The following is a 72,089-nucleotide window of genomic DNA, read 5'->3' as shown; positions in this document are numbered from 1 at the left end:
AATCATATTTATAAAATAAAAATAGGGAAAAATTTTCTCGATCTTGGGGTCAAAAAGTATAAGGAGGGGTGCATGAGCTGTGACGGCCCATACTTTCACTCATGCTTAAACTTTAGGGCTAGCATCCAAGGCATGGCTTTGGGTCTCCACACCCACTTGGATTTAATGTTTGAGGGTGTGTTTGTAGAGGCAAGGCACAATTTTCTTTGATCTTGGAACTCAAATGTAAAGGTTGCCTTCGTAAGCCTTGAGCTTCCAAAAGCTTTGTTGGGATCCACCGATTAAAGGTTCATCTTGGGCTGGCATTGGGTACTCGGGTTGTCACTCAAATCTTTTTGGCTTTGGGGTTTGTAGTGTAGATGGCGAGGTTTTAAGGAACCAAATAGAGGGGGTTCCCGCATAGAAACCTTGAGCTTCTAGCAACTTCTTTTGATAGGGATCCAATGGGGGGGCTTGGGTTTAGATAACATACCTTTGCTTGTTGTTTTGGTAGGGATCCAATGGGGGGCTTGGGTTGAGATAACATACCTTTGCTTGATGGTTGTCCTAGTTTGTAGATTTATATTCATAGGTAGGCTTTGGGGGACGAAATGGTGGTTGGCTGATATATTTTTGCCTTGATGTCAAATCTACCTTGGCTCTGCTACTACTGGTTAGGGTACTCTTAGGTACCCACTCGTTCTTAGTGACCTCTCTGAAACTCCATTAAGGTCAATTTTTGGGGGGTTTTCTTCATCTTAGTTAGTGAGTTTTTGAATCTCCATAATGGTTTGAGAGAGTGGTCATTGCATTGAGGGGAGTGTTGTGTGTTAGTTGTTTACTTTGAAATGATGGTTTGTGGTTTGATAATTGAAGGCTTGGGATGTTGAAGGGTTCAAGATATGCTTGTTCATCAAGGGTATGGGGGAGCTTGAGCATCAAGGTGCTTCTTCACTATATATCTGAGTATTTAATCGATGGTTTGCAATCCATGCCCTTCCGAGGATAATTTCTTTCATTGTACCCTTGCAAGGGTCACAAAAAACTTGAAAGATTAAAGTTTAGATCTAATAAAAACCTTTGCTTCAAAAATAATCGACGCTCATGGATTGGGAATTTCTTACCACAGTTGCAAATGTTCTGCGGGGTGGTGGCCTAACGAGGGTGGCCTAATGAATGGTGTGAGGGGTGGGTGGCCTAACAAGGTCCACCTCTCCCAAGTTGATACTACATTGTAACTAGCCCACGATGTTAACCAAGGCTAGCCATGTAACTAGGTGGTTTTTCTAGTGGGAATCTACCTCAAGGTGAGTAGGTTCCATTATTTTTTTTGTCTCAACACATTGTGAAGGTCGGTTGCATGTACAAAGATCTATACACTTGGGGGCCTACAACCTCTTTGGTTCTATTTATATCAAGAATTCGGTTGCCTCTAGGCCTTTCATTTTTTGCTACTTATCAGTCTCTTGTTTATTCTCCTTTTTATTGTGAATTTGATAAAGCATGTTGTGAGGTCCAAAGTAGCATTTTAGCTTGCTACTACTACCATTAAAATAATATCCCTTCCATCTCTACCCCATCCAGGGCACTGCACCTTGAAGAGAAATTTTGGTGACTCAGTAGTAGGGACCTTAGCCTCTATACTTAAGTTTCTATTTGGTGTTCTTGACATTGTACACACATAAGTACCATGTCTCCTACCTTCACACACTTGTCCTTGCATCGGTTTTCAAATCACAACTTTTGTGCCATAGGTTTTCAACCATCAATCTACTTTTCTCGCTTTCTTGCTTTATAGGTATTTCTAGTATTTATAAATAAACTTGTGGGTAATTAACTTTATGCGTACTAGAAGAAACTCTTTGAGTAAGAACTATAGGATCAATCTACTTTTCTCGCTTTCTTGCTTTATGGTATTTCTAGTATTTATAAATAAACTTGTGGGTAATTAACTTTATGCGTACTAGAAGAAACTCTTTGAGTAAGAACTATAGGATCCTTCTTACATGTATTTCTAGCACTTGTAAATAAACTTCAGTTTTAAAAATATTTTAGTGAGAGAGTATTTAAAATATGTCTAGAATTCTCCAAACTTGAGTTGAAAAATCAATCTGGTAAGGTAGATAAATTAGTTTGTGAAAATTTCATCTTAGACGATAAATTTAAATTAAATTATTGGGAACCTCAAATAAAAATTTTAAGTGTGTGAAGGAAAAGGCCTAAATGTGCAAAGATGTAAGATCCCTGTCCCCACCGCGCAACAAATTCTGGGGTGCTAGCAGCGGAAGTAGCACTTCTTGCACGGGGCAAGGTCCCACACTCGGGGCCTCGCCCACGGATATCTAGACAAGAGACTAATCCATCGGTTTTTCCAAAACCGAAACCGGGAAAAAAAAACTTCCTTTGCCCGGAAAGCACGAGCAATTCCACCAGGTTAACTTTTCCCTAACGTAGTCAAAAGCCTTAACTAACTGAGCTCATCTGACTGAACCCGTAAGTCCATAGTCAGATCAGGGAAAAAGACTGTACTTGGATCATAGAGACCAACGCTTTTTCCCTCATTGAGAGGCACAACCGTTGATTCTTTTCCATAGAACAACTTTTGTCCGGAATTTACTTCATCTATCGAACTAAACAGAAATTGAGTCTCGATTTACGGATCCATCAGTCCTTTTGTCCATGATGTGACATCCAATCACATCATCCACACGTCAATCCACATCATCCACACATTAGTCCACATCATCCACATCAATCCACATCATCCATACATTCATTCACATCAATCCACATACATTCATCCACATTAAACCACATCATTTATACCTTCATCTACATCAATCCACATTATTCATACATTCATCTACATCAATCCACATTCATTTCATAAGCATTTTCTATTTTTATCTAATCATCTTTTTCTATTTCATCACTTATTTCTTCATTTATTCTCATCATATCTCATCCACTTGCATCTACCCATACATCTCATCACTTCTCATACATTAACATATATTCAGTTTACATTGCATATTATCACATCCACTTCACATCACTTTTCATTCATTCACATCTCGATTCACATGCTAACACATTCATTCACGTTCCTTATCGTTCATTCACATTCATTCACATGCTAACACATTCATTCACGTTCCTCATCGTTCATTCACATTCATTCACATGCTAACACATTCATTCACGTTCCTCATCGTTCATTCACATCCCGATTCACATCACATCACATCCATTCACATCTCTTATCATTCATTCACATCCCGATTCATCTTATATCATTCATTCACATCCCTTATCATTCATATCTATCCAATTTACATCACATCTTATCGCCTCTATTCTCGTTCGTATCCATCACATTCACATCCACATATATTCTTCCACATGCATCCACATCCATACTTATCACATACACATACATCTTTCCTTTCACATACATCCACATCCATATCACATACACATACATCTTTCCTTTCACATACATCCTTCACATACATCCACATCCATTCTTCACATGCATCCACATCCATTCTTCACATGCATTCACATCCATCCTTCACATGCATATATCTACATCCATTCTTTCACATACATACATATATCTACATCCATTCTTTCACATACATATATCTACATCCATTCTTTCACATACATCTCCATCCATTCTTCATTCATTTTCATCTATTTGATTCATTTCACATCATCATATCTATTTATAGAATACAAGAGAATTCTTATTTTTGATATAAGATTTCTTTATGCATCTATTTATGCATAAATTTCATTTTAAGGAGAATAACACTTTCGAAATAAAAATCAATCTTTTATGCATCTTCCTATGCATAAATTCATTTTAAATGAGAATGACACTTTTGAATTAAAAATCAATCTTTTATGCATCTTCCTATGCATAAAATCAAATTGATGAAAATAACTCTTTTGAACTAAAAATAGATTTCTTTATACATCATTCTATGCATAAATTCAAAATTGATGAAAATAACTCTTTTGAACTAAAAATAGATTTCTTTATGTATCATTCTATGCATAAAATCAAAATTGATGAAAATAACTCTTTTGAAATAAAATAGATTTCTCTATGCATCTCTCTATGCATAAAATCAAAATTGATGAGAGTAACACTTTTGGTTTAAATAAATTCTTTATGCATCTTTCCATGCATAAATCTAATTTAGTAGGAATTACACTTTTAGAATAAAAGAATTTCTCTTACACTTTCCAATTTAGTAGGAATTACACTTTTAGAATAAAAGAATTTCTCTTATGCATAAAATCCATTTATGATGAAAATCACACTTTTAATATATATAAAAAATCTTTTATGCATATGTTGATGCATACAAATCATTTATGATGAAAATCACTCTTTTAATATAAAAGAATTCCTTTTATGAATCCATTTATACATAAAAAATCATTTATGATGAAAATCACACTTTTAATATAAAAGAATTTCTTTTTATGCATCCATTTATGCATAAAAATCATTTATGATGAAAATCACACTTTTAATATAAAAAATATATTTTATGCATACAAATCATTTATGATAAAAATCACTCTTTTAATATAAAAGAATTTCTTTTATGCATAAAAATCATTTATGATGAAAATCACACTTTTAATATAAAAGAATTTCTTTTATGCATAAAAATCATTTATGATGAAAATCACACTTTTAATATAAAAAAATATCTTTTATGCATATGTTTATGTATACAAATCATTTATGATGAAAATCACTCTTTTAATATAAAAGAATTTCTTTTATGCATCCATTTATGCATAAAAATCATTTATGATGAAAATAACACTTTTATAATCAAAATAACAATTTCAATATGCTTCCTTCTATGCATAGAATTTAATTCTAAAAAAGGTAACACTTTTTTTAATAAAATATTTTTAGTATGCATTTTTCTATACCTAGGATGAAAAATAACACTTTAAGAATACATATACGATGGGAATTACTCTTTTTTAATTAAAAAAAATAAAACTTATTTTACACAATTTTAGAAATTTTGCCATAACCTCCTTTGAATGGCTGACCATTTTTTAATTTTTAACTCTCTAAAATTAATTAGAATTTCATCAAGAGTATTTAAATCATTCTAATGTAAACATTTTCTACTTATTTAAGAGAAACATTATGAAAAACTTGATTTTATCCATTAATCATTCATCTAGGATAAAGAATGGTTGGATTTACTAAAGAAGAGAGGGGAATGCCTTTATTCAATGAGGCATAACATCATATTCATTTTAGAGAAGACAAAAATCATAAAAACCATAAAATGAACAGAAAAAAGAGAGAATATTCAACTTACGAAGGAATTTGAGAGTTTTCTTTTGGCTTGATGGTTTGAGGGATCTACTCTTGTTTGAAACAAGAGTGGCCACCAATCTTTAGAAGAGGGAAGGTCAAAAACTAATGAATTATGAGTAAATTCACAATTTTTGGCTCTTGTTGGGAGAAGCAGGGTAACAGTGCAAAAAACACTATTAAGCTTCAACAAAGGGGGAGGCTTCTATTTATAGGAAAAAGTGAGCCTCTAACCAAGCAAACTGATTCTAGAATTTTCCAGATCAGTTTGGTCAATTTTTGACCATTTTTAGGTCAGTTTAGCTTACTTTTTGGAACTAGACTTGAATTTGGAGAGAGGAGAGATGAAATATCTCAATTTTTGATAATTTTAAACTCCACCACACATGTGAAGTAGGCGCCTCCTTCATGAGGGGGAATCCCCATCTTGAGGTGTCAAAAATTCATTATTTCACTAAATATCTCTTCTTTTTTAACTAATATCCTTGTCCTTATAGTTAACTCTTCATCTTATGTGAGTATTCACTCATTTTTGGGAGGATTTTCTTTATTTCTTCCATTTATCTCCTCCACACATTTGGATGAATCTGATTGGCCCCTTAAAACCTTAATTTAAAATTTTTAAAAAATCTGGAGCCCCAAGATAAGGCCTTTTGAACAGATTATAATTTATTTTGAATGCACCTTCTGAAAATCTTTTTGAACTTCTATTTCAAGGGAACTTATTTAAATATAAAGAGATATTTTTCCATCCAAAAATATCCAAAATCTGAATAATCTCTCTCTAGAATATTTTCTCTCTCTAGGCCAAAACAGGTAGAAACAAGATCTTTTATATTTCTGAAGAGGGATTTGACTACAGGGAAAGATACTGGACATCCTGAGAGGCTGGGGAGGAATCTTACAAAAGATGTGAAAAATATGCACATGTGCACAATGGTGACACATGTAACTATGCAAAATGTGCATGAAAATTATGTAATCCTATATATAGGCACATAAAATTTGGTAAAACAAAAAATAATGAGGTAAAACCAAGGTTCAAAATGTGCACATTGGATTTTATTAAGAAATTACCCCACATGAATTTTACCATACATATGTAGATTTATACATATTTATGCATACAAACATGGGCTTTAAAAAATTTTAATTAATTAGAATCTAGAAAAAATTTGCACATGGTCAAATAGAAAATAATTAATGTGTAGACTTGGTAAACAATTAATAAGGTTGGAACCTAGTGTTGGAGAGGAGAGATCAATGTAGCAACACACACTTAGATGCAATAAGTAAGGAGAGATAGATGGAAGCTGCAACACTCAAAGTAGATTAATGAGAAATGAGTGAAGTGCAAGTTAAGTGACATGATAAGCTCACTTACACACACTCCTCATAAGAGTACATATGCTCGGGGAAAAAAACCGATTGACCCATTTTCAGCCTATGTCTGCATATCACTACTATATAAATGGCTACAAATCCCCCCTATAGAAGTGATGATGTGAACATGTACATGGATCATAAGGCTAATTATGTACCATATAAAGGGCTATAAAATTTCCTTGTAGTGATGATGTGAACATGTACATGGATCATGTGGCTGATCAATCCCTAAATGGCAATAAGTCCAAAGCTTTGCAAAAAGCTTCAAACTTCTTTGTCATTAGAGAGCCTTTGTGAACATATCTACCATACTATCGTGTGTAGACATAAGCCAAGCTAATCTCTTATACAATGAGCCTCTCCCTGTAATGATGATGCACCTCAATGTGATTTGTGCAAGCATGAAACACCTCAATGTGCTTTGTCCAAGCATGAAACATTGGGTTCCTCGCAAAATGGCTAATGCACTATGGCTGTCAAGATGGAGGTGCAACACCAAGATCTACCAAAAGGCTTCTAAACCATACACACTCCATAACTGTCTCATAAAAGATGCATGTACTTAGCTTCATAGCCCGAAGTGGCCATTGCCCTGCTTCTTATACTGAGCCATGATATACATGAATCACTAGGTGAAAGTAATAGCCACCACTAGTGGTGGCTTCACGCGTATGTCATAATATCTACTAACCCAAACGGAATCACTCAAAGCATATAGCTGAATATCACCCCCCCCCCTTTAGCATAGAATAAGCCATGGGACTGAGTGCCTGGTAAGTATTTGAATACTCACTTGGCAGCCTATGAATACTTCCAAGATTGTGCATGAACCTGCTCAACTAGGAGACCTCAAACTGGATGTCTGACCTTGTATTTCATAGATAGAAACACCCCCAATAGCCTACTGATAAAGTGATGTATCAAATGGTTCACATGTATCTTAGAGAGACTAAGCCTAGCACCTATCTCTCTACTGGTGTAGGAATAGGTTTATAGTCTTTAAGACGAAATCATGTAAGCAACCTTTGTATATACTTTGGCTACAAACATCACAATATCATCATCACGTTGCATAAACTATATGCCAAAATAATAATGCAATGAGCCCAAATCTATCATCTCAAATGACACATGTAATTCAGCCTTGAAGGCTAAAATCTTCTTCTCATTAGGGCATATGTGAGAAGCATGTTATCAACGTATAAAACGATGACCAAAAAATTAATCCTTACTCCTCTTTACATAGAAGGTACTCTCAGTTGGATTATTGCAAAAACTATTTATATCCAAGTATTTGTTATCTTTTCATACCATGCTTTGTGAGTCTGCATAAGGCCATATATATCTTTTCTTAGCTTGCATACTTATACTCCTGTCTCTTCTCAATAAAGCCACAAGGTTGAGATACATATACCCTTCTATAAATCACCATTCAACAAGGCAGTCTTGATATCTAACTGATGTACATTCCAACTATGATGCATTGCTAATGTAATAGTATACCTGATTGTAGTCGTGTATGAGAGATAGGTGCAAGGGTCTCATCATAATCTATGTCCTTATCGTGAGTATAACCCTTTGAAAAACAAGCCTTGTCTTACACAATGAACAATGCTACCATCAGCTTTACACTTAAGCCTTGTCTTACACAATGAACAAAGCTACCATCAGCTTTACACTTAAGCATAAAAACCCACTTTCTTCCTATAGCCTTTTTACCATAAGGAAAATTTGCTAAATACTAAGTGTCATTTTAAAGGATTGAGTGGTACTCATCCTACATGGCCTGCATCCAATGATCATTTTCCTATGCTCCCTCAAAGGAAACAAGCTCCCCTTCATTGCATATACTAGCAAAATGAGAGCATGATTCACAAAACAATAAGACGCATGATGAGAACATACATGATTCACAAAAGAATAAGATGCATGATGAGAACATGCATGTGTCCTATGCTAGGTAAAGGAGTAGCTAATTTACTATCCCATAATTGCCTCATCAATAGGTTGATCTCTATAGGCTAACATTTGCACTGATTTTTAGCCAGTATGGGTTTATAGTTTTTGTTAAGCATTCATTTACTCCATATATGGCTACTTAAAATTGTACAAAGGTAGGAGTGTATCAAAGATGTCTTGTGAGCATACATTTTGCTACTTTTTCCATAAAAGCATGGGCTGAACTGAGTTCTCAACAAAGACAACATCTCTACTCACCAAGATCTGCTTTGTGGGGCCGATGGTAGAGTCTATACCCTTTGCTTTATGAGCTGTATCCCACAAAAATGCATTTTATCACCTTATTATCGAGCTTATTATGTTGTCTCTCAAGCACAAGAGCATAAGCAAGATAAGAAAAAACACAAAATGAGACACGGAGGGATTTCTACCATTCCAAGCTTCACAAGGGGGTAATTATCTACAAGCCTTTGGTGGGGCATCTTTTTAACACATAAGTGGCACATATAACTACCTCCAATCAAAAAACATAAGGTAAATCCTAGCCCTTTAACCATGCAACATGCCATTTTCATGAGAGATATGTTCTTCCTCTTAGCCACACCGTTTTGTTGAGGTGTGTAAGGCATTACGCATTGATGTTTTATGCCTCTTTCAGCCATATATGCTTGAAACTCCTTTGACATATACTCCCTCCCTTGATCTATATGAAGGGTGTGCCAATTTTACATGTAGACACATTTTCACCCATAGAAACAAAGTGTCTAAAGGTTGTAAAAACCTCTGACTTTGCCTTCAACAACAGATACACCCAAGTGTGTATAAAGTCACAAAGTAGAGAGTCAATGTTATCCTTATAGGACCATATATGTCACTACATATAAGCTATAATTTTTAGATAGCCCTTACTAATCCATCTGTTGGGAATGATTCTTGTTACCCCCTTGTTATAACTTGCCCAAAATACACCCCTCACATACGCGCTTGATAGGGGCTGAAGCTTTAGTAACTCTAACACCATCTCTAAAGAGAATGCGGGGGAGAGACAGATTTTGAGTTCCTTGGAAGAAAACACACACAAGAGAGAGCAAGACACAAGAGAGAGACGGATGGCTAAATTTTCTTCTATTTTCTTCTCTTATATATAACCATGAACTAAAGAGTAAGAGTATATACTATAAAGTAAAAGTACTCTATAAGATACAATGGTCGATCCATACAAGAGAGAGCAAGACACAAGAGAGAGACGGATGGCTAAATTTTCTTCTATTTTCTTCTCTTCTAATAACCATGAACTAAAGAGTAAGAGTATATACTATAAAGTAAAAGTACTCTATAAGATACAATGGTCGATCCATAGTGTGAACCCGACTATGCCATACTCTAGTAATCCAAATGTGGCTCACACAGCCTGTCATCCACACTGGCAACATATCAACCATAATCTCACCAACCGTGCCAATGGCATAAGTATAGAAGCGGGTCATCAATGTATGTAGCACTAGTTGAGCAATGGCACACTTGTACAACATGTCCAAGCCATACTACCTCTGTAAACAACAAAATGCTATGAGGTGATTGCAACCTTTATACTCAAGAAGTACCACAGCTTATCCAAATTCCTCATCTCAAACTTTTTCTTTAAAAGCATCTTGACATCATGTATGTCAGCATCACTATCACTAATGATTATCAAGTTATCCACATAAATGACTAATAGCATGATCCCTCTATATCTATCTTTTTTACATAAAGTAAAAATTTTGCATTCAGGGTATCTAAAATCCAATGTTAATAACAAGATACTCCTTGATCTTATTTGACCATGTTCTGGGTGTCTACTTCAAGCCATCTAAGGCTTTGTGTAACCTGCATACAAAATCTAGGTGTATGGCATCACTTCATAGCCCAATGGCTACATCATATATAATTTTTTTTTAAATCACCATGCAAGAAGGTATTCTTTACATCCATCTGATGTAAAGACCAACCCTACATGAATGCACCATAGCAATGATAGCTCTTAGTTCTCATTCTTGCAACAACCGAGCTGAATGTCTCCTTATAGTCGATACCATAGGTCTGTGCTATGTAACCCTCATAGACCTGCATACACCTGGATCACTACTAGATGCCCTCAAAATAGCCCTGGTTCTCCTTACACTAGGAGGAACCAATGCCAAGCTCCTCATCATAAGGCTCTACTGCTCAGAGCCACTAGAGTCACCATCCACATATAAGTAACCTACTAATAGATCAGGTATGCAAAAAAGATTAATCTACCTTTTTCTTCCCTTTTCATGATACATGTGCACCTATATCTATCCTCAACTTACTTAACCTTGGACTAACACTAAATCCACTAAGCACCTATGATTGTTGCTTTACATGTAGGGCAGCATCATTACTTCTTACATTTACATCTTATGTTACCTATACTAGTGCATACCAGGTACTCATCTCGTCAAAGATAATATCTCTGCTTACTCGCATCTCTCATTTATTCTCACTTTATCATTGGCGACATGCACATATGCAATACATCCAAACACTTTTAAGTGAGACACATCTAGCTTTATGCTTGAAGCAGTGAAAAGGTGAGAGGTATCGACTGGGAAAGAATAAAGGGTAGCATGAGAAGTTCTAGGATGTGTGGAGATATTCTAGGAAAAGTGAAGAGGTGGAGAGAATCAAGCAAAAGAGGAGTGAATAAAGGAGAGATCAGTGGGATTAGATTCTTGGCATCTTGTGGATGTAAACTCTATAAATTGAGGCATTGGCCTAATGAGTATTTTCTGGTTTTTGAGTATCCATGCCTACATTAAGCTATCAGTAAGAGGTGGAGTGAATAAAGGAGAGATCAGTGGGATTAGATGCTTGGCATCTTGTGGATGTAAACTCTATAAATTGAGGCATTGGCCTAATGAGTATTTGCTGGTTTTTGAGTATCCATGCCTACATTAAGCTATCAGTTAATTGCTCACTAATCTTATCTTAATCATTATCTAATCACTTTACTAATGATATTGATTCTTGCATTTGATCCACCATAACTCATCGTTTTGCTTGCATTTTACCTAATGAGTATTTGCTTGTTTTTGAGTATCCATGCCTACATTAAGCTATCAGTTAATTGCTCACTAATCTTGTCTTAATCATTATCTAATCACTTTGCTAATGATGTTGATTCTTGCATTTGATCCACCATAACTCATCGTTTTACTTGCATTTTAACATCTCCATGAAATAAAACCACACTTTCCTAGTATGATCCATTAATGAATGTAACATAATACCTGCAACCTATAATTATTGCATTCTTGGTCGGTCCCTATATATCTGAATGTATAGCATCCAATGGCCTTGTATTGATATGCTTTTCATGTGAGAAAGCATATTTAACCTACTAATTAAGCTAGCATGTTTCACATACTTTATGTATACTATCAATCTTAGACTTTGACAAACTTGCAACAATATTTTGGGCCTTCATAGACTTCATCCCCACTATAAACTCTTATGATCAATATGCTTGTGCCATATATTAATAACTCCAATAACACTTGTCCCATACGCAAACATGGCTGCCTTCACCTCACGCATGTTAACATCCAAAGTAAACACCTTGCTATTTATGTTGCCCTTTATATAACCAAGAGATGATATTGATTTTTCAAGTCTTTCACAAAACACCCTTGATGATTAAACCTCACTTTTGTAAACCCTACTCAACCATCTATCTAACATAAACCAAGTTCTTTGTAGTATTTAGAACATGAAGCATTTTCTACATATCTCTAAATCACTCACCATGACTAGTCATGTGGCTAGAGGCACTAGAATCCACATACCAAATATCTCCCAATCCTAACATGTCTCTTGTCATGGAACTAAGCATGTGTTGTATTACAAATAGCCACTCACTTGTGTCATCACCATGTTTACTTGATGATGTATAGTTACCTTGCTTTTTGTAACTATATGTCATCACCATGTTTACTTGATGATTCATAGTTACCTTATTACAACTTTCCACATTTGATATCGTTCTTATTTTTATAAAAATCCTTTGCCATGTTCCTTGGTTGTTTGCCACAGTAATAACACTCTATGGTATTTACATTTTGATTTCTTTGCCAACCACCTTAGCCTCTTTGGTTCCCTCTGCATCTAGAGTGGCCTCTTCTACCTTATTATACAATAGATTCCTGTTGTTGTTACTGCCCATGATGTTTTTTTCAAAAACATCATACACATTGGTATTTAGATAATGACATGTCTCTATCTCTACCTGTATCTAATTAAAAGGCATTCTCGTGTAAATTTTTGATGAAGGATGAACCTCCCCCAATATTCATCTCCCATGGATGAGAGGAGCAATCAGTTCTTGAAATTAGAAAAGTTCTCTTGAACTTCAATGGAGGTATGAAACTGGTTGTATTCCTTGTTGCCAAGAATACTCAAGTTCACTGAAACCATATCATCATCATCACCGATCTAATAGAAGCAAGGGAATTTGCAAGCCCTTTAACCTTGATTGATTAATCATTTGTACTCAACTTTCCTTTGGTCACATATTAAACAGCTCATGCTTTAGTTGCATTTTCTAAGCTTGAGTGTTTGTGTTTGTATATCTTTACCATCAAGGTGTCCTAATCCTTGTAGAGGCATTTGTGCATCATGTATATATATAATCCTAGAGTTTATTACATTAATAAGCAACCAATATATCACATTTCTAACTCTTTCATGCCATGCTTTATATGCATGGACTTGCTGTGGAGATGGGATCTACCTCAACAATCTCTTATTGTTGTGGGGTGGGATTTTCTTTAACAATCTCTAGCTCCTTTTCATCACCTATGATAAATTCCCAATATCCTTTTCCCATAAGAAAATTGGTCATCCTAAACTTCCATGCGTAGAAGCTATTCTTCTCTAGCTTCTCGCTCACAACCTAGGACAGACTGCCAGACATGATTACGTGCAGTAGTAGCAACAACTTACCAAATAGTGCTTTCAAAAAACTTATGTACTTACATCAAACCTACAATCTCCAACACAGGGATATTATAAGCATTTTATATTATAACTATATGTCAATAAATCACATAAACATATATCCACCAACACTTGTCAGACTTAGATTCTCTACATAGACGTTTCTACAACCAAGTTTATGCTGCAACTTTTTTGACCAAACAACAAATTGGCATACACTATCAAAACAAACACTTTCATTAGTGCCTACAAAAAACTTATACAACCAAAACAAGGCCCAAAATGCACTTGAATCGTGGTCTAAATGAATAAAAGTTAAGTGCACATAGCATGGTCTTCTTCTTTCACCCAAAAGGATGCCTCAATCTATGACAATGACTGTCCAGTTTTCTTGTAGCTCTCATAACTACCAACGTTATTTCTCCAAAATCAAAGAGAGAAAGAGATGAAAATACTCTTACAGACCATGTACCACTTTCTTGATTGCCTTGTTCTTGCCTCTTCCTTGCCTTCTTCTCAGCTCTCACACAAATTGGAGCTTTGATATTATAAACAAAATACGAGGGAGAGAGAGAGCTTAAGTTTCTTTCAAGCAAACACACACATAAGAGAGAGATGGCTGAATTTTCTTCTATCTTCTTCTTTTCTCTAAACTAACGACATAAGAGAGTACATACTATAAGGAAAAGTACTCTCCTACTAACATACAATGGTTAGTCCATAGTGTGAACTCGACTATATGAGCTAACACTATAACTATGCCATACTCTAGTAATACAAATGTGGTCATCCTTAACCTCTTGTCATCCATGATGGCATATCAATCATAATCTCACCAATCGTGCTAGTGGCATGTGTGAAAGCTATCACATCAATGTCAGTAGCACTAGTTGAGATCAATATATCAACAATCTCTTACCTTTTAAGGTGCAACAAACTACCAAAATGGCCAAAATTCAAGTGACCACTTCTCTCATAGTAGCACGTGTGAACAAGCATGATGTGACAATCTCTTATACCTATCCAACCTATAAAGCCCATGGCTTAGAATATCAGATACCACATTGATATCTCCATCACTCTAGTCATAAAATGTACACCATTCATCAATTAACCACTAGGCTTGCCTTAGAAATGGTAGAGATTGATAGCAAGTTGTTTAAAATGCACAAACAAGACTTCTGAAATACACCATTCATCAATAAATCCGACCACTACGCTTGCCCTAGAAATGGTAGAGAATGATAGCAAGTTATTTTTAATGCTTTAGCATAAACAAGACTTCTAAAAAAGTGATTGTCCCACCATTTACAGCAACTAGCACAACCTTACCAACTCTTTTTACGATATGAGGATTTTTTTACCCATGTGATTATGCCTCCTTGAGGAGCAGAATCTAGGGAGGAAAATATATCAAGCTGAGAAGTAATGCACTTACTAGCACCACTATTAAAGTACTAGACATGTTGATTTGTCATCACTAACGTGCACACATTATGGACATAGTGGTGCTTGTTAGCACCACCATTAAAGTACTAGACATGTTGATTTGTCATCACTGACATGCATACATTATGAAAATAGTTTGCTAACTCCTTCTTTTCAGCACTTGGTGTCTATAATTCATCAAAGGTCTAAATAATGGGATAAAGGTTTTAGACCCCTACTAGAGCTTGGGGCAATCTTTAAAGAGAACTTTGCAAAAAATAGGCCGCAGACCCACAACAAGGCATCCATCTACCATGAGCAACAACCATAATCCAAAGTATATTCCTAGAGCACATCCTTGATCAGTTAAATCGTTTATTGAGATTCATAACTAGAGGATAATTGGTTAATCCTACTAAACACACCTGAAAGACAACAACATCTTGCTTAGCCTTGGATTAGCCTAGATTAAGGGGATTAGCCTAGATTAAGGGGATTAGCCTAGGTTTAGAGAGAAGATAGGGTAATGTCTTATATTCAAGTGATTATCAAAGTTCATATGAAATTAGGCCCCATATTCACTTATATACTAGGCCACCCTTTCACACTACACTTATTAATGTCCATGGGCATGCCCAACCCTTGGCCCCTTTCAAATCCCCTTCATCCCTTAGCCTTGGGCTCAAATTGACTTGAGTCCCTTTGTTAAAAACCATCCCACCCAAGAGGTTTCATCCTCGAAACCTTAAGTATACAGGTACAAACTTGCGTGGATAGAGTATACCATCAAGGACTCATGTCTAGTAGCATGCTCATGCATGAGCCATGTATGTTGGAGCCAAAAAGATATATGTATGCCATAAAATAAAGCAACAGCTAGCTTAGCCTTGGATTAACCTAGATTAAGGATATTAGCCTACTTTAGAGAGAAGATAGGGTAATGTCTTATATTCAAGTGATTATCAAAGTTCATATGAGATTAGGCCCCATATTCACTTATATACTAGGCCACCCTTTCACATTATACTTATTAATGTCCATGGGCATGCCCAACCCTAGTCCTAACCCTTGGCCATTTTCACATGCCCTTCATCCCTTGGCCTTGGGCCCAAATTAACTTAAGTCCCTTTTCACTTTGTTACAAACCATCCCCACCCAAGAGGTTTCGTCCTCGAAACCTTAAGTATACATGTACAAACTCGCATGGATGGAGTATACCATCAAGGACTCATGTCAAGTAGCATGCTCATGCATGAGCCATGTATGCTGGAGCCCAAAAGACATATGTATGGCTATAAAATGCCCCCAATGCCCTTAAATCAAGCTATATCATCAACTCCATAATGGCATATACACTTCATGAAGCTTCCACACATTTTGCATCCAAAACCAAAAGGTTTAGGGCTATCCAAAAAGTGATTTTCATAAATTCCAGTAACCCATAATCATTGTTTCTTGTGCACCAATGACTCATTAAAGGTAGTCGAAGGATAACTTATCAAAGGCTTTGACCTCCTGGATCAAAAGGCAACCCGAGAGACCAACGATCAAACCTCCTCAAGCACAAGTAGCCACCTGGATCAAAAGGATAGCTACTATAATCTCCAACCCATACAATCTGGCTACCACATATACCAGGCTCAAAAGAAAGGCATATCGGTATATCGATCAATCCAATACACCATGTGCAAGAATAGCTCCATCATCATCAAAGGAGGTAATACACGAAAACCATGGCGTGCCACACATAGTCATGCATCATGCATCTCACATGACAAGTGATGCATCCAAAAGTCTCTTATAAACCATAGAATCACTTTGGCATCCACAAAGTTTGAAGGTACACCCCTTATAGCTAGCTTCCGTAGTATAAGCATAAGCATCATTCTCAAAATCCACATGCTCACTACCAATGCATACATCATCTTCAAAGCATGTATAACATGTGTAAGATTCCCATGATAGCCAAAATCACCAAAACTAGGATATGTCTTCTCAAAGCTATCAACATTTTCATGAACATCATGTGTACCATCCACATATGCATGATCACCAACACGTGTAAAAAAATATCATCATGGGAAAATTCTCCATTATATGCATCATGATCCACGTCCTCTAAGCCTTCATAGTCAAATAATAGACAATCATATGTCTTCCAAAGCCGGACTCGAAAATGGATCATACAATGCATTCTCATGAACCTTCCACGAGCCACTTAATGTGTCACCCAATGCATGATCATCCAAAGCATGGTCATCGCATGGATCAATAACAAATGAGTGATCATCCCATTCGTCAACAACAAATGAGTACTAATCTAAAATGTTATCAATGACCATGTCCTCCACGATCTCATGGCATTATATCATGAGTTGAAAATTCCTCAATCAAAGCAATTATAAAAGCTATCCAATCATACCCATTTTCAATTTGTATATCCCCTTTTGACCACGGATACATTGGTGACTTGTCAAGAAAGATCCGGCAACAAAGTATATTCATCTACTTGCTGTCCAGAAATTACAACTCTTCTCCAATTCAACACCCATACTGTAAGGCCCACGTAATCATACTCCATGCAGTGAAAGTGAACGGAGATCCTCCATTGCTTTTGGCAATGCCCAAATCTAGCAACATTGAGTGTATAATAAATCTTATATCCCCACTCAAACCAGTGGGGAAGTCAAGGTTCGGCACCAACAATTCACATACATTGATCCTCTTTATCTTGGCTGCACTTGTAGTGGCTTCACCATCAAGCATTATGTAATGTCTTTCTCCAATTACTCCTTTTGAAGAGAAGAGTTCTTGACAATGTGGCTCATTGATAGTTAAGGGTGAAGGATATCGTCGATTGCACATATGCATTGAAGAGGAACCATACATAGGCATACTTGATCTATATGTATCAACTTGATACATAGGCATACCAAATACATTTGCCCCGCCTTGTTGCATCGGCCTCCCCAACACACTTGTCCAATATGCACCACTTTGATGCATAGGCACACTAAATACACAAGTTTCACCTTGTTGCATTGAATATGGAGGTAAGTTCCCCTTTCCAAGCATAGGTCCATGACTTTGATCACCATAATGCATACTAGCTTGAAGAGCATGTAATGTATTTGCATGAGTTGAACCCACAAAAGGCTTACCATCTTATAGTCCATTGGCTTGAAATGTGTTTGGTGCATATACATGCAACATTAGTTCACCATAAGTTTTGTTGCCTTTACCAAGTTCTTGTTCCAAGCTAGATAATCCACAATGGTTCTTCTTGATCAAGGAATTGGACTTGTCTACTATGCATTGAAAATTTTGGTCCATTATATCAAGCATGCTTTGCATGAAGTGCATCATGGTGTTCATATTCACGTCCCCACCATCCTTAAGCATTTGTGGAACATTAGGCATTCATGGAACATTTGCCTCTTGATGCATCCCTTCATTGACATTGTCATATATTTCTTCTTGCATAGTTCCTTGGGCATCACGCCTTGCATCCGATGTGCATAGTTCCTTGGGCATCACGCCTTCATTGACATTGTCATATATTTCTTCTTGCATAGTTCCTTGGGCATCACGCCTTGCATCCGATGTGCCCATTTCATGCTCAATAGCTTCCTTGTAGTTTCCTTTATTGGATTTGGCCTTCGTCGACATCATCTTAAATGTCAAAACAACTCTTGGAAAGGTTTCCAAACTCCAATTTGAATTATCTTAGGCTCTATAGAGAGGTAATTCTATGCTTTATTCACTTATATAGTTGCCTTTGACTTGGTCAAGGTTGTACTATTCTCTTATTTGACTTTTTTTTAAAAGTCATCCTCAACACAAAAGTGACCAAATCTTGATCAAACAGAATCCGATTTTGAAAATCTTTAGCTTGATGGAATGCTTAAAGCAAGCACGACACATCCATGTCAACACTTTGACAAGTTTAATTGGCAACATTCCTCTATTGTCATTTGACCAAGTCAAAGGTGCCAAAATTAACAGCTCTTTGGTTTTTCGGGAAGCTAATGGCATGTACAATTCACCCACATGCTCAAATCTCAAATTTAATTTACTGTTTCTGATTGGGCACCACTTTTGCCTTGTGGTGAGACTTGCCGATTGGAGATGCAAACGGTGTCGGAACGAAGCACTTGAGGACTCCAAATGTAGCCCTTGGAGGGTAGAATAAAGCTATGTAAACCAGTTGCAAACAACTCCAACTCTTTCAGAGACTGAATTAGGGATTAACACCACAACAAAAAATTGTCAAAATTGTCTCCACTTGCTATCCACTCCTTCCCTTTGCATTGGCAATGCCTTGGAACCATTCAAAAGCATGCACCACATCAATTTGTATCCTTGAGCATCCAAAACTAACCCCAAGTGCCATGCATATGTGCTTTTTGCCAAAAAAAAATGACATCTCCTTTGAATTTATAACGAAATCCCAATGAATTTCAATTGCAATGCTATGCCCATTGTTTGTCAAAACTTTGTCACATCAAAATACATCAATTGACAACACTTGGATGTCAATGAAATATGTTGAAGCTTGCTGATCTCCCGAGACCAAGCTCTTCCAACCCCCTTACTCAAGTTTGAAATCTAAGAGCAAAGGTTTGGGCTATGTCTTTCCCTCCATTTACTTAATCCACTCCCTTATTGCTTTACCACGGCACTCACAGCAAGGAAGATTCAAGAAAACTCTCCCCTTGGTCTCTCTGTCTATTTTTTGCCAAGGTACTCCTCTACCACAAACTAGATTCTACAACAAAAATAGCTTGCAATAGAAGAGTAGAGGTAGGGGATCACTTACAATTGACTGCATGAACTCATGCTATACAAAATTGTGGCATATATCATATGATTCCTCTTTTGACCCATAGCATGATCCATGTAATGTAGCTCTCCAATATCATCCCAACATCAACCATATGCCCTTACCATGGCATCCATGTGAGTATAGGCAACCCATGCATCCATGTATGTATAGGCAATCCAATGAATAACAACCATCCCAAACATGTTATAAGCTTTGAATATCATCAAATCCAATCCCAATGGCATTTGGAAACCAAGAATGACATCAAAGATCCAACAAATAGCATGTACCTCTTGACAAATGTTCATGTAAGTCACATTTGACAATCCATACGATCATGGATGCTTAAAAATAGTATGTGAGATTGCCCAAGCTTTTCATATAATCATGCATTTAAGGCCTACGGCATGTTAATAGGTCAATTATTTGCCCAAATGGTTCAAATGAAAGCATGGATGAGCATTAAGCCATCAATAGCAAATCCCATAGATCGTATGAATGCTTAATGGCAATAGAAGTTGAATAATGATGCAAGAAATTAGGTTTTTTTCAAGTAAATCTCCAAATCAAATGAAATGGTTTGCATAATAACATCATTGATTGATCAAATGATGTTTATGCACTCCTAAATGGCATGTATTGATGGTCAATGGTGAAATGAAAACCCTAATTTATTAACCCTCAAATCAAGAAAGAGGTAAATTCTTGTAACATTGTGATGCTAATCAATGTGTGAAGCAACATTGTAATGTTGATCAATGTATGAATCTTGAGCTTTCCACACCGTGAAGAATGGCGAAGAAAACGATAGCAAACTCATGGGTCAAAATGCGCAGAAAAACAACCAAGAAAAGAGACCTTACTCATTAGGAAATCACTTGCTACTTATTGGAGTAAGCCTTGAGCTCATGGAGTGGCCAATGTTGCAGATCTTGAGCACCATGACACCATGAAAAGCGCGCAGCATCCCAGACAGCCTCACGGCGAATTCGCGCAGAAAACAGGTCGTATAGGAGCTCAAAATGTAGGTTAAACTTCCCTTTCTCATAGCCCTAGGTTATGGCAACCTTATAGTTCAAGATTTGGGCCACCATAGCTCTTACAAGATCGAGCAAAGAGAGGAGAAAGGGCACAACGTGAGCACATAGATTTTCCCAAAACGTTTCCCTAATTTTGGACCAGGGTACCCCATATTTGTTCAAATTTGGTCCCATCTTGCCAATGTAGTCCACATTTTGATCAATTGTTTCCAAATCTCACATAAACATCCAAGAATTGGTCACCATCACCCAATCTATGCAATTTCATGCAAATTTTGCCAAAAACATCAAGAAATCTGAGAGAATTTCAAGAAAATTAAAAAATCCAAGAATTTCTCAATTATTCTTGAAACAAGGTTAAAGATGGATCAAAATACCAATGAAAGAAAGCAACATCTAGCTTAGCCTTGGATTAGCCTAGATTAAGAAGATTAGTCTAGGTTTAGAGAGAAGAGAGAGAAATGTCTTATATTCAAGTGATTATCAAAGTTCGTATGAGATTAGGCCCCATATTCACGTATATACTAGGCCACCCTTTCACACTACACTTATTAATGTCCATGGGTGTGCCCAACACTAGTCCTAACCCTTGGTCCCTTTCACATCCCCTTTATCCTTTTGGCCTTGGGTCCAAATTGACTAGAGTCCCCTTTCACTTTGTTACAACACCCCTCACCCCTCATGCACACTTTATGTCTTACCAATATGTGCATTTTATTGAGATTCATAACTAGAGGATAAATGGTTATATCTAGTAAGCACACCCCTTATTCATCATACACACTTTATGTTGTACCAGTATGTGCATTTGTACATATATTCTCACCCCTTATCGTTGTCGTGCTTACTTAAGTAGTTTGTCTAATTTTTTGGCCACTCAATAGTAGTTTTCAATTTTGATTTTAATATGGAACATGCCAATCTAGAAGACGGATCTATACTCCTTCCCTTATGGTTTTTTGCTCTCTCTCTCTCTCTCTCTCTCTCTCTCTCTCTCTCTCTCTCTCACACACACACACACACACACACACACACACACACACACACACACATTATCTTCTTATACATTGATTCTAGATATATATATACAATATGTATGCATTTCTTTTTGAAGCTCTTGATTTCTTAAGAAGCTATGGTTTGAGAAGTTTGAACCTCTAAAGATTTTATAATCATCTCTTTTATTACGCACCACATTATTGTTCCTTTAAGATATCATTTATACACATTATATTATCATTCCTTGAAGGATATAGGTGATTTTTAGGAAGAGTGAAACCATAAGGAAACTAGGTATATGTGGCTTGGTGCCAACTCCAAACAGGCAAAAAACCATGCAGTCACACTATTGAAGTAATCCATTGCAATTTAATTCTAAGAACATAGTTTTGAATTCCTTGCATGCCTTTTATTTTTCTAGATTTGGGCATAATGTTTTACTATCATTGATGTAGTAGATTGCTTTATTTCATCTCTTATTGTTTTTGCACTTTCCAAAGGCAACTCCAAATATAAGGGCAAAAAACCACGCAATCACACTATTGAAGTAATCCATTGTAATTTAATTCAAAGAGCATAGTTTTGAATTCCTTGCATGCCTTTATTTTTTCTAGATTTGGGCATAATGTTTTACTATCATTGATGTAGATTGCTTTATTTCATCTCTTATTGTTTTTGTACTTTCTAAAGGTATGTAATGCATGAGAGATTGGTTAAAAAATTTAAACATAACATTAGTTTTAACATAATCATTCCCTTTGAAAACTTGCAAATGTTGAAGTCTAACTATAACAAGTTCTAATGTTTAAACTACTCCATAAAAGCTCATGGGCTCAATTACCATTCCAAAGAAATGCAATGTAGGGTGGTAGTGCATGAGAGATTAGCTTTTAAAAAAATAATAACTATATACATAACATTGGTTTTAACATAGTTATTCTCTTGGAAAACTTGCGCAAACATGTGAGTTTCAATCACAAGTTTTCCTAATCCTTAATAAAGATTGGCATTTGCCACTTTGCCTCCTAGATCAACAACTTAATGGCGAATTTGATTTTGTATCTTAGATGGACAATATAAATACTATAATAAAGCAAGTTGCCAAGATTGTAAAATAATAAAATAAAATCAGTACATCAAAGTGTCTTGCATAATCATACTCTTTGAGTTGAGTTATGCTCTTACAACTTAGGAGATAATGTATGCTATGCTTCATGTCCATCAACCATAAGCAAAAGACTAAGTCTCTCTCTCTCTCTCTCTCTCTCTCTCTCTCTCTCTCTTAACATGCCTAATGTGACTAAAACATGGAATAAAACAACAATTAGCACACTCATTACTATATTGACCAAAAACTAAAAAGCTTTGTATTCCACCTCACTTGTTATCCATGCTAGTTTGACATTTTACAACATACTAAAATCCAATGGGAAAGACATAAGAAAGTGAAGCAAATGATTACTGACAACAATCTAGCATGAATGATGTAGAGAAGTTCGAGGGATTTCTATGGATCGAGTTTTTTGTTGATTACACATGTATTTGCCACATGGACAACATGTACAAGGGATGTGGCATTATAAACCTTTAGAGACTGGGACAACTGCAACCACCTACCTTATTTAACAAACCCTCCTTCAATTCGACTATCAAAGGATATCCTTAAAGGTGTGGATTACTTATCAAAGATTAGGTAACTTTCTTGTTAGGGTAGAATATACTACCAATCCTTGCAAATGCCAAAGGTATGTTGGATTTCGAGATGGCTCCGCTCATCGTCATCAACAAACTACAAGCAAGAAAGATCATGTGCTTAAATAAGATCAAAATGTAGTTGTGAAGACAGCTAAGATAAACATGAAATAGTAGATATGCCTTACTCTAGTTCTCGAAGTATAACTCCCACGTGCAAGGATGCCTGAGGGTGTGGTCTCCTCATCCGTTACATATGTGTAAGGATCACTTTTTGGTCCAAAGGTTCCTAACATAAGTTTTGTGTTGTCCACTACATAGATTGGAAGATCGCTTTGCAATAAGTACATGTGCACCCACAATTTCACAGTCCCTCTCTCTCTCTCTCTCTCTCTCTCTCTCTCTCTCATGTGCGCGCACACACACATCCCGTTGTTCTTCATCCCACTTGCTCACAGATCACATATCATGGACAATATGTGGTCCATGTATAACTTTCAAAAGCATCTCGTGCCTCAATTTAGGTAGGTGTTTTACACATTGTACCCACCCGGGAGAGTCCAAGAAAAAGAAGATCTCCCATTCTCATGGACAAGGAGTCTCCCCCTTCCATCCCCCCCCCCCCCCCCCCCCCCCCCCTTCTTATCTCCCATTCTCAAGGACAAGGAGTCTCCCCCTTCCATCCCCCCCCCCCCCCCCCCCCCCCCCCTCTTACCCAAAAAAACCCGAGGGAGGAAGATCTATAGGGTTTACCTCTAAATCCGTTTTTCCACACGGTGTGGATGTATTTAAGGCCCGACACAATGTTGCGGCGCACGGTGAATGTGAACTTGATTTGGTACGTGCTCCCTTCTTTGAGTGTGAAGAGGGGCGCTTTGAAGTTGGTTGGGAGGGGGAGAGAGATTAGAATGTCCGGCCGCCCAGCACATAGGATGCTGAAATTGAGCACTCGCACCTCGGGCTCTACGCCTTCTGCAACACACACACACAAAAAAAAAATCGTTCATCAATTTAGGGCAAAAAAAAAATCACAAAATGAGATCTAATGCTACCATTTTAAACTGGCCATTATGTACAATTACTGATCATTTCAGGGTTAATTCCGATTACACAGGTTATAATTAGTGCAAGATATATTTGATTACTCATATGGCTTGGCTTAATATATGTTTATTTGATGAAATATACCTTCTACTGGATCAAGCAGAACGCTCCCTAGAAGCTGTTCCTTCCATCTTCTTAAGCTTTCATCATCCTGCAATTAAGGAGATCAGAAAGCTCACTAAGAAACAGTAATCACCAATGGTCTAACAAAACATCCTTGGCTGTGTGTGTGTGTGTGTGTGTGTGTGTGTGTGTGTGTGTGTGAGTGAGAGAGAGAGAGAGAGAGAGAGAGAGAGAGAGAGATGCTCTTTATATACACAGGCCCAATTGCAACAATAAATCTTTTACACAAGGCTGAATTTTCAACATAAATTAAAATGTTGCACGCTGGGCTCTGAAATTATACAGTAAATAACCCAATTACAACTGAAAACCTTACAAATTATGAACAACTGAATTGTGTGGTGGTGAGCACTTGAGTTGAGAACTTTTTTTAAAAAAATCACACATGTATGGTAGTAATAATATTGTTAAATCCGATTGAGGAGGCAGAGAGTGGGTGCTCACCTTGTCTTTCTCTAGCTGATCCTTAAGGGGCACAATGGGGCTCACCACAAAGCTCTTGTTTATCATGCTGTCTTCATGTTCAAAATCCTCTTCTTCTGACTCACAAACGGAGCTCTTGCTGAACTGCCTGTGAAGATTTCCTTGCAAAATGCCCACATTGGTGAAGTCATTACCTCCAGAGGGCCCTGGCTGATCCCTTGTAGTGCCCATCTCACTACTAGCAGTATATGGACTTGTTGTTGTGGTGCTTGTGTCTGTTGTTGAGGTTGGAAGCTTATTGTTGCTTGATGCTCCCACTAACACAGACATTGTGTGTTTGCAAAAAAAAAAAAGAAGAAGAAGAAGAAGCTCTCTTCTTCTTTTGCTTGCTTACCAACCACTCAAAAGTCCTTATCTTAAGATTTCTTTTTGGAGCAATTCACATCCTAAAAACGCGTAAAGGGGTTAGCAAATTGGCCTTCAAAAGGCAAGGCAAATTTGAAGAGAAAAAATGGGACCCAAAAAGTAGGCAATTGGAAGAGAAAACTTGGCTTCCTACAACCCAAAAATGCAGAGAAATGAGGAGGGAAAGTAAGCTCTAAAAACACAAAACAAGCAAGTAAATTGCAGACAAAAATGAGCACAAGGAAAACACACAGTGTTTAGAGGAAATGGTAGTACTTAAACTAATGTACTTTCGCCTCTAAAGCCCTAATGGGTAATGTGAACAGAAGCTTCTACAGTAAGCTTAAAGCCTAAGGCTCTGTACCACACTAATTAGCCTCTGGAGTCTGAACCCTTGGAGTAGAAGACCCGAGTTCCAACTTCCAAGTAGGTTCATCAATCTAGGCACAGGAAGGAAACCAAAAACCCATTAAAAAGGAGTTCGAAATCCAATGCCAAGAATGAATTGGCAAGAGGGGTGGGACAAGCTGTGGTAACACCCTAACGATAATCTTAATCTGTCCACTAATCTCACATTGATAACCTTGGGGCTAACGATAATCTTAATATGTCCACTAATCTAACATTGATAACCTTGATGACTACACTAATATCAAGCCTCTAGAGAACCGTAATGTCTCCACTAATCTCAATGTTAATCTGCCCCCCTCCCCAAGTTCCTACTACTCCCGCAGTGCACAAAACAAGAAAGGGGAGACGCACGGAAAGGGGAGCAGAAAGGACGAGTACAAGAACTGTCAGTTTTATTGATGGTTGGAAATGGCGAGAGAGAGAGAGAGAGAGGTGGGGGGAGAGAGAGAGAGAGAGAGAGTGTGAGAGAGGGGGGTAGAGAGAGAGAGGAGGGGGGTAGAGAGAGAGAGGAGGGGGGAGTGAGAGAGTGTGTGTGTGTGTGAGAGAGGGGGGTAGAGAGAGAGAGGAGGGGGGAGTGAGAGAGAGAGAGAGAGAGAGAGAGGAGAGAGAGCGCGCACTAATGGTACAAGTAAGCTTTCGCAGGATGTCCGATGATGGTGGTGGATGATGGGAGGTGCTTGCCTGCAATATCCCACTCTGCGTTGAGCCTGAGTGTGTGTGTGTGTGTGTGTGTGTGCCCTCGCCAGCCTGTCCTGACCCCTCACACACACACACACACACACCCATATGCATCATCTCGGAGTGCGTGCCCACTCACCATTCCCATTACCACGTTGACCTTGGAAATTCCCCCTGCTTTTAGCCCACCTCCACATGGGCCCGGCCCCTGGGCCAGTTACTACTTACAACCTTAGCATCCTTTTCACTCTCCATTTAAGGGGGGCATTCGTTAATTTTTAACACCTTTAAATAATCAAATCTTGAAATCTTTCTAGCGTTAATTTTTAACAAGCATTTACTTTTTTTTTCTTTTTTCCTTAGCCAAAGGATATGCGCACATATGGCATTGATTATAAGAAAACTTTCAGTCCCGTTGTGCCAAGATGGCAACAGTGAGAGTTGTGATAGCAGTGGCTGCGTCAAAGTAATGGTCTTTACATCAGATGGATGTAAAGAATGCATTCTTACATGGGGATTTGCAGAGAAGAGGTGTATATGTTGCAGCCACCTGGTTTATGAGGATGTGAGTCACCCCGAGCTTTTTTTTCTTTTTTTCCTTTTTTATATAATCAAATCTTTCAAGCATCAATTTTCTTTCGCCCATCCATTTCATCACAGTAGACTAAGGTGTCTTCACCACAAAAAAAAAACAAAAAAACAAAAAAACAAATTCTAGGCTAAGGTGTCTTCTCCCCATACAGGTTTCCTCTTCATCTAAAACCAAAAATTTGATGACAATAGCATTATTACTTTTACATTATTATTACATTTTTGTCAACCGACTCAAACCAAAAATTTGATGAAAATAGCCGTTATTATTGCATTTTCATAAAAGTACAAACTTGATGAAATTAGTATTACTTTTACATTATTATTGCATTTTTGTCAACCGACTCAATTGGCGGTCTCCACACTAGGCCACTCCATCACAAAAGTCGAAAAGTTTTTGTCCCTCCAACCAAGCTTGATTTTTTACAGGCACCTTAGCCCTTCAAATTGACCGGTTTAGTGAAATATAACAAGTTTTTTTATATTTTTAGTATAATTTCTTATGGCATTTTTAAATTTTTCGAGTATTTTTAGGCTAAAATGCTTTTTAAAAAAAAGAGTGTGACCCTTGTCAAAAAGCAACTATGCCAACAAAACCACCACTAGGTTTTCCACATATTGATAAGGTGCCAAGTAACCTCTACCAAGAGCTCTCGTTTAGTGCATTTTCAACTCTTTGAAAATTAAAGTTTGAAGCTTATAAAATTTTTAAAACTTTGAGAGGTTTTAGTTATGAAAACCTTTATAATCTCTTTTCGTATATAAATAAAACTTTAACTGGAGTTTTGTCACCATTTCGGTAGAAACCTTATTTAGTTTTTTTGCATTAGTCTCTACTAATAAGCTCCCATCCATTCAAATCTAGAATGGTCACATAGTGGCATAAATTCTTGAATTGAAGAGTTAGAGCACACGGCAAAGAGCGGGTCTCCTTTGACCAATCTATACACGGCAAAGAGCGAGTCTCCTTTGACCAATCTATACACAGTTAACGGGTGCTAATGGTCTCCTTTCGACCAATCAAGATAGTTGAAGGTGCTTTACACACTTGGGTGCAATAGCTAATTGCCCATTGACAAATAGATTGCATATTAACTACTAATGGGCACTCGAGAACTTTGCCTCTTTTTGTTGAATGACAAGGATGTACACACTTAAATGGGTAGGGTGATGAAAATGGCTTAATGTCAAGCAAGATTCCTTGATAATGGTCAATGAGTATTGGAGATCTTTGTCTTTTGTTATTTCAAAGAAAGTGTGTAAAATCCCTAAGGGACTTTACACATCATTCCTTTGCATACACAATGCATGAAGCTTTTGCATCAACGATATAGTAAGTCCATGTAGAACAAGATGGGCTCATGGCATGGGCAAGAATAAGTGGCACAAAACATGCCACAACCATTACCATTCTCTTGAATTATACCCCAAGTTCTTCAATTATACATAATTAGTAGAAGTTGCACCACAATTAGCTTATATAAATAAGGAGGAGTTTCAAAAGTTAAAATCCTCACCAGCTTTATTTTTATCTACTTTACTATATGCAAATATAATGTGTAGGGCTTACTAACATATAGGCAAGCCCAACTCTCCACATAAATGTAAGAGGAGAGATAATAATATAAGAATGGATGTAACTTAACACACACGTGACACATTAATCAAGGATTCTAGCATAGCAATTCAAAATGGAAAAGGAACATAAATTAGGCCAAAAAAATCTCATGATTAGCATGTCTAATTATAAATAATAATGCCACCAACCCCTAAAGGGTGCACTTTCAAGGATACCCTTTTATGTATGACAATTCACCTCACACTTCATAGCATGACCACTCATGTGATGTTCACCTCACACTCCTTAGCATGTCCACTCATGTGATGTCACAGAATCTTTAAAAAACCCCATCTTATCATATTATTGAGTTGTCCCTCTCTATGATGAATCACATGTTATCTCTCACATGATGTCCATGTTGTGTTCTTTAATACAATACATGTCCTCCACATATCATTTATTCATAATAATATATCAAAGAATCCAATCAGGAAATCTTTACATTTAACTTACATTCATGTGATTTTATGTGTGTTCCTTAAAGCCCAACCCCATGCGTGAGGTAGTGTTGTTGCTACCTCCTCATTACCTCCTTGAAAGTTGGTTCCCATGAAAAGGTGGGCACATCAGCACAACTAGCATGGTAACCATCTAGCCTTGACCTTCTCAAGAGGGACACCATCATCCAACAATTTAAAACTGCATTCAAATTAGGGCATGTGCCAATTTTTTTCCAGTTATACATTTTTTATTTAAAAGATAGCAAATAATAGGAGGAGGAGGAGGAGGAGGAGGAGCAAATCAGGGCATGTGTAAAAAAAATTCCTGTTATACATTTTTTATTTAAAAGATAGAAAATAAGTGGAGGAGGAGGAGGAGGAGGGGGAGGAGAGAGAGAGAGAGAGAGAGAGAGAGAGAGAGAGAGAGAGAGAGAGAGGTGGTCCCTAGGGTGAATCTTTACCATGATGGCTACACAAATACCTCCATGTATGGACCCCTCAATGCCACATGTAATGGACAACCACTAATGTGACCATGGCTAGGCATGTTACGTGGGAAATCTACATGAAAATCTCATCGTGGCTATAACTTTACCTACATCTTCATGTGACTAGGTGTATAACCCACACACCAAGATGCCATGTCATGACCCATTGGGAATCCGTTTGGGGGGATGAGGGTATCTCTAAAGCCTAAGCCTTCCAAAATTATATTCCATGCTCATGGAATGATTTCAAATGAAACTAGTGGCACATTCCTATGGGAACATTACCACAACCCACCATAACTACCACATCCTTGTCATATGGGGAGAGGCTCTTCATATATTCCTATGTTTATCCATAGATCAACATCATCAATTTGATAAGCTTTCATGCATGTGTCATATGTTGTGGATGTAATAAGTGTCACTTAGACTTTATAAATAGTGCACTTTTGTGAGAGTTTTGACTTTGGACATAGAAACTATATACTTTGTTGGTAGATAGTGTGAAAGGGTTCTGGTACTTTCAGAGCATGGCTTGCTCTCTTAAACCCCTTAAAGTAACCCTTTTTATTGTAGGTAGGTTGTTAGTTGTTTCTAATACATTGGGAGCACATTTTCACATTTTAGTACCTAGTGAGATGCACGCTTGCACCATGATTAGTGTAAGTAAATTTATCATTACTATGAATATTAATACTTTATAATCTTCATTTCCACTTGTTTCTTGAATGTTTAGCATTCTCATCTTTCTTGATAATCCCTTTATGATCTCGACCTTAGCAAACAAATAGAGTTTCCCACCCTTACCTTGCAAGAAATTACACATTGTGGTGCACAAAAGAATATAGGAGCTTCCATGAGAAAAAAAACTTAGCATGCATTGAAATGGAAAAAAATAAAGAAAATTATTAATATTATTGATGAATAAATTTTTTTTAAACCCATATTTATACAAGTTCTTTGATGTTATTAATGATGAGCACAAAGAGTACAAGGTGCACAATTACTAAGGATAGATGAGTGAATGATAGTTGAGGAGCTATGCTATTGGTCTCTATATATGCTCCTCAAAATCAAGCAAGCTGAGGGAAGCCACACAAGTTCAGGTCCAATTTGATCCAGTCAACCATACCATTTGATCAAAGCAATATCAGACTATAGATTATCTCGTTGTAGATTTCAAGCCCATTTAGACTTGTTTGGATACCAAATGGAGCCCTTGAACCTTTTAAGGAGGAGCCTTAAAGAAGAAGACTTAAGTATCTTTTAGCCCTTGGTGTAGCTAGATATATAGGAATATCAATCCACAATTGCATGTAGCCTATTTGGTAGTGTACCAACCCTATCTAAGTTGTGTCTAACCACCATTTGGCCTCTTGTGGCTATCATGAAGCGTCTAATTTTGGGTCTTGCCTTGAAGAAATCCGAGCACCACTATACTCATTATAAATGGAGGCTTGAAAAGAGAGGTAGCCAATACCCATGTAGTTTTAAGCAAATAATGTAGTATTGTTTTCCATCACATACATAAAGTATTTCTTTGATCATATGTCGAGTTTATCAAGATGTTGTTACATAAGATCTCTCCCAATATTCTTTGTGAAGATGTTTGCATGATTGGGTAGTAGAATATCTCAACCTCTCCATACATGTTGAGACTATACACAAATTCTCGATGTGCTCCGTGCAAGTATTGAATTTGAATTTTTTGTAATTACTATGTAGCTTAATTGGTTATCATGATGCAACTCCATTGGATTTTCCTATGGTGCTCCCACGTCCTCAAGAATTCTCCTAAACTAGATTGCCTTGCATGAACCAAAGTATTATTGTCTTGCATGAACCAAAGTAGGCTACTTTATCATCAACCTCTTAGATAAAAGGGCTACAATGGCTTCTTTTGATGAAAAAATGCACACCTTAGGCCAAGAGAGAAGCATCACAAAGCAATTTGGTGTTGATACTTGGTGTGTTGAGTTTGAATACCAAAAATGGGATCTAAGGAGGATCAAAGCACATCAATGACACCATAGCTAATTATGAGATAAAAGGGCTACAATGGCTTCTTTTGATGAAAAAATGCACACCTTAGGCCAAGAGAGAAGCATCACAAAGCAATTTGGCGTTTGTGCGCTTTTGCCACACGTGTCGGAGCTAGGGACTTGCCAAGCACCGTGTGCGAGCCACGAATGGCTGCAAGCACACAACCCGGAAACTAGCAAGCTCAAAACAGGGAGCAATGGTGTGTCACTCACCGCTCAGACCGCCGTCATGAAGGATTCTCGCGCCGCGCGCCGCGATGAAGAAGGAGCCGCCGTCGCGCCGCTCTACCGCCGTGCCGCCATGCAATGCTCGATCTCTCTCTCTCTCTCTCTCTCTCTCTCTCACACACACACACACACACACACACACACACACACACACACACACCCACATGCTGGAGAAGGAGATGGGGAAGATGAAGCAAGAGCACTCCTTGTATTCAACACACAGAGAATGAGAGGTTTTAGGTTACATTTAACTTTTATATGTGACCTGGCTGTTCACACATGGGCGCCCACACATGGCCGACCGATCCTAACCCTTATCCTGATGAAATTCGAGGTGCGCCTCTCTTCGGCGATCACCCAATCCCCTTACCCTTTACATGTGGTGCTGACAAGCCCGGCCCATGACTCAAAATACGTAGAATAATTATATGACGTAAAAACTAATACCTCTCAATGTCTACCATAGGTTAACATGCCCCCCTTCCTGATGTAGATTCCGTCCTCAGAAGCTATGGTATGGTAAGCTCGACAGGGTTTGTTGTGGTAGATTGTATCTACAAAACAGGGAAGTAGAGTGAAAACATGCTTGGTCTTCAAGATATAGAGTGTATCAAAAATAAAATCAAGTATGTTAGACCACAATGGAAGTATGCCATGAGAACCTAGTTTAAGAGGTCACATTAAGGAGCTAGCGTAGCAAATCAACAGGAGTTTAAAACTATTGAAAGTAATTCAAGAGTTAGCAAGGTGTCAAAGGTTAATCAAGGTCTACAACTGGCCTAAGTCAAGGAAAATTACCAAGCTTAATAAATAAACAGATGACCACAATGTGTCTATTCTAAGAACGATCTAATCCCAAGAGCCTAAGGACACAAGAAACATCAGAGTCATAGGAGTCTTTTGCCTTTATTTCTTTTATGCACGTGACAATTTTTACAAACAATGGCGACCTCCCTAAAGCAAAACTAGCATCGCCCCTGGTGCCATGTTTACTACAAGGCCTTCTCCAGAATCTACTAGCTCACCTTAGGCAAGACTACCCCCTACCAACCCAGGGCCTCGCTCTGGAGTGGAATACTCCTCGCCTACCAAGTGTCAATAGGGTGATAGGCTGACATCAAAGCACATAACAAACATACATTGCCATTTTTTGTAGGCCTTTCTTTTTATTTTTTATTTATCTCTTTGGATTTTTGCTCCCAAATTATCATGCGTTCTTACATCCTTACAACAAAGGGGTAGAAGCTATGTCTTAGAGGTCAACACACATAGCCAGGTTGTTCAAGAATTAAGATGGTTTTAACCCTAGACCTAAGACAACCATATTCCAAGGTTAACTAAAGACATCATGCAATCCAAGAATATCTAAAATAAGGTTAACTAAAGACATCATGCAATCCAAGAATATCTAAAATAAGGTTAAACTCAATTAATGATTTACACTAACACCTTATGCAACTTCAAAAACTAAGTAGTGCTTGACAAATTCCATGTGGTCATCATGCATTATAGTTCATGCAATTAATTGAACAGTAAAAATGAAAGAGAGTTGGAATGGAAGAATTACACATGTATTTTGGAGATCTCCTTGATTCGATGAGAAATGCCCGTAATTTGATACAGTAGATATCCATGTATGAACATTGCAGTAGTCCTAGGACTATGAAAGCGAACCCACCTCAAACTTTTCAACCTGTACAATTAACTAACAAGCACTATACTTCGAGAGGCACATCAGTGGAAAAAATAAGGACTCGTTTAAGGACACAAAACTAGAAACAACTTGAAAACACTAACCTTCCTACCGGTCACCACCCTAATACTAAGGATCAAGGTAAGAGGATGTTGTAGAGCTTTGGCTGCTGTAGCCCTAAGGCTAAGCCTCTATCCGCATCATCCAAATAAATAAAATCAACCTCAGTAGTGCCATGAGTCTCGTCCGTCCATTCATCATCAGATATATCTTCTTTGTCCTCCCATCCACATAGACTTGTCACAAGAATGTAACTATGCGAGGATAGTCATCCGATGGAAAAGTAAAGACTTGGGCTATCGGGGATACGTCCTCTATGGAGTAGGGGTCAGTCGTGGTCAATAGGCGAATTAGCCATTCTAATTCCTCAACATTTTCCTCGCTGGCTAGTACATCTATATGATCCAATTCGGTTTTAATTACAGGACAGCACATGTGAAATATCTGAGAAAGGTACAGATGATACCTCTCACCAAAGGTGGGAGTGGATGAAGTGTGTGATGCTCGTGCATGTGCCATATCTGCAAACACAGATATAGCATCCATAGGTTCATGAAGACAGGTCAATCTTGTTTCTATTGTGTGCGGATAACTCTCCTCTTAATGTACTCTTGCTCTTTTTACTATTTTTTGTTTTTCTTTTCTTTTCTTTTTTGTGTATGAAGTTATATATATACATTCCCTCGAATTTGGGAGTTACATGGTCAGGGAGAAGGTTAGGGAGGAAGCAATAGAATGTCGAACGTGAGTACATGCTTCCCCCATTCCTTGGGTAGATCATTTTTTTTTTGCAATGATGTTGTAGCCCCTTGGAACCAATTTGTCTAGTGGGTTATAGGTGGTGATGTGGGTAGATAGCTTTTTATGACCCTTGTGGCCACATCAAGTTGCAGAGATGGTAGTGTACGCTCCCATGAACGAACGGAGGATATGGCTTCCGACGATACATTTACAAGGGGAGACGTAGACTCATTGGTTTCTTGGTGGGTATTGACAAGGGTAGGTGTAGAGCGCGCAGAAACTTTTATATCAACATGTGAATGGCATGAGGAGCTAGAAGCTTCCTGTGACTCCCCCCTTCCTAAGCTAGGTGGTATCAATCGATATCGTTTGGGAATCCAAACTAGCTCTGGAAGAAGTGGTGTGGAGTACTCCGTTACCTTTCCTTTACCACGGTCTTGAATTGTCGTTGTTTGGGGTGGCAACGTTTGGCTTACAAGATTTTACAAGCGATGTAGAGGAATTCAGCTTATGTTTAGGGACCCAAATCTGGTCATTCCCTTCGTAGTACCCTTGGGTTGCTAATAATATTTTAGGAATCCAACGTGATGTTACCTTGCCTTTTCTAGGGCGGGTAGCTGCTTTCCTACTACGAGGCTTCTTGTCGGAACAAGATTGAGCAGTAGAGGTAGCCGTTAAGCTTTTGGGACCCATTTGTATGTACTCTTCGGTAAAGTAAGCGGAGCCTTGGGGACCACACTGCCTGTCTCCACTCTTGGCGTTGAAGCGTTAGAGGGGTGGCAAACAATCAAAGATGGTGTAGCCACTTGACTTTGTGATTTTTCCTTATCTAGCGTTTTGTCCAGAGTTAATGGCTTAGGTGCGGGACCCTGAGTGGTTCTTGCATTGTAACTCACCTGGTTGCCCAATCAATATTGCACTTGGTGGCTAACATCCATTTACGCCCTAAGTTTACAGTTCCCTCCATGGTACCAGTAGGCATAACCAAAAAGGTTTGAACCACAGTCCACCGTCCCCTTGTCATAGGCAACAGGAGTGTGCAAAATTCCCGAGATAGTGGTTTTCTTCTTTTATTGATACCCGTAACTTGGATGGTACTCTTGGATAAGGGTGGTTTTCCAAGTTGACACCACACTCCATATGACAGCAAATTGTGTTGAGCTCCCATATCCAATAATGCATTATATAGCACCTTCCTGTAAGGACCTGTAGCTCAATTGGGTATCGTAGAGGCGGGTCAGATTCTAGTGAATCCTCCTGTGCCTCCTCGAAAAATGCTTGCGTAATCCCCAAGTTGGCCTCTTGTGGGTGCCTAACATGTTGTTGACGTTCTTTAGCTTCAACTCTCGCTTGTATCTTCTAAAGCTCAGCCTGTTCTTTAGCTACCTTCTTCTGATGGATTGCATGTAATTCCTCTTGGCTTAGGGGGTCATAGTATCTTTTGAATTTACTCCCATTGAGAAATCCAACGGTTTCAACTCCATCGAGAGTCTCCACTCAGATGGTACCTTGCGGGGTAATTTCACATACTTTGTACGGTCCCTTACCAGCATATTTTAGCTTCTTCTTTTCGTTACGTACTCCATACATCAGGACTTTATCCCCAACTTTGATGTCCTTGTTTTTCAGGTGGCTATCAATCAATTTCTTCCCTTCTATCCTTCTCTACAAGGGCATTGTACACTGCCAATTGTCTTTCTTCGTCAAACCGCTCAAGGGAGAATATACAAATGCTCTACTAAGGGATTACCATCCCAGCCCTCTTGAGTAGCAATACAAAGACTAGGAATGACAAATTCCCACGGCATGACTGCTTCTTGGCCATGTACCATCTTGAATACCATCCCAGCCCTCTTGAGTAGCAATACAAAGACTAGGCATGACAAATTCCCACGGCATGACTGCTTCTTGGCCATGTACCATCTTGAATGGTGTGCAATTAATAGCCACTTTGTACGCAGTACAATAGGCCCATAAAGCTGACATAAGCTTTACATCCCAATCCGTGCGATGAGCTTCAACAGCCTTTGTCAGAATAGAGATTAAGGTCTTCTTGGTACTCTCGGCTTGGCCATTCGCTTGCGGATAATAAGGAGTAGATGTATAATGGGATATCATGAAATTTGTTGTGAGCTCCTTAATCACTTCATTTATAAAATGCGTACCATTGTCGCTCACAAGTTCAAAAGGACAAAGGAAGCGTGTGATTATATTTTCAAAGAGGAACTTGGCTGTTGTCCTCACATCTGCCTTACATGTCACTTTCGCTTCAGCCCATTTGGTCACATAGTCAGTGGCCACAATAATATAGCGAGATTGTGTGTTACAGGCCGCTGGGCTAATTGGACCTACAAAGTCTAAACCCCACTTTTCAAACGGTTGGTTTACTTTAATTGGATGTAGGGGCATGTGATCTTTCCGCTGGGGTTTCTTGTAGCATTGGCATTCATCACAACCCTTCACAAAAAGTGATGCATCTTGGAACATAGTGGGCCACCAATACCCTGATTGAAATATCTTTCGCGCAATTAAGTTTCCTGAAAAGTGATGCATCTTGGAACATAGTGGGCCACCAATACCCTGATTACAATATCTTTCGCGCAGTTAAGTCTCCTGAAAAGTGACCACCGGCTACGCCCATATGTGCCTCTTGCAAAATATATAGATACTCATCCTCTCGGACACAACGCCTAAGAACGTCATCCTTTCCTCTTTTATAAAGAGTCCCGGCCATTAGGCAATAGGATTCACATTCCTTGATCAGCTTTTGAGCTAGTTCTTTACGAAGCTCTTTGGGTGGAGAACCATTAACCAAGAAATTAACAATCTTCTCACTCCATTCAGGCATTGTTTCCACCATGAACAAGGAAGTGTCAGGTAAGTCATCATCAACTCTTGTAGGAGCTTCACCATTAGGTATGCAAGACAAATGATCAGCCATGACATGTTTTTTGCCAGGTCTCACAACAACAGTGAAATCAAACTCAAGAAGAATCAACAACCATCGTGTGATTCTTCCTCTCTGGAGCATGGTTTGTTCACCAAATACAACAATGTTTGATGATCCACATAGAAAACAAACTTGGTGGCAAGAAGGTAATAACGAAATTTCTTTACTGCATATATCATTGCCAACCCTTCTCGCTCCGTAGTGGGGTAGTTCATTTCAGCTCTGGCAAAGCTAACGGGGTAGTCTAGTTTATGTTCTCCAGGTTGAGTTAGTACACACCCAATAGCAAAGTTTGATGCATCAATATGCACATGGAAGATTAAATCCCAATTAGGCATTTGCAAGATTGGAGCACTCGCCAGGGCCTTCTTTAATAACTCATATGCACGGTCACAATCTTCAGTCCAAATAAACTCGATGAGAAGCTTGTACAATGGTCGAGCTATCTCAGCGAAGAATAAAATAAACCTTAGATAATAACCAACATGGCCCATAAAGCGCTAGACTCCCTTATAGTTGGTGGGTGGGGGCAATTTCAGAATGACCTTGATTTTACTTTCGTCGGTGGAAATCCCATTTTTGGACACTATATGCCCTAAAATAACTCCGTGTTTAACCCAGAATTGGCATTTGAAAGGATTCAATGAGATGCGATATAATCTACACCTTTCAAATATTTTTCATAAACTTATCAAGTGCTCGTCCCAAGAGGAATGAACACAAAGATCATCTAAGAAGGCTTCACAAAAGTCCCTAAAGGCTGTGTTTATCAATTGTTGGAATGTTGCAGGTGCATTGGTTAAGCCAAAGGCCATGACACGAAAGACAAACACTCCAAACTCCATTATAAAAGCTGTTTTAGCTTAGTCCTCTACTACAATTGTGATCTGATTATAACCAGAGTACCCGTCTAAAAAGCTATAAGCCTCCTTGCCTCCTGCAACTCTTTCAAGTACATGTTCCAAATACGGCAAGGGGTAATGATCTCTTCTGGTGGCTGCATTAACCTTTTTGAGATCACGCACACTCTGAGTTTCCCATTCTTCTTTGGTACAATGACTATTGGAGAAACCCATTCTGAGTGCTCAATAGGGTATATGAATCCACATTTTATAAGCTGTACAATCTTTGCATACTTAGGATTCATTGGGTAGGGACGTTGCTAGATTGGTTTAGTAGTGCTAATCATTGGAATTGTGTGTTGCACCATAGAGGGTGGAACACCCTTCATATCATGGTATGTCCATGCAAATATGTCCTTGAATTCTTTAAGAAGCATCTTAAGTGTAGCTTCTTCCGTCTTGGTGAGGTCTTGAGCAATAAAGACTGGTTTAGACTCCTCACCTGGATCTTCTAGTTCTATCTCCTTAACTACGGCCGGGCCATCGTAGACACCGCTACTCCCATTGGTAGGCATTCGTCGTTGGGCTTTTGTGTAGACGACTTTATGTTTCCCCGTGGGTGGTAAAAGATTTGAAATGCTCGGGTGCGGGGTGTAAGTCTACCGGTTCTTGTTGTGCCATGATTTTTTCTTTAAATTCCGCTTCCTTTTGTTGCTGAGCTAACTCCCGGTTTTGACGCCTTCTCGCAGTACGACTTAGCTTTGCCTTCTCGCAGTACGACTTAGCTTCACAGTACAACTTAGCTTCGCCTTCTCGCAGTACGACTTAGCTTCGGCTTCTCTTCAATTTCTATTTGGGCGATGTCATGAGGTTGCGGACTACACCACATGACACTTTGGAGGTATTCTCCCCAATTATCCACTAACTTCCGAGATGAGCGTCATATGCTCCTACATAACTAAGCCATTCTGCAGTGGATCGCTCTTTGTTTATTCTAGCTCGTACATTAGCTCGATAGTGTTGTCGCTTATGTCCCATTTTCTTCTTACCTACTTTCTGATTTTTGTTTATATCATATTCAGACTCACTTGATCGATCTTCACTTGTGTCCCCCTCACTCGCGGATGAATTGCAAGAGGTTACTATCCTAGGCCTTGAGCATGTGGCTTCCACACTTGGGTGAATATTTAATTCATACCCCCTATCAGGCTCAGAGAGAGTTTCTTCTTGAGATTCAGACTCGGAGTTGCATTGGTCAGATTTTTTGCTACTTTCAGTGTCAAGGAAGTTTGCCACTTTCTTGCCATCAGAAGTCAAGTGCATAACACCTATCATGTTTATACTGGCACTAATGGTGGCATATCTTGCCCTTAGGTGTTACCCAACTTGTGCCTCTATTTCCCCATGTGTCTATGGTTGCCGCTAGGTGTACCCAATCTACGTTATCTGACTCAGTCATGCCCAGTAGGACATCCATATAAGGAGAATCTTCCCCATCATCGGTCTCTTTTTTGCATGTATAGCAATACTTTAATGGGGCTGAGTGAATAGTGGTATCCGATCGATTATCAATGATAACCTTGCTTCCTAAAGGATGTGCGCGACCATTCTCAAGATCAACTTGAATGACAGAGTCCTAGAATTGTAAGTAGACATGGTTTTTTGACCAGTCATGCACCATTTGTGCTTCCCTCATGAAAGGACGTCCTAAAATCATTTGATATGACATAGGATGCCCAGAGAAATCCATTACAATGAAGGTATGCCTTACCTTGTATCCAAGAACCTTGATCTCAAGGTCCCTTAGCATTTCAATAGGTTTAGCTATAGTTCCATTTGCCATCTTAACCACTATGTTTGTGACTTCTAGGTGAGGTCTTCCCATAGATTCCCAGCAGTTTTTAGTCACAATGCTCACTCCAGCACCACCATCAAGGATTCCCCTTAGAGTTAATCCCTTGGTAGTAATGGGGAGGGTTGCATTAGATTCGTCACCTTCAAAGTATTGTCCCAACTTGTTAACAGGTATTTCAACGACCAAGTCTTCATCTAGGTTGGGCTATAGATCCAAATGTTCCTCCACATCTTGAAGCATGTCGGGTCTATCCATATTTGCAAATTGTGGTAACCCCACCTTCAGTTCTCCATTGAGAAATGCTCGAAGAGCTAAGAATAGCTCAGGATCTCCGTATAACTTGGATATGATCGTGGTTCTGATTTCAGAGGACATGAAATCCATTAGTTTGGACACATTCAACGGTACTTTTTGAGATATCGGCCCTTGACTAGGGACTGGTGAAGATGGAATCACTTCCTCTTCGACGGGGTCAGGCATTCCCTCACTAAACATTCTTTCAAGCAAGAAGGGTGTCTGCCCACTTTCTGATGTCCTATCCTCACTTTCTTCCCGAATGATACTAGGTATAGCTAACGGTTTATGGCTCCTGTGAGGCGAAACTTGTGTAGGAAACACTGTGTCTGGGATCTTGATTTTTCTAGGTTCTGGCTCTAGTTCTCTTTGTGTTTCTTCCACCAAACCCCTTAAGTGTTGCACTCGTTCAATCTCCTCTACTGGGTTTAGGTAAGTCCCAATCTTTTTCTTGAGGGTTTTTGGCCCACGTGGCTTGTCTTTGAGAGTCTCAGTCAGTCTGGGTAGCTGAGAGGGCATTAGCTGACTTGGTTGTGGGGCAGGAGGAGTTTCCTTTTGTTTCCCCCGATTTATGTCTTTGCTTGATTCCCCTTCAAGTGGGTTCCTTCCTTAAAGTAGTGGCTTTGGTCTCCATGGTTTCTATTGAATCAGAATCATCTTCAGGATCATTCATATACACAGGGTCATCTCCTGTCCCTATATTATTCTTTGAACTAGGTTTGGAGCTTGTGGCATTAAGCGATCTCTTCCGTTGCATTTTCTTTTTCTTTGCTCGAGCAATTGATGCAGTATCCCTCTCTTCAAGAATGTAGTTTTGATTTTGAAGCGTTGACCGTGTGACTACATTTGCGGGTACAACAGGTGTGGTTCCTAGTGCCTCTTTGGTGACCTCAACCAAATTCAATGGCATAATCTTGGGTGCACTTGGATTATGTGGACATTGAGCAATCAAATGATCGATGCCACAACGATTACATGTAAGTACCGGCATTCCTGACGTGCTCCCTTGATTTGGTTGCATTTGAGTAGCGATCTTCTGTAGCCTATTAGGGCACTTCGCTACACGATGCGGTCCACCACAATCGTAGCATTGAAGAGGTGGTCTCCTCGCAAAGGTATTAAGGTTTTACCCTCTTGTGGGTGAGAGCAGCCGCTTAATATACAGGTGACTTGCCCGAAATGATCCTCCATGTAGTACTGGGTAGTCATTTCAAACGTATCAATCCCATATGGAATAGTGGGGTCTATATCCTCTTCATAATCCCCACACGCACTATGTGACTCACAACCCATCTGGTTTATAGGGGTAACTCTCGGATGATGCGGAGGTTGTGGTCCTAGCACTGGTGGTGGTAACGGCACAGACTGGACTAAATTTGGGTTCCTTAAAACTATGTGTTGTGACGGTTGCTCGATAGGTGGTGCAGCAATCAGTGCAGGCACTTGAGGTGTGTTTGACCAGGCTAGTGGTGCCTGATTTGTTAACATACGCTTAAGTACTAGGCAATCTTTAGATTGATGGCCATACTTACCACATGTATTGCAAGTTCTATTGAATTTAACTCTGAATGTGGGACATTCACTCGTGCTGCTATGTGGTCCTAAGCAAACCGAACACCATTGTTGCTCTCTTCTTAGGTACATATGGCTATTTTGAGGAGCTCAATTACCCCTAAAATATTCTTGGAGAGCCTTAGTAAGGTCAGCTCTGTAGACATTTTGGATATCTTGGTGGACTCCTTGGCAATAGGTTTTATAGTCATTGGCTCGTGCCCAGATACTTGCGAACTAACAGACTTTGTCTCCGAAGACACCTTTTACCTGCATTCATCAAGTTGTCTTCTAACTGGATTGCATTCGCACTGACTGCTTCCCACGTCGTAAGACCTCTAATGACTAGACCATTGTATATGTCCTCGTGGCGTAATCCTCGGATGAATCTATCAAGAAGTTGGTTGTGATTGAAGCGCTCATCTCGGGAGTACAACGAGAATTTAGATGCTTTAGTCAACTAATAAAGTCTCTCATTGACTCTCCTTCCTCGCGTTCATCTTTTTGGAGTTGAGATGCTACACCCCAAAAAAGCACACCCTCACGTATGTATTCTTTCAAGAACAATCTCTTGAGAGTGGGATAGTGAGTACGCTCTTCAACCCTTAAAGTTCAATACCAATCTTTGGCTTTTCCACTCAAGGTTAAGCCTAAGGCTTTACACTTATGTAGCTCATAGTGCTCTTCCAAGGAATCACACACGTGTTCAAAAACTTCAATGTGCTTCCTAACATCTTCGTTACCACTGAAGTTCTGAGTGAGCTTGGCAACTTGTACCGCCTTGCTTCTAGGCTCTCTCTCAGGTATGCCACGCATGTTTTCTGTAATAGATCGTCCGATCGTTTGAGAAAACGCTGCTAGATCACCTAAGTGAGCAGGCATAGCTAGTGGAGGCACTTCTGGGATGGCCTAGTTGATAGGAGTTGGCATTGGTCTTGGTATGTATGCAGCTGACACAGGATATGATATGTGACTAGGCATAGCTCCTCTTGGATAAGGGTCCTAATAAGGCATTCATGTAGCATACGCCATTGGCATAACAGGAGGCGTAGGAGCTACATGAGCATGAGTAGAGATAGGTACATATGGTCGATATGCACTGGTACGCACTGTTGTAGGTACTGTACCACTAGGTAGCCATGTTGTACTAACTACAGTGGTAAACGGGTGCACTTTCTATCATGCTCATCATCGGAGTAGGCATTGTGGATTCCCTAATGGAAAGTTGAGCCAAAGTTGGAAAGCTAAAGTTACTGCTCGTGGGCTCAACCTGCATTGAGACTCCAGGCGAAACAACATATGAAGGATCTACGAGACTCACCAAGGGAGTCTCCAATTGCGATAGGGTTGGTTGTTTAGCCTTGCCCGTGTCCAAAAATCTCATAGGGCCAATTGAAACTAGGTTCACTCCCCTATTCTGCCTCTCAAATTGGATAATTATATGGATAACTTCACACATCATTTGTTGTTGTGTTCATCTAGATTGGTGGCACTAGATGTAGATCGTATGACTTCTAACCAACCTACATGGTATGTGTAACCCGTGTATAGGTCAGTCAGAGTCTCCGTGTGTAGGTCATATTCCCAATTTTCATTGAGAAATATCCCATCTAAACTTGGCGTGCCAAAAGGTTCTCTCAAAGTGGACGCAATGTCACTTCTTGTGGTTTGACTTCTAGGGGCCTCTACTTTAGGAAGGGCATCGGAAGGTGGTAGCTCAGTAGGGCCTTCATTGCATAAAGTGGGTAGAATATCTACATGGAGACTCTTTGGGAGGGCAGGGTCTACATGAGATGTGAATGGCAAATCTATTTTCCCACCTCCTTCGTTTACTTCACTTGTCTTGCAAGTTCAGAGCGCGTAGCTCTACTAAAAGTCTCTATTAAACGACGACTAAACATGTTAGATCTGGGTTGTGGGACCCAAACTAGCACATTTTGGCTTGCTTCCTCAGAGTTCTGGGTAGGATTCCCTTTCATGATTTCAGAGTCAGAGGACGAGTCACTAGCCGCTATTCGTGGATCTTGGGTTGCACTTCCTTGGGTTCCAATTGAAGGCCAAGATGCTAACGTGGAGGGATGGTGTGAGCCTGCATAAACTGAAACGCTTTCTAGTTGCTCAGACTCTAGCACCCAACCAGAGCGTAGATGCATGTGACGTGGGTATCCTACGGGCGTTGGTAACTACCCTTGAAACCCACACAAGTGGTTTCGCAGGTGTTTCGCATCCCGTTTTTACTTGTTTTTATCTTTTTTTCAACCCGTTTTTACCCCCTTACTTATGGTCGAAACTGGACTAAGGCGTGTGATAGCTCAAGACGAGCGTATCGTTCAAGGGGTCCTAACGTGCTTTACAGCACAGTGTTCGCCTATCCAGAGCTCCCGTGGCCCTCTCAGAACACTCTATTTGTGCCTAGGTGTGAGGCTTAAATTAGAAAGTCCAAGGGTGCCTGTTGGGGGGAAAGGTGAAGGCTTTGTCCCACATGCCCACTCCACTCCTTTTGGGGTAATCCAAAAATAGAGCTTCACTCCCCTTAAGCTTTCACTTGAGAGAATGCTATGATAGAGAAAGAACGTGAAAAGAAAAAGAGACCAAGAAAAACCCATGGAACATAGTAAAAGAAATTCCAGTAGTTAAAATCTATCAGGACGACCCAATTAAAGAGGTGTATAGGGATGTGGTAGAAACCTACTATGCAACCACTAAGCACCCGAGCTTAGAGCTTCCAGTCATGCATACAATAACTGTAGAGCATCTAGAAGGTTTCACTAAGCGTGTTCATGATAGATGGGAGAACGACTTTAGAACCCTTGAATGGCCAGAGGTTAGGGAAATGACATGGAAAGGAAGGCCCCTTTTCACTGAGGTGTCTACCTTAGACATGACACGTCCAGATGAATCTGCCTTTCGAGGAGAAACACTAGCACCACCATGGGCTAGAACCCCAAGTGTGGCTCGACCAGCACCTTCCATGCGAACAACTGCTAAAGGACCAGTCTTTCCAACGATTGATCCTACGAGGAGACCCGGGGCTATTAGAGAATCTAGGGGAGAAGAAAGACCACGAGCAAGTGGATATGTACCTCTAAGAGAACCCCATAGACCAAGTGAACTGACATTTGAAGAGCCTAGAGTTAGAGGCCAAGACTCATATAGGAGACATGACGATGAATATTCTAGAAAAGTGAGACCATCTGCGCTGCAAAAGCTTGTCAAGAAGTATGACGGATCCGGTGACCCATATGACCATATAGCAGCTTTTAAGCAAGGTATACATGCAGAGCAAGTCACGGATACGCATAGCAAATCGAAGGATTTGGCTTGATGCTAGAGAGTAAGTCTTTATCATGGTTTCAGACTTTAGAGCCTGAGGCAAAGCGATCTTTCGATGGGCTGGAAAAGAGCTTTATAGCTGCGTTTTCAAAAATGGGAATTAAGCACGATGCGGTAGCTCAAATTTACGCTTTTAAGCAAAAAGATCAAGAATCTGTGCGAGATTACGTAAATAGGCTAAAGCAGTACATCAATCGATGCCCTGACGATGAGAAGCCAAGCCAAGGAAGATTAATTTCTATCTTCCTGGAAGGCTTACAAAACAAGACGCTTCACGCTCACTTGTACGCAAAGAAGCATGTTATCTTCAATGAGTGTTGCATGGATGCTATGGATTACGATGACAACTTTGACATGACTAGCATGGGAAACCAAGATAGTCATCCGGACGATAAACGTAGCTCTGGGAAGGGCTCTGACTCTAGTGTGCCATTAGTTAATCCAGATCAGATTACCGAGATAGTATTGAAAAAGATGGGGCAATACTATAGACCTTCCTACCGACCCCAACCATCATACATGCATACTGTACCTATAGGCCCACTGTACCTATATAGGCCCCTACGTCTATGGAGGATGTGGAGGTAGCCATAAAACCGAGCAGTGCCCAACCTTCTCACCATGTTCCAACAAAGAAGTGGTGCCAGCTTTGTAAATGGAACTACACACATGTGACTTCGGACTGCAATCACATTCCAACAAAGAAGTGGTGCCAGCTTTGTAAATGGAACTACACACATGTGACTTCGGACTGCAATCACATTGCAAGGATACAAAGGGAACAAGCAGCCAACTCTGCACCTAGACAGCAAGTTGTGAACCATGAGAGAACCTTCGTTGCTCAAGAGCAAGCACGGCCGGTGCTAGGAGCTCAACCTCCTCCACCTGGCACAGCTTCCTTTAGATATGTGGAATATGAGAATCCTGAATTAGGTATGGAGATGGTTAGCTCTCAACCATACTACATCGAAGTGGAGCATCCTCTTGTCGAACCCTACTTTGAGAACCCAACCGGACCAAGCCTAGTTCATGACTTTATTGGAGACCCAAGCTCTTTGATGCTTATAGGATCTCAACCAACCAAGACTCAAGGTTATCCAGGACCGTATCCTACAAAGAGACTATACCCCACGCAACAAACAGGACCATGCTACGAATGTGGTGGACCACATTGGGCGAGAGAATGTCCAAACAAGAAACGACCCCTCTTAGCTAACATAAGCACAACATCTACGTTTCCACCTATAGAGAGGTTTTGCCAAGGGTGTAGCATTGACCATCTACCAAAGGATTGCTTGTTGAAGCCTACGGATTCGGCAGCACAAAAAGCTTATGCGCCCCTCAACTATGTTGAAGTGATTCCATCACCCACGACATCTGAGGAGGAGAACGAACTAGTGTCGCTAAGAGTAGTGACTAGAGCCCAAGCGCAAAAGAATGTCAAAGAGGTTTTTGAGAAACCCTCGGAGATTAAGGTTCTATCCAAAGATGGAAAAGAGAGAAAGAAATCAACTCGACATAAACCACGCAGCAAGGGGAGTAAGAAGTCGAAGGAGCAGAAGAGCTCTGATGGAGGAAACTCTATCCCAAAAGAGCTAGAAGGAATGTTGAAAACGAAACAAATCGGAGAGAAAACTCAAAATGAGTAAAAGGGAAAAGCATCGGAGTCTGAGGAAAGCTCAGGAGGATCAATCCTTGTGGACAAGGTGTACGAGCCTTTAGATGCAGCGCTTCAAGCATATAATAGTAGGATCACAGCTCTGATCGAGCTGCCTAAGAAGCTGCAAGAATATCCCAACCCTCGTGAAGAGACAATCAACTTGGCTATCCATAAGCAGTTGATTAAGGATACTTAGACTCTAATAGACGGCCCACCACCTATGTACGCAAGAGGACCTGCTTCTCTGAAGCCTAACTTAGAGACGATACCAAAAGCCACGCCAAGCATGGAAAAGGGAAGTGAAGTTGTGTCCCTACGTTTCCCAGAAATGCCTGAAGGAGATGATTTTACCTCATACCAATACAGACGAGTCAAAACCATTGACTACCGCGGATTTTGGAGATGAAATTCCTGAAATAGAGGAAGCAGTAGCAAGGGAGATGTGGGAAGCAGTGCAAAAACAAGTTGAGAATCTAGCATCTTCTGACAAGTCACCACCATTCTCTATAGTAGAATTCTCAAATCAAAGGGTTCAAGAATTAGATGCTTTATCTCTACCAGATGATGCTCAGACTGTTGTCTCCGCTCGGAGCAACAAGCTCACATGCAAGACACTGCCCTCATATTTAGGACTTTACAAAGCACATAGCCAAATCATGCGAGTACCATCAATGACACGACAACCTCATCAGGAACGAGACATAGGGAGTTTGTAAGCTTTAATGTCGGCACCAGTTACGTGTACCATTCCACTCGTAGAGTTCTTAAAGCTTAGGCCAAGATTGTGGGGAGAAGTGGCTACACAATTAACTGAGCAAGGATTGTGGAACCAGAACATCCAGGTTAAGGAGTTGTTGAAAGGCTTCTGAGCTAATGCTTAAGCAAACAATTCCGGTTCCTATGAACAAAGTTGGCAAAGCATTGTGAAGACGACGAAGAAAATACTACGCTTCCTGTGGAGATCAACAAGATTGAATCTATAGCTATTCTAGATAGCGGAGCAGGGGTGAGTATAGCAACAAAAACTGTATGGGAAATGTGGGAAAAACCTGCAATTAGAAGTACAAGGATGAGTTTGCAATTAATTGGCAGACAAAAATCTAGAGAGTCCCATAGGATTGCTTGAGAACGTTATAGTCAAGTCATGTGGCATTGAGTACGGACATACCTTTGCTATTGTAGACTTTGGCAAGAACACAAATTACGAAGTGATCCTAGGAAGGCCATTCATGCGCCAATTCAAAATGATTCTAGACTGGGGTTACAATTACTTGTACCTCAGACATGAGAATGTAACCCCACGAGGGTGAATCTGAAAAACCATGCTTATCGAGATGTGACGCACTCTCCTGTGGATGAGTTTGATTCCGCTTCTTCAGAAGCATCGGGAGCAACTATGTCTGAAGGAAGAGCTGATCTATGGATCTGTGGAGCATCTTATTGAGACTTGCAACCTAGAAATGTTACCATAGATAGAAGTGTGACGGATGAGGCGTATATCCCTATACCTTTTCCTGAGAACTTGATAGATCCCTTAGAATGGAACCATATTTTAGCTACCATAGATACTTGTGCATTGCCAAGGCAAACACAGTTCTGTGATTCAGATGGGTATGACATTATTCCCGTAAGAATGCTAAGACCAATCTATGCAGAGGAACCTCAAGAAGCCCCTAGGTATGAAGCAAACAAATCATTATTGCTAGGAGATATGGTATCTGTAGAGGAAGTATCCCCTCTTGAGTACAGCTCAGCTGATGAAGGAGATGAGGATAGATGCTTAGAATCCTCTGATGGGAAGGATTCTGATGACGATGCCATAGTCCCTGAATCAGAGATAGAGAAGATAAGATTGTTGTTAAAGGGCAGAGAGATCTTGCTGAGTATTCCTAGTGACAAACAGAAACGTAAGTTTTGCAAGAGTCACCGGAAGTTTCGCAAACAGAAAGTCAAGGAAAAGAGACAACAACAACAAAAAGAAAGAGAAGATGTGGATAAAGAAGACTTTATTCCACCTCCAACCTTTGTAGGGAAGAACGAGTACTTGTACTACTTGGGAGCTGATGATTGCATCAAAGACGAGATGAAATGGAGATACGGCTTTCAATTAGTGCAAAAGCTAAACGAGAAGGAGAGTGACAACCCAAAGAAGAAGAGGAAAAGGAAACCGAAGCTAAAATCTAAGGCTTCAGTGCATTCAGTCATCAAGACTGAACAAAGCACCATGACGAGAGTAGAGCGTAAAGCTCTAGTGCAAGAACGGAAAAGAATGCTAAAAGCAGCATGGTCTTCCATGAGTGATGACTCAAAGGAAGAAGAGGATACCACAAATATCCCCTCAAACTTCAAGAAATTCACCATACAAGATCGGAAAATAGTCTTGCAACAACCTATTCGATAGAAACCAGAGGAACCAGGAGTTTCCTATGATGGCCTTGAGGACGCCAAGAAAATAGACCTGGCAGAACCAAGCGAAGAGCCACGTAACGTGTGGATTGCCACATACTTAACCCAAGCGGAGGAATAATTGCTAATCCCTACTCTGAGAGAGTATTGAGATATATTTGCTTGGAGTTACAAAGACCTTAAGGGGGTAGATCCAAAGATCTGCCAACATACAATTCCCATACGAGAGGATGCCAAGTCGTCCAAGCAGCGTCCTTACACGTATAACGATAATTTTGCCAAAAAGATCAAAGAAGAGATTGACAAGCTGTTATTAGCGGCTGAGTTTATTTATGAGATTGAACATACAGAATGGGTTTCACCGATTGTGATAGTACCTAAGAAGAATGGAAAACTAGGAGTATGTGTCAATCTAAAGAAAGTAAATGCTACTGTCCGGGACCACTATCCGCTTCCACTCACTGATCATGTATTGGAGAGGGTAGCTGGTAAGAAGGCATACAGTTTTCTTGATGGATTTTCGGGCTACAACCAGGTATCTATTGATCCAAAGGATCAACACAAAACTGCATTTGCCACAGAATGGGGAGTGTTTGTATATAGAGTCATGCCTTTTGGTTTGACTAATGCTCCAACCACCTTTTAGAGGTTGATGAGCCATGCGTTCAAAGAATACCTGCGATTATTTCTTGAAATATTCATGGATGACTTGTGTGTGCATTCCATCGACAGAGAAGAACACATAGAGCATCTCAAAAAAATCTTTGAGAAATGCAGAGTGTATCGCATATGCCTTAACCCTGATAAATGCAAGTTTATGGTTAGGCAAGGGAAGATTCTAGGCCACATTGTGTCTAGGAATGGTATATCCACGGATGCGGAAAAGATAGCTGTTATTGTTGAGCTACCTAGACCTTACAATGCAAAATGGGAACAAGTTTTCATGGGTCATTGCGGCTACTATCGTAGATTTATCTACATGTACGCTGAAATAGCACGGCCATTGTACGCACTCCTTATTGTATTTGAATGGACAGAGGATTGTGAAGAAGCCTTTGAAAAGCTGAAGAAAGCATTAGTGACAGCACCTATTCTCAGGTCGCCGGATTGGGATAATTTATTCCACGTACATATAGATGCTTCGGCTTTTGCAATTGGATGTATTTTAGCTCAACCAGGCGAGAACAAAATGGACTTTCCAGTCTCATATACTAGCCGCCAGTTGAATAGTGCTGAAAAGAATTACACCACCACAGAAAGAGAAGGCTTAGCTATGATCTACGCTATGAAGAAGTTTCGGCATTACCTTTTGGCCAACAAATTTACCTTGTGAACAAGCCATGTGCAACTAGAAGGATTGTACGCTCGTTTGTTATTCTACTTGAATTTGATTTTAAAGTAGCGGTAAAGAAGGGAAAAATGCATCAGCGGGCTGATCATCTTTCCAGGATAACTTCAGGAGAAGCACCCATTGGTATAGATGATGATATTCCTGACGCTACTCTATTCTTGGTTGAGATAGCACCAAGATGGGCAGAACCCATCATTAACGATAGGATTTGTTAACTCCATTAGTCCCACCAATGAAAAGATAATGACCTTAGAGCATTGTGCTCCTTATAAGCTTCTTTCTGGACGATTGTATAAATTAGGAAAAGATGGAATACTTCGTCTATGCCCTGACCCTGATCAATATGATGAGATTATCTCATATGTCCACGTGAGCTTAGGAGAGGCAGACATGTCTCTGGGAAGGATACGGTTAAAAGAGTTTTGTGGGATGGATATTGGTGGCCAACACTTCATGCTGATACAGAAGAGTACGTATGAATTGTAAAATTTATCAACAAACGAAACCTATTCCTCATGTGACTCTATTTTATATTTCAACAACACCCAATTGGAGTTCGTACATTGTGAAGTATTTGACGCAGGGTCATACGGACGATAAGATGCCGAGGCATAGAAAGAGAGCCATAGAGGTAGAAGCAGCGAGTTTTCTGATTATTGAAGGCCAGCTGTACAAAAGGGGCAAAGATGGAAACCTACGGACTTGTGTTTGTGAGAGTGACTACCTTAGCGTATTGACTCATCCACATTCAGGAGTTGGGGGTGGACATTTCTGTGGGGAAACAACTGCCAAACTTATACTATGGTCAGGACTATGGTGGCCTACGCTTTTTCATGATGCAACAGAGTATGTCAAACGATGTGATCAATGTCAAAGAGCCAAACCTCCTACCAAGTATGAGGACATGCCACTGAGACCAATTATGGGGGTTAGAGCTTTTGCCAAATGGGGAATTGATTTTGTGGGACCGATTAAACCACCAGCACGCCATACACATGCTGAGTATATCATTGTAGCCACAGATTATCTTACGAAGTGGGTAGAAGCAAAAGCCACAATAAAAAACGATGCTAGGACCACTGCAAAGTTTTTATACGAACATGTGTTTACACGCTACGGTTTACCTATTGAGATTGTGAGTGACCAAGGTGTGCATTTTATCAATGAAGTCATTACCTTTCTTTTGGAAGGCTTTATGGGGTCATCCATAAGAGGTCAGCGCCTTATCACCTGCAAGCAAATGGTCAAGCTGAGAGCACAAACAAGACTCTTTGCACTGCGCTTATAAAGATTGTTGAGGGACATAGAACAGATTGGGAACAGAAACTTCACTCAGTTCTATGGGCTTACCGAATTGCTTACAAAACGTCCATAGGCACAACACCTTTCAATCTAGTTTTTGGATTGGACGCTATCCTTCTGATAGAATTTATTGTACCTACACTTCGAGTTGCAAAACAACTTGAGTGGACGGATCATGAATTCTCTACACGGATTGATGAATTGGAGAGGCTAGATGAAGACAGGCTATTGGCAGTCATTGGCATGTATGCTGAAAAACGACGCCAAAAGCATTGGCATGATACGCATGTGAAGAAAGGTCGCTTCAGGAGAGGTGATCTAGTGTTGCTTTACACATTGAAGAAACAAAAACGCAAGCTGCAAATGCGAGGGCTTGGTCCATTTGTGATCAACGAGCTTAGTGCGAGTGGTGCAGTAAGGTTGGAAACCTTAGACGGAGAGCCAATGACTAACTTCATCAATGGTAGCCGCTTGAAGCGCTATGAAGAACCTCTAATAGATGATATGCTGATACACATACATGCTAGTCAGACACGTAAAAAAGCTCAAGCTTTGTTACAAAGTCAAGCAAAAGAATAAGCTAAGGCTAGAGTAGCACTAGCACGAGAGCGCCACAAGGCAGCTATCATGGCCATCCACTTGAATGATGATGAAGACTTTGTAGAACCCTTTCATATTGAAGTAAGGATCCCTACTCAAAGAGCAATCTTTGCAGCGTCTGCACTTATAGATTCGGGAGCCGACTGCAATGTTTTGTCTTATGAAGCGTGGACATCATTAGGCCAACCTTTGCTCACCAATGCATCATTGAACTTCCAGAGTTTCTCTGGTGATGAAACCCCAGCCCTAGGCAAGTGCTGTATTAATATGTCCATTCAGGATCAATCTATGCACGTGACTTTTTATGTTGCTAACAAGAGCCAAGCAGTGGTGGTGGATGTTGTTTTAAGTAGATCATGGATTAGAACCACCAGATGCGGTATGGACTGGAACTCACGACAATACACCTTGTTGGTAAATTCTACTCACCTTATAGGATCAAGTGCTTCGGCACTCCCATCTTTTCAAAAGGTGGAGACCATCACTACTGTGATATAGAGACAACCTCAAAAGATCCAATAATTTGGGTGAATAATGACAATGACAATACTTAAGGATGGCATGTGCCAACATCTCTCTTATATGCACAAGGCTACGGAAGGGGGGAAGCACTTAGAATTCAAATCTGGTTACCTAAAGCAGCTCGCAAGCCAAGACCCAATGCTGCCAAGGAACATCCTAGGAATACAAAGCTAAAGAGAAGATTCACCAAAACCAACAGTTCCACCTCCAACAAGACCACTCAACAACGGTGGATCCCAAAGAAGGTTCTGCAAGCACAAGGCTACTACGAGGGTGCTACTACCTTGTGGCTACCAAAGAAGGATGCAAGGACTACTGCAACAAAACATAATTATGTTCCTGAATCTACTCAAGAACAAAAGCGTTTAATACCACCTCACTTACAGAAACCAAATCAATACTGGAAACCATGCCTTACCAAGCCTGAAAGAGTCCAAGTGGAAACACAAGCTGACGCGTCAATCGGACATCATCAGAAGGTCTCGAACAGGAAGGGATACTCCAAACTGACATGGGAAGAAAAAGGCAAGTGGGTACCTTTACTCACTTCTATCTCAGAGGCAACACATCAGAAGGAGGATATTGCAACCGCCGAATCAAGTTCAGAGTCTATTCCTCAAAACACAAGCAATGTCAAAGTTTGTCTTACAAAGCCGACAATCAGGCTCCTACACAAGTAGACTCCCTAACTATCAAGGAAAGAGCGTTCTTCCTACAACTCCAACTATTTGGAATGTCGTCGGTATTCTACTCTTTCCCTATTCAAATTACATTACCAGCCATAAGTCTACAGGCATAGGTGTTAGAGTTGGGGACTCTGAAGACCCAAGAAAATTTTGAAAGCCCAATGGGATGGCAAGAACACAGTTGCAATATGGTTGCCAAAGCTCAGAAGTGTTCAAACATCTCCATTCACACCTCCTCCTATTTGTCCCAATGCATTTCCTATGCCTATCGCTAAAATCTCACCTCTGACTAAACTTCAATCTCTTGCACGTACTCTGAAATGGGTACCAAAAAGAGTCCAACAAAAGGAACCTGTGCCATACGTCAAAATCTCACCTCTGACTAAACTTCAATCTCTTGCACGTACTCTGAAATGGGTACCAAAAAGAGTCCAACAAAAGGAACCTGTGCCATACGTCAACACCCCACAAACAATTTGCATAATGTTACATCCAAAAACAAACTCATTCTTGAAAGAGCTATCATGCTACAAAAGCTACTTTTTGGCAATTCATCTATCGAATCTATTAGCTCTATTTTCGTCATGCCTGTACATACTAGCATTCTTCGTTCAACTTACATTAAATAAAAAAATCTGAACACTTCCTTATGTGTTGTGTAGAATAACCAAATGGAGACTTGGCTGGACACATGCAGTCCATCTTTGGACCTAGATAGCACTCACCACCCTGACCATCAAGGGGGCTACAGCATTGCACCTTTTCAGACGCACTCCTAATATTTTTATGCCCCAGTGGGTGAGGATTGCTGTGGAAGACAATTTGTGGAGTTATACTACTAGCAACATCATCCGTTTCCACAGTGTCGCTCGCGACTGTGCTCGTATGGTATTGGGGAATGCTTCCCATATATGTTGGTAGTGTCGCACATATTTCCATTGCTATGGCACTGGTATGATGCAGCAGATCATGGGGGTCACACCTCAACGACATAATCTCTGGGCAATTATGATGCCGCAACGTGGACCCAACCAACAAAGACTCCCGGAAGAGGAAAGAGCTCAAACATGGCGCGAGGACACCCTTCGTTTGCTAACCCCTCCCATTTTGCAGGTTCTTCTTCCCCATGAATCTACATGTCAGTTTTGGCTCAATGTGAGTGAGTCTTTAGAACAGTTTCAAAACCATAGGTGCCTCTTTAGCCTTCCTACTATGCCCATACCATATGTTAGTGAAGATGCACTTCTTCCCTTGCCATCTACTCCATGGGTAGGATTACGTTCTGGGTTATCTTTACATCCTGAAGCTATTGATGTCCACCCACCTGAGAATGCAGACATACATCCACCCCCAGTGCAAGACTAGCACTTGTACTCTCTTAATAAGAACTAGAAGCCAGGGCACTTTTTCCCATTGGGTTTTTCCCCTCGGCCAAATCCGGTGTTTAGCACCAATGTTTCTTATTTTTTATCTTTTTAATTTTCTCTCTCTTTAGTTTGTTTTGTCGGAATAAAACAGATACAAGCACCAAACTACATCTTGCGCTTCAGTACTGCAAAACTGACAGTCATACAATCAAGTGCAAACAATTCTTCACCAACCAGCGCTTTAACAAAAACAGGTGAACTCATGCCAATCTCTAATGTTTTCTGTATTTTTCTTATTGCTTGATTGTTTATAAATTTCACTTTACTAAGCATGGCAATATGCACTCCTTTGGTCTAGAGTAGGGATAGCATTTTAGTGGCTTTAGACTTGATAGTGTAAGTTTGACCGTAATTGTTTTTACCCGTTTAGCAATACAAAGTAATTAGTGTTTTGTGCTAAAGGTAGAGTTCCAGACCTAGGACAAAGAGACTAAATTAATCATAGGACCGTCAGTGGATATCTTGCCCTTACTAGGACATTGCTTAGGGACAGTCTAATAAACCTTCCATAACAAAAATTGGCATGACAAAAATAAAAGAAAAGTGTATATGTTTGTGGCCTATTGCCTTGCTATTCATGGTAGGCGAGGGAGGTCTATACCTTTCCCAGACCAATGCTTTGTGTAGTAAGGAATAGCCATACCGCGGGTGCGCAAACATACTCTTGAAGAGAGCCCTGTCCAATTTTTTTATTTTTTTTAAAGGACAGAAAGGCACCAAGAGAAATGCTTGTCTAATCCAAGATGGTCGCCGTTGTGCTTAAAATATTAAACCAAACACTAAGCAATATCAAGAGTCTGCCACTACATAATTATGTTAGATTTATTAATGTTGAACCGACACCCTTGACTTAGCATACGCTCAGTATACTACTTGTCTTTTGCCTTCTAGGAGGAAAAGAACAATACATTTGGCATAAAACATTCTTTACTTTAGTTAGGTGCAGGTAGTAATTATTAAGGCTTGAACTAACCTATTCAATCTCTACACTGCTTCAATGTTTCCTTCCTCTAGCTAATTGGACGTTTATTGCCATGTCTTATTCAGTAAAATTGCTTGTTTTGTTATTGTCTGTCAGTACTTTTGCTTTCCAAAAAAAAAACAAAAAAAAGAAAAAAAGAACACACAAACCACCTATCGTTTTGCTTGCAGGTACACATTGGAGATGCTATTCTTCCTTGGCATCTACGCGCTCGAGGACGTGCGCAAAATAGGAAGGGGGGAATGTTGCGTGACGAGTGGTGATCAAGGCAAGGATGCAACACAAAGATGGAAGCAGGAAAACAAGAGACTTGACATTCTTATTTAGGGCTCTTGTAGAGAGTTCCAAGTTGTAGGTGAGTGTGGGAAAGGGCTTGAGAATAATCCCACATGGGAAGTTTTGGGAGTTTTAGGAGTTTTAGTATAAATAGTGGCTCATTTGAGAGCTCACACACACATTGGGCTAAACTCATGCTTGAGCTCTCTTGAGACTAGCTCTCCCTCTTGTTCATAGAGGTGCAAGCTCTTCTCTCTCCCCATCTACACTATTGTATGAGCAATGCTCTTCTAATTCAATGCAATGAGATGATGTTTTTCTCTCTTCTCATCTCTATTCTCTAGTGTGCATGCTTCTTGTTTATGCTTGTGGGTTCTCTATTAGGCTTTGTGTGCTAGTGGATTCAAGCTTAAGCTTCTCCATAGCTTGTAGCTTATCCATGGACAAGGCATTGCTTGAGTAGTGAATGAGAATGCATGTTTATTTCAAGTTCCAAGGTTTGTGTGCATGCTAGGGAAGTAGGTGCTTGAGAATGAAGTGTGCTTTGAGCTTGTGTGCTTATGAGTGAGCCTGTGTGTGCATTAGCTTAGCTTTCTTCTTGTATTGGATGCATGAATGAGTGGGTTGATGAGTGAATGAGCTATGGCAAGATTGAGCTTGTGTGTGTAAAGTCTATGTCAAGGAAGTGGTGTTCATAGCATCCTCTCCCGAAAGGGATAAGCTTCCATGCACCTAACCGGGTTGAATCCCCTAGCAATGAAAGGAGTGTTTATCATTCCATTGGTGAGCTAGGAGCATAGTCTACTTGCCCATATTGCATACGTAGGGAGACGACCATCTTTCCATTGGCCTCAGAACAGGAGTAGAGTAACAGTGCATAAACACCATTAGGTTTATACAAAGGGGAAGGCTTCTATTCATAAGAAAAAGTGAGCCTCAAACCAAGCAAACTGATTCTAGAATTTTCTTGATCAGTTTGGTCAATTTTTGACGATTTTTGGGTTAGTTCAGCTTACTTTTTGGATCTAGTTTTGAAATAGGAGTGAGGACAGATAAAATATCTCATTTTATTGATTAAAAATTGGGGGTAATGATGAGAAAAAAGGTGCCTACTTCATGAGGGGAGATCCCAACTCTGAGGTGTCAAAATTCAGTTTTTATACTCTTTTTGGTCCTTAGTCCACTCTTCATCTTATGTGAGCATTTACTCATTTTGGGGGGGGGGGGTTTTCTTTTATTCTTCAATTTATCTCCTCCCTACATTTGGATTAATCTTATTGGTCCTCCATAGGAACCTTAATCCAAAATTTTCAGAAAATCTAGACCCTTAGACTAAGGTCTTTTGTGCACATTATAATTTATTTCTAATGCACCTTAGGAATTTCTTTTTAAACTTCTGTTTCGCGGTAATTTATTTCAATAAGAAGGGATATTTTTCCATCCAAAGATATCTAAAAACTGAATTACCTCTGTCTAGAATATTTTCTCTCTTTAGGCTAAAATAGGTAGAAACAAGATCTTTTATTATTCTAAAAAGGGGATTGATTACAGGGGAAGAAACTGGACATCTTGAGGGCTAGGGAGGAATCTTACAGATACTCCCAAGAAGTATTGACACAGAACTCTATGCCGCGAGTACATCAAGACCTACGAGACAAGGGCACCAAAAGGGGAACTATCACCAAGGCTGACAGCACTCATCACAGAAGAGCTCATATGGGATGCTCTGCAGCTCTCGCCCGTAGTAAAGGTCCATGCACACGCCATCGACAAAATGCCTCTGGATGCAATGCTCAAGAAAAGTTCTTATAACTCAAATGGGGCCGAGTATGAAAACATCCGGTATGAGGCTACGGAAAAAGCTTATAGGGCCATGTCTTTGATGATGCAGGTGAAGCCCATGGACAAATATAACAGGGTGCCCTTGAACAAAATTGTAAAAATACACGAGGAGAAAGAAGAAGATTGGGCCTACTATGTCCATAGAGATATGGAGAACTACTTAAAGGCACACTAATCTAAAATCAGTAACCCATACCTACTCACACAAGTTCTGAATCACGTAGCAAAAAGGCCTCTCCCTGAGCCCGAACCAGCGGAGCACTTGAAGTTGGCATGACTTCCAAAAGAACCCACATTAACACTTGAAGATATGCAAGAGGGGCAGGCTATCTTGATGGAGACCTAGGCAATCATGAAGGAAATCAAGAAAGGGAGAAGGAAGAAGACATATAAGAAGATGACGAGAGTAATTCCAGATATAGTTGCTGAGTCACAAAGATTAGAGGTGGAAGTGGCCCAGGAAATCCAAACATACCAAGAGGCATTGCAAGAGACCACTCAGCCAAGCCACACATGAGCCCCTGCACAACAAGTTACACCTTTGACAAGCCTGGCTCAACTAATATTTACAGATCTATCCCTCCTCAAAGAATCAGAGCCATCCAGTCCAAGCAAGAGAAGGCGGTTGGAAGATGAAGTAAGAATACCCCAGCTAGCCTCCCTGCAGAACATAGACTATCAACAATTCTTGCAAGAGACCAACTAGATGAGCTGCTCATCAACCAACCACAGACTCGTCTGGAAGAAGAAGCAAGCACAAGTGCAAGCTAGGAGCAAGAACAAAAGGTATGGCAGTGCCACCTCATCACAACGCACATGCTCCATGACTGTAACGTCGCCTCTAGAAATAGTTTAACGATGCATGCACACAAGTGCAAACATTAAAAGACCACTTGGCAGCAGGTGAAGCTACCCATAAGGATGTAATTATGAAGAGCTTGAAGGCCACGAAGGAGCAAGAGAATAGGTATAAAGCCCTGGAAAGCAATAACATGGTCCTCAGCCGTGTGCAAAGAATCAAGGAAAATGTGGACCTCAATGCAAAACTAGAACAAGCTAAGGAGCAGCTTCAGAAAGAGGTCACCCACACAAATGAGCTCACTACACGTCATGCACACCAAATAAAAGAGCTCCAAACCAATGCCAGGGCCAAAGAAGAAGACTTGCAATGCCAAATCCAGTAGCTAACATCACAGCTAAAGGTAGCGAAGGAAAGGGCAACTCATTTACAGCACGAGAGGGAACAAACAAACAAGACCCATGCAGGAAAGATTAGAACACTTAACGACACAATAAGTGCAAGCCAGACCAAAGTACAAAGAAAAGAGTTGGCACACCAAGAGGTAATGGCATAGCTTACACAATAACTACACGACATTCAGAGGCTGGCTTTCTCCAACAAATCACCTAAGCTCAGGAAAGAGAAGCAACAACCAAGCGTGCCCAAGAGGACGCAACCAGACGGTTCGAGGAGTTAGATACTGCAAGGATGGTACAGGAAACATCAATTTCAAACCTCCTCAGCAACACTAACTCCCAATTACAAGAGTTAGAGCGTCAGCTATGGCGATCCAAGATAGAAGTCAGCGGCCGGACCCTAATGATGATCTTCACCTCCTCCTTGAGTTGGGTCAGCTGTCAGTAACTCCTCGAGCCCCTCCTCAAACTCTCACCTTGTTTTTGTCTACACTAACACTCTCTCTACTTCAGTATGGCATAAATCTATCTAAAGATATAGGCCTAGGAGAACTACCCATTTCCTCGCTCCATTTGGGTACCATGTCCAACTTGAACAAACAAGCATCAGGGAGATCATCATCTGCTGGTTCCCCATTTGGAATTCTTGACATATGATTGTCTAACACATACTGTGTTCCTTTTCTTACCATGACTGTAAAGTCGAATTCCAATAATAATAGCAACAATCGTGTGATCCTCCCCGCGGTGCAAGGCTTATTCACCAGGTATAATAAGGTTTCATGGTCCACGAAGAATACAAATTTGTTGGCCAAGAGGTAATGTCGATATTTCTTGACGGCGTAAACCATGGCCAATCCTTCCCTCTCTATGGTGGTGTAGTTCACCTCTGCATCATTTGACGATGACTAGCGAAGCAGACTGGATAGTCCAATTTGAACTCACCAAGCTGGGCTAGTATGCAACCAATAGCAAAATTTGATGCATCAATATGCACATGAAATATGAGATCCCAATTGGGGGGTCATAGAATTCGTGCGCTAGCCAATGCTTGCTTCAGTATGTTTCCTGGCATTCCTCAGTCCATTCAAAGACAATGAGGAGCTTGTACAATGGTCTGGCTATTTCAGCATAGAAAATTATGAAACGGTGATAATACCCCACGTGGCCCATAAATCTTTGCACACCCTTGTAATTCATGGGCGGTGGTAGCTCTAATATCAGCTTGACCTTGCTATCGTCCGTGGATATACCATTGTTTGAGACAATGTGTCCCAATATCACAGCATGTTTGACCCAAAACTAACACTTTAAAGGGTTTAGGGATATACGATATAATCGACATCGCTCGAACACTTTCCTTAAACAGGCCACCAATAAGTGCATCATGTCCTTATGCTTCTCATAAAAGACCCATGCAGTCAAGTCCGGTCGATCTTGGGAAACCTGACGTGGTAATAAAGCATTGGTTATTTCATCCCACTTAGGATTGCAAGTAAAGGTGATAAATAGGTCAAGTTTACCCATCTTTCTTACAATAGCCATTGAATCTTGGTACAATTAATGCATATATCTAGGCCCCCCAGTATATGTAGATGGCTGTACCACCCTGCGTCCAGCAATGTTAATAGAGTCTCTCTCTCTCTCTCTCTCTCTCTCTCTCTCTCTCTCTCTCTCTCTCTCCACTTTTCCTTCTCATGAATTTTTAAGTGGCTACTAGTGGGTTTTTTTTTTTTTTGCTTCTACACACATATAGACACCCTCCAAGTTTGCTTAGATAGTAACCACTCTCAACAATGAATAGCTCTCAATTTTCTAGCTCACCTTTTTTATTTCTATACACCTTATTCATTTCTCCTTTTTTTTATCACTTTTCAAAATTGGATCACACATATTCATGGAATCTTGCTTAATGGCTACATCCCATCGCAAGCATGCTAATCCATCTTGGCTTGGAGTTTCCCTACTCACATCTATCTTGTTTTTTAAAAAAGTGAGATATTAATTTTTCTCATCAACTATGTTTCTCTAATTCAATAATTTGGTCCACCTATTCTCTCTCTCTCTCTCTCTCTCTCTCTCTCTCTCTCTAAAATTTAAGTGGTTGCTAGTGGGTTGTAATGTGTTTTCACTTCCACACACACATACACAAAATTTTTAGTGGCTGCTAGTGGGTTGTAATGTGTGTGTGCATGTATGCATAGACACATTTATGCTTACATGCAAAACAAGTATCCATCCACACATGTGCATGGACACATGCATATGCAGGGCTCACGCACGCGCGCGCGTGCACACACACACACACACACACACACACATTTTATCATTTTATAATCCTTGGGATCGCGCGTGCACACACACACACACACACACACACACATTTTATCATTTTATAATCCTTGGGATAATTCTCAATGATATTTTACAATAAGGGTTTAAGTAAGAAATGTTAACTCAAGCCAAAGGCTTAGTAATTAATAAGCATTGTGTAATTAAGTATAACCTAGAGGGTATGTCTTTGTCATCATAACATTTTCTATACAATTTTTGGGATGTATCAGTGGTGCGAATTTTATATAATCAAGGCTTCATTCAAGACTTGCAAATTGATGAATGAAAAATATTTAAAAAAATAAATGGAAATCAAGAAGACGAATATGCACTAGTTATCACACACTTATAGTAGTGGAAGTGAATTAACAAAAAACATGTAGAAAATCATTTTTGTGTGTGTGATAAATGACAAGTTTGGCTTTGGAGGCCCAAATTATTATGGGAAATTAATGCAGTTAAAGCTTTTATTAATAGATGTATTATGTTGTGCATGTTCGTGCTATTTACTAAGAGTTGCATTATGTTATGCTATACTCTCTCTCTCTCTCTCTCTCTCTCTCTCTCTCTCTCTCTCATTTTATGTATGTGTGTGTATGCATGCATGTATTTATGTATATATGCATGTATGTACATATATGTGTATGTATATACATGCATATATCATCTTTCTATATTCTTGAGAGCTTGGGTTCATAACCATATTCTCTACCATTGGATGAAGATTTTGAACTCCACATAACATGCACTACTCAACATAAGCTTTCTTTGTCTCTCCAAGTATTCCCATATTTATAAAGAGGGGCATTTTATCATGGTAGCCCTATTTAACAAATGCCAGACTTTAATAAACATTATCGAACATTGTAAATGACTACTCCTAATTTCTTTTGAGATAGTGCCCTATATTTCTTTTGAGATAGTGCCCTATATTTCTTAGGATTCAAAGGTGAGGCTCAAGCATGAGACTAACTCTTTTGTTTTTTTGTATTGCAAGGACTATTTTTATTTTATTTTATTGTGAGGAAAGGGACATGCCACATGTCACTTAGGCATGCGGGAGGAGGGGGCGAGTATTGAACCCAAGCTGTGGGGCGATGTAGGGCAAGAGCCTTTACCGTTGGGCTATCCCCCCTACCTCATGAGACTAACTTATAAGAGTGCTTTAGACTAATCCATCTTTGATATTGCACTTTTTTGTAACATACATACATTCATTGCACAATTTTTAATTATTCCACTTTATCATTTCATGTTAAGATGTCTGTAGAACCTAGCCAAGGAAAAATGAGATGAAAGTATGTACCAATTGTTATACATGTGTGCTTTTATAAGATCCTAACATGGAGATGCAAGTTCACAAAATTTAAAGTCATTGCAAACTATCTCTTGCACATGAAATTGAACTCAAGATTGGACATATTAAAGCCCGAATTTGTAAGATCCTAACATGGAGATGCAAGTTCACAAAATTTAAAGTCATATCTCTTGCACATGAAATTGAACTCAAGATTGGACATATTAAAGCCCGAATTTGTAAGACTTCTTGATTTTTACTTGGTGATTGTTGGTGGAGTTCTGATATTTGGCTAGGTGGTTGGTGGAGTCATTCATTGAGTTATGCATGTGCATGATTGTGATCCCTTTTACATGGCAAGTTTGTGTTTTGACATGCTATTCATAAAATTGGTTAAAGAATTGATGAAATTATTGCTTATACGTCTATGTAAAACTAACATTGAAAATGTGGTGTTCACATGGAAAATAAGCTTTGCAAATACATTAAAAATCAATTTAAGCTTTCTAGAGCAATTTAAAGATTTGACTTGTAATAATACATTGTTGTATGTATAGCAATAATGCAACATTCTCACATGCTTGAGATCTTTTACAGGATCCAATGAGGGTTTGGAATTGTGACATTTCACTAAATCACTATTTAAATACATTGAAGGTTAGAAGTGCGAGGAAGAGAGGGGTGGCCCATTGGATCTATGTGGTAGTGGCCAAGTTGGAGGATTGAAAAGGAAGAGAGGAATAAAATGATGCATGGAGGAGAGGGTGGAACTACGTGGTGGTGGCCAAGTGGGAGGATTGTAAAGGAAGAGAGGAATAAAATGATACTAGGTACTCATGAATTTTCCTTACTTGTTTTAAGCTTATCCTAAACTCTAATGTATTCCCATATTGACTTGAAAGGCCAAGTTTTTTTTAAAAAAAAATGTATGACTTGAAAGGCCAAGTTGGATGTGGGGACCCATACATGCTTTTCACTATGATTGACTCTAAGTTCATGTTAGTTGAGGTGAAGGGCATGAACTTTGAAAATTGTTTTTATTTAACAAATTGTTAACAAGATGGCATTTTTATTTGTTTATTTATAGTTGAAGGTGAAGCACATGAACTTTGAAAATTGTTTTTTTAACAAACATGCTCTTATTGTTAAAACGGATTGGCATTAATGTTTTCTAATCTTTGATTAATTGTTTTATTTATAGTTGGCATTAATGTTTTCTAATCTCTGATTATGTTACACATTGTTAGCAGAGAAAGAAGGTATAAACATCATGGATGCCAATACATTTTGGATTTGTCTTCTATTTGGGAGTTAATTTAAATGGAGATAGGAAATCATGCTACTTAAAACAAATAATGAAGGGGGCCATTGGGCCGAGATTTGGTGTTGTTTTAGTTGGAGATGCTAATGGAATATTATGAGGAACATTATTGGAAAGAATTTTATGGTGGTGGGTTTGGGGCCCCAGCTGGCCAATCATGGAGGTAAGGTTGATGACTCGTGAGGACACGCCGCATTTGAAAATTATTATTTTGAAATTCATGTGAGAATAATATTAAAGATTTGAAATCAAACAAAGGTGTCTTCGCCGTGACGCGTCCAGGGAAGTGGGCAGGTTGTTTGAAAGGGTTGACTTTCAAATCTACAGCTGGCGTGCTTTGATTGGGAGTTTCTGCAAACACATTTGTTCCATTTCTGATTTTAGTTGCCACGTGTAACGGAAGTCGTGGCAAGCCTGCCAACGTGGGGAGAAAGTGGTTCGTTGATGTTTACAGCTGGCGTTTTTCGCTTGTTAAAGTAGCCAAACACTTTTTCTGTTGCCACGTGCAGCAGAGTGGGTGGTCGTGTATTGCTGACGTAGGAAAGCGTTCATAGGATAACGTGGCAGGTTTGCCGACGTGGACAGAATCGGGGCTGTTAAGACGCCAAAGACGTTTAGGGTCGTCTCCTTCCCTATATGGGGAGGAAAACCATGCATTTTCCTTATTTGCCTTCCTGCGGGAAGGGGGCCGAAGGCTCTCTGCAGGCCCTCCTCTCTCTTCAGCTTCCTTCTCTCCTCTGTCTCTCTCTCTCTTTTTCTCGGTACAAAGAATAGAGCTTGCTCGCAACAGCAGCCATCTCTCTCTCTCTCTCTCTCTCTCTCTCATTGTGTGTGTGCGTGCGTGTGCGCGCCTTGGCCCCCCCTGGAATGAAGGAGAGAGCCTCTCACACTCTTGCTCAATGCCCAAAGCTGGGCATCTCTGCGCCTGAGAAAGACGCAGCAGACCTTTACCTTCCCTTTTCTGAAGAAGATAACCAGAAGCCGAGGGGGGCCTTCGAGGCGCCCAAGCCCTTCGCAGCATTCGGCTCCTTCAGGCAGAGACATGGAGATGTGTTTGGGCTTGATCATGCCCGCAGCGGCCTCTGTATTGAAGCTCCGGCTAAGCTCGAATCAGGTATAGCTGGAGGGGCCCATAGAGGTGCCCTGTCTCAAACCCTCGCTGAGCATAATGACAGCGACTGGAGCTTCATCGAAGCGACTTCGCCGATAGGCTGCAGACGGCCGGCCATGGCCATGGCCATGGCCAACCCCAAGCAGCAGCACCACCACAGGCTCCAGCCCAAAGGTAGGTCTTTCTCCACAGATCTTGACCGTGAAGAAGCCTGGGAACGCAAGAAAGAGCAGTACTTGCTTGAAGAAGAAGAAGATGATAATGGTGGTGGTGAAGAGTATGATGCTGATGAGGGCGTCTATGATGATTTATATGATAGTGATAGTCATAGTGAAAGCAATGCTGGTGCTGTCCATGATGAAGGGGGTCATAGTAAACATGATGGTGAAGATGGTGACAGCAATGATGATGGTGAACATCTTGACGTCGCGCATGGTGATGATGGTGGCCGTCCTTCTGTCGTACATGTTGATGGCTGTCCTGGTGATGATGGCATTGAAAAAGCAAGCAAGAGGGTGCCTGGCTACAAAAAGAAGCGATGTTCAAGACCACCTAACAGGCCGCTGCTAAGATCGAGAACCAAGAGCTTGACAGATGAGGATATGGAAGAGCTGAGAGGTTCCATTGACCTGGGTTTTGGGTTCAGCTACAATGAGAGATGCAACTTGAAAAGCACACTTCCTGCACTGGAGCTTTACTTCGCCATCAATCGGAGCTTTGCCGATGCAAAGTGTCGCTCTTCGCCTGTTTCCCCGCTTGATGGGAATGCACTTGTTCGGACCAACAGTGCAGGCAGCACTTCCAGCCCTTCCAATGAGATTTGGCGTATCTCCAGCCCAGGTTTGTGCTTTTGAACTCTTATGTTTGACATGTTTTATTTTGATTAGAGTCTTTCCAATCTTGGGTATGACATTTTTTCTATTAATTGTGATGTCTGCACAGAATATTGTTGAGACCCTTAAAATGAAATCCGAAAAGGTCACTAGCTGTGGCATTTATGTGTGATTCTGTGAGAGTCCATTTTAATGTCAGCGTTGTGCCTTGAAATATGAATGCATGTCTGCTTCATGAGGATTGTATGTAATCCTTTGAGGATAATCTTGACTTATTAGTGTCCTGAATGCAGGTGACCATCCTAGCCAGGTTAAGACACGGCTACGACATTGGGCTCAGGCTGTGGCATGTTCTGTCAAGCAGGGGTTCTAGCATATGCCAATCAAAACTTAGTAGTTCTGTGAAGTAATACTTTTAAGAGATTCAGTACTTTAACATCAGTTTTATGGGGTTTTTAGAGATACCTAGGTTACATATATTAAGTAGGTGATAGAGATTTGAAGTATATTCTATAAGGACTATTGTTTATGCTTCTATTATTTGTCAATGCTTAGGTAGCAGGGGGTACTGTGGATCTTATTTATTGTTAGTAAGGAGTTGTATATCTATCACTTGACCATTGTTAAGGCAAACATGTATGAACCTATTGGGGTGTATGTTTGTGCTTTATTTGTTCTGGTTGTTGGTTGTAGTGGTGTAGGACTTTGATCAATTTGAACATGCTTCTTTGCCACACTGCCTTACACCTACAGCATTTGGTTGAGTAATGAGCAATTCTTATGTTGGCTATCAAACAGTCCAAATGTAATTTGCATGTTCGAATTATGACTTTATACTTCCTACTTATCAAGTAAGCACTCTAAAGCACCGAAAAGCTGCACTTCAGACTTCATTTTCAGGTTTTAGATTGACTAAGCCTGCGTACTAAACTTTCCTTGAAAGCCACCAAAGTGGAGTCTTAGATGTTTTTATCTAGTATCAGGAATAATATCATAGTTTGATGCTTGGGATTTCCTTGTTGGTTTGCAGCTTTGAGTAAATTGTGCTGTGGGAAAATAGAAGTTGCACTATACTTGTCACCTTGTGCTGAGGTGCAAAAGCAATGTGCACTTCTATGAGCATGAAAGCATGTACTTCTAGGAGTAGATACAAGGCTCATGGTGCAGAGAAGAGACTTGTCATTCCATTACATGAAACCATGCACATCTAGTAGTAATTACGAGTCCATGCTTTTTATGGATGCTCTCATGGTCGAATATTGCGAACATCCCTTATCAAAAGGTAACTTATTGTTTTATTATTCAATCATATGTTACTATACTATGTGGTTCTGTCCTTTTGATAGCCCTCTTTCAATATTGATTCCTCACGATAAACTAAAAAAGTAGAGATTTTTCTTTTTCCAACCACTCTTAGTTGGTGATAGAGATACTTTGGATTATGGCTATCATTATGCTCCAAGACAACATTGGGATTGGCTAATCCTCATATGTTACTATACTATGTGGTTCTGTCCTTTTGATAGCCCTCTTTCAATATTGATTCCTCACGATAAACTAAAAAAGTAGAGATTTTTCTTTTTCCAACCACTCTTAGTTGGTGATAGAGATACTTTGGTTTATGGCTATCATTATGCTCCAAGACAACAATTTGATTCCTCACGATAAACTAGGAAAGTAGAGATTTTTCTTTTTCCAACCACTCTTAGTTGGTGATAGAGATACTTTGGTTTATGGCTATTATTATGCTCCAAGACAACATTGGGATTGGCTAATCCTCTTTTCCTTCTAATTGTTCTCTGCTCTAGTGCTTTTCTACTTCTTGTAGGTGATTGAATCCTAACGTCATCTATTGCAGTATTGTTAACATCTACTAGTTTCTTTGTTCTCACATTATTTGATTCTCTTGTTAGGGTCCTTTCCTTCAACTTATCTAAACCAAGTCAAGTTCTCAAGTGTTTCTTTGTCGTAAATGCATTATAATGTATAATCCATAGCAAAGACATTGCCAAGTGTTTCTTTGTCGTAAATGCATTATAATGTATAATCCATAGCAAAGACATTGCCAAGTTTGTAGCATTAGTCTCATGCAAGGAGATGTATTCGGAATATTGTTATAGCTCATCTTAACTTTTCTTGAAGCACATTCAACAAGAGATTACTTGGTGAATCGTAACTATCGTGATGATCTCTTTAATGGTTGAGCACGTTATCTTTGAGGTTTTCAAGCTTTATAACTCTTTAAGAAGTAATTTCATTGCGTTTTTTGACGAGCGTTGTTACACTGTCACGTTGCACTACGTGTACTCGTCTCTTCTTTCATTTTACATCACTCACACATTGGCATGCATCAGGAGAGAGATTAGCAAGAAGATTAACAAAAGCAAGACTCTATTGCACAATAAAAGAGTATCTTTGTATTATGAGAGATATTCACTTGTATACATGGTTATAAGTGTTCACACTTAAATCGTGATCGGTCGAGTACTTTAGGCTCATAAAAGACTTAATGTTATTACAATGATTACTCTCATAATATATCCATGAAGTACATCACTTGGGACTTTATCTTAACTTACTAACACACTTTTTTGAAGTAGGAATCGTTATGAGTATTCCATTACACTATTACGGATATCTGTCCAAGTTGTAGCTTTGGACACTATTGCTTCATATCTTAAATATATGACCTTTTGGTATATTTACTTTGACTCCTTAATGTAAGATAATGACAGTAGCTCTTGTTAATCTGTCCAAGTTGTAGCTTTGGACACTATTGCTTCATATCTTGAATATATGACCTTTTGGTGTATTTACTTTGACTCCTTAATGTAAGATAATGGCAGTAGCTCTTGTTAATCTTAAGAATGGGTTAACATTTCTCACTTCTTGATGTCGATCGTATCCTCGTGATTGTATGGAAAACCTTTGTGTGGGGAGAATTGATAAGCTTTGTTTATAGCTTTTGATGTTGAGTGATGTTCAATGGTCGTTATTTCTCCGGAAGGAATGAGAAGGGCTAGTTAGTAAATGAAAGGGTTAGTGGAATTCCTAACGGGTGGGTGGGTGGTGTTTTTTGCGAATGATTGAATTTTTATATTTATGTGAGCATGTTTTTTTTTGTTGGATTTTTTGCTCATGTTATTTTTGGCTATTATAAGCAAGGTTACATGTGATTTGTGTTAGTGAGAACGCTAAGAGATGTTAATAATGGGATAGAAGAGAGAAGTGTTTGGAGGAACGTAGATATAATCATCAGATTTTGGGTTTATGTTTTCCACAGGTTCCTTTTCCATGTTCTCTCTTTCAACCTTGGTTTTGATAGTTTGTCGTCCCTTGTTTTTCTTGAGTTTAAACATCCAGCCATTTAAAAGTACAACGAAACCATAAAAAATACAACCCATTGAAAATGCTAAAATATCTCAAAAAACACTATTTTTTAAACCAAAAAGAGCACGAGCTCCTAAAAAGCTCAAAAAAACTGTTAAAAAGTGTAAGTTTTTTACTTAGTTTTTTACTTCAATACTTTGAAAGATGATAGAGTTGCTCATAAAATCATACATTTTTTGAGAAAAAAAATACTCAATTTGCAATAAAATAATAATGTCCACAAAATTGGTTACAAACAATGAGAGGACTTATACCTCTCGTGTTAAATCTTTGAATTTCTCCAGGGATTTTTTTGGTTTGTTCTCATAGATGACCCGACTTTTTCAAGGTAAAACCGTAAACAAGAACTTCCACATCCTCCATGCTTAGGCTATCCACGCGACGTTGACTACGATTTACTTTCTTTCCCTTTTTATTTACTCGAATCATCTCTGGATAATATTTTCCTGATAATGCATCATCTCCATTGACCTTGTACCAGTGGACCTCAGTTGACCTTGTACCTGTGGACCTTGTACCAGTGGACCTCAATTGAGCTTACTTTTCCATTTTCCTTAAGGACTTTAAGTACCTTTGCCAACCAAAAAGGACATCCGCTTTCATCATCTATTGCTAACATTGTAATCATTGCACCTACAGTAAGCTCCTCAATATTTCCTTTTCCCACATTTCCTTCTCTTGCAGCCGTCTCGTTGACTAGTCCTTCTTCTAGCACCAACATACGCTTCACGAGTCTCCCCATGCACCAATGTTTGCAATTCTTCAGGCAATTCTGTTTGTTGATTTGGCATTTGAATATTATCATCACGGTCTTCAAGTTCTTGTACCCTCCAACCTCCAAAGAAAGGGCTCCAGATTCATGAGTGATCTTGAATTTCTTTGAACTTCCTCAATCAAGATTTCTTGCTCATGAAAAAATGTATTCTACCATCCAAGTGAGCAAGCTGGAAAATACACATGTGCTGATTGTATGGTCTCTTTAATTTCTATCAAACATTGCTGATAATTAATGGCTCGCTTTTCTTTTTGAGCTTTTGCTGCTTCAATGCTTGATACCAAAAGCATTTTTGCTGCTTCAATGCTTGATACCAAAAGCATTTTTGCTGCCTGAAGAATTTGTCGTTCTGGGACACTGAGTGAAAACTTCAAACCATCCCGAGGATGCCATGCCTCTGAGTTAGAGTACTTCTTACACCACAAACGTGTTTCAACTTCTTTTTCTTTTATTTTGAATTGATGTTGGAAACTATGGTCATTAAGCTGAGCGAATGTAGGGCTTGCAAAATCTCCACCTGTTGTGCAAACTCTCTAAAATCATAGGTGCCTTTCAAAACATGAATTTTTGGCGCAGGATCATAAGCTTCTTTAAGAATTGTGCATACCTCTGGAAGGTCAAATGCACTTTTCTTAGCAAGTTTGACTGAAAACCTGCTAAACATCTGATCAATTTGATCATGAGTGTGACCCACCAACAAAAATCCAAGTTTGATCTTTTTGAAAACTTTCTGCTGCACCAACATACTCAAATAAGCAAGCACTATTTGATTTTTGTTTTCCCTTGCCGTATTATCTAGTTGCACATAAAGTATGCCAAGTAATTCTCCTTGCCATTCACTATTTTCTGAATTATGGTGATGGTCAAGTTAGGATCGTTGTGTAAATCTGGAAAGTTTATAAAAACTTTCGACGTCATGATGCCGTTAAAGATGAGGGCTCCAACAATGTGAAGTTGTATGAAATTCTCTTCCTTCAAATTCTTTGGAGCACGCATAAAATGGGGTATCAACTTCTTCTTTTGATCCATTCCATCTATGACTAATCCCAAATACATTTCTTTTTGCTCAAGGCACTTCTTTCGATGCTTTGCTAGCTTTTGATGCTCTATACTTTGTTGTTCTCGATGAGCTTTAAGTGCTTGTTTAAGTGCTTGTAGAATAGGACCTGAAAACTCAAAACAATGTAAAGCTAGTTTAAATTATACCACTTGGAATTCTCATTCATAAAT

The 72,089-nt window shown here is 39.6% G+C and overlaps 2 protein-coding genes and 1 pseudogene across 2 annotated transcripts; 1 reads left to right on the top strand and 2 right to left on the bottom strand.

The window, feature by feature from the left end:
- Nucleotides 1-23,326: 23,326 nt before the first annotated feature.
- Nucleotides 23,327-26,474, bottom strand: LOC147641968 (rho GDP-dissociation inhibitor 1-like). Its single transcript, XM_086801607.1, has 5 exons — nt 25,346-26,474; nt 24,863-24,929; nt 24,428-24,646; nt 23,863-23,987; nt 23,327-23,771 (listed from the first exon to the last, which is right to left on the bottom strand). The coding sequence occupies exons 1-5, from the start codon at nt 25,652-25,654 to the stop codon at nt 23,703-23,705; spliced, it is 789 nt and encodes a 262-aa protein (XP_086657733.1). The 5' UTR covers nt 25,655-26,474; the 3' UTR covers nt 23,327-23,702.
- Nucleotides 26,475-39,862: 13,388 nt separating this feature from the next.
- Nucleotides 39,863-41,684, bottom strand: LOC147641967 (uncharacterized; annotated as a pseudogene).
- A 23,707-nt stretch (nt 41,685-65,391) lies between these two features.
- LOC147641966 (uncharacterized) lies at nt 65,392-67,489 on the top strand. Its single transcript, XM_086801596.1, has 2 exons — nt 65,392-66,701; nt 66,988-67,489. The coding sequence occupies exons 1-2, from the start codon at nt 65,618-65,620 to the stop codon at nt 67,065-67,067; spliced, it is 1,164 nt and encodes a 387-aa protein (XP_086657722.1). The 5' UTR covers nt 65,392-65,617; the 3' UTR covers nt 67,068-67,489.
- Nucleotides 67,490-72,089: the final 4,600 nt, after the last annotated feature.

Source organism: Cibotium barometz, chromosome 1 (assembly GCF_041138505.1).
Source record: "Cibotium barometz isolate CiBa-2024 chromosome 1, ASM4113850v1, whole genome shotgun sequence".
Lineage (NCBI taxonomy): Eukaryota > Viridiplantae > Streptophyta > Polypodiopsida > Cyatheales > Cibotiaceae > Cibotium > Cibotium barometz.
The sequence above is the reverse complement of the archived record's forward strand: the minus strand, read 5'-3'. Positions and strand labels throughout refer to the sequence as shown.

Bases quoted from the DNA above. Each gene is read 5' to 3' on its own strand.
- LOC147641968 (XM_086801607.1), bottom strand. From the start codon at position 25,654: ATGTCTGTGTTAGTGGGAGCATCAAGCAACAATAAGCTTCCAACCTCA. The intron at 24,930-25,345 runs GTGAGCACCCAC...CCTTAATTGCAG, and splicing joins ATCAGCTAGAGAAAGACAAG to GATGATGAAAGCTTAAGAAG. The intron at 24,647-24,862 runs GTATATTTCATC...TGTGTGTTGCAG, and splicing joins TCTGCTTGATCCAGTAGAAG to AAGGCGTAGAGCCCGAGGTG.
- LOC147641966 (XM_086801596.1), top strand. From the start codon at position 65,618: ATGAAGGAGAGAGCCTCTCACACTCTTGCTCAATGCCCAAAGCTGGGC. The intron at 66,702-66,987 runs GTTTGTGCTTTT...TCCTGAATGCAG, and splicing joins TTGGCGTATCTCCAGCCCAG to GTGACCATCCTAGCCAGGTT.